At 42.8% G+C, this 72,089-nt stretch overlaps 2 protein-coding genes across 4 annotated transcripts in view; both read left to right on the top strand.

Moving 5' to 3' along the window:
* Positions 1 to 4,996, top strand: part of LOC130209664 (serine protease inhibitor Kazal-type 1-like) — a 6,529-nt gene extending 1,533 nt beyond the window's left edge. The window contains exons 2-5 of the mRNA XM_056439438.1: positions 1,723 to 1,897; positions 3,759 to 3,847; positions 4,615 to 4,721; positions 4,847 to 4,996. Of these exons, the coding sequence (XP_056295413.1) occupies positions 1,723 to 1,897; positions 3,759 to 3,847; positions 4,615 to 4,721; positions 4,847 to 4,907 (432 nt within the window). The 3' untranslated portion in view covers positions 4,908 to 4,996. The remainder of the gene's footprint in view (positions 1 to 1,722; positions 1,898 to 3,758; positions 3,848 to 4,614; positions 4,722 to 4,846) is intronic.
* A 9,200-nt stretch (positions 4,997 to 14,196) lies between these two features.
* Positions 14,197 to 69,602, top strand: LOC130209450 (storkhead-box protein 2-like). Of its 3 annotated transcripts, XM_056439104.1 has the most exons (5): positions 14,197 to 15,213; positions 51,636 to 51,788; positions 58,868 to 61,301; positions 64,704 to 64,801; positions 65,360 to 69,602. In XM_056439104.1, exons 1-5 carry the CDS (start codon positions 14,874 to 14,876, stop codon positions 65,386 to 65,388), a joined length of 3,054 nt encoding a protein of 1,017 aa, XP_056295079.1. In that variant the 5' UTR covers positions 14,197 to 14,873; the 3' UTR covers positions 65,389 to 69,602. The 3 variants fall into 3 exon arrangements, with proteins under 3 accessions (XP_056295079.1, XP_056295078.1, XP_056295080.1); XM_056439103.1 differs by having other exon boundaries at positions 64,704 to 69,602; XM_056439105.1 differs by lacking the exon at positions 14,197 to 15,213 and adding an exon at positions 42,695 to 42,767 and having other exon boundaries at positions 64,704 to 69,602.
* Positions 69,603 to 72,089: the final 2,487 nt, after the last annotated feature.

The following is a 72,089-nucleotide window of genomic DNA, read 5'->3' as shown; positions in this document are numbered from 1 at the left end:
AATCAAGACCCATTTTGTTTTATAATAATAATAATAATAATAATCATTTATTTTATATAGCGCTTCTCAAGGCACCCGAAGTCGCTTTACAGAGTCCAGAGTCCAGTAGTCACACACACACACAGTCATCCCGGTGGTGGTAAGCTACATCAGTAGCCACAGCTGCCCTGGGACAGACTGACGGAAGCGTGGCAGCCAATCAGCGCCTACGGCCCCTCCGACCACCACCAACATTCATTCACATCCATACGAACCGGGGTGAGGCTGCAGTGCATGTCTTTATGATGGTGGGGGAAACCGGAGTACCCGGAGTAAACCCACGCAGACACGAGGAGAACATGCAAACTCCACACAGAAAAGACCTGGAACGACCGGGATTCGAACCCAGGGCCATCTTGCTGTGAGGCGACAGTGCTAACCACTGAGCCACCGTGTGCAACATAGTTTATGATCAATCATCTTGCCCAGAAATTTCAACATAATTTATTATGATTTTTACTTGAGTATTGATTTGATTCATTACCAAATGTTATACACTTCGGTCCAGTGCGAGACATTCTTTAGACTTTTGGGCATTCTAGATTTTATTCTCTCTTTGATTTTCGTGTGTGCACACGGCCCTGCAGTGCCAAACCCATTTAAGGGGATTGCCCGGCTGTTCATACTGATGATTATCATCAACTGCAACACACCTTTACATTTTTGAGAACAATAGGATTCATCATGTTAGGAATGCAGGTACAAAATGATCCGTGGTTTAAAAACAATTATTCCATCACAACTCTGACATGAACTTCTCTTGGGACCCTTCTCAAGAACAAATTCAGGAAAACATATTGTATAATATATAACATTTTATGTTAAATTATAAACATTAATAATATTTAGTATATAATATATATTATCTATTTAAATTGATTAAATAGCAATTATAGAACTGTATCATATAATACAGTATAGTATAATACAGTATATTGTTGTATATTATATTATGGTATATTATTGTAAATAATACAGTATAAATGGACTTCTGTGTAGCGCCTTTCTAGTCGTCCGCCCACTCAAAGTGCTTGCCTTTATTCTATCATACACCCATTCCCATGAGGTAGTACATTATAGTAATCTCCAGTACAGTATAATATATTGTACTGCAGGAGAGTGAGTATATGTTAGGACAGTATAATATAGTATATTGCAGTGCAATGCATTATAGTATATTTAAATATTGTACTCTTTTGTATAGTATAGTGCAGTGTAGTATAGTGTTTTATACTATGTTTTCCCATAGCACAGAATAATAGTGTATATTAAAGTACAGTATTTTATAGTATATCACAATACAGTTGTATATTGTATATTATTGTACAGTGTATTCTACTATATTATACTGCATTATAATAAAGTATATTATGGAGCATAGTACAGTGGATGATACATAGTATATCATAATAGCCTTTAGTAAAGTATAGTTAGGTTAGTTTAATTGAGGTTAGTATAGTATCCTGAAACTGAATTATATGTCTCAGTACATCCATAGAAATACATTTTAATCAAATATGTGTTCCTAAAACAGTAATCATAATGACCATGACCATAATTGTATGATTCAACATCATTTCTTCTTACCCCTATACAGTTAATACTGTATTCAGTCTTGTGTTTGTTTTTCCTGGCTGTTGTTTCTTTGACCGAATGGTGTCATCTTGTGACACAAATGATCAGGTGGCCTTTGCAATGCAGCCAATCAGAGGGCAGCTCCAGTCTGCTCAACAGGTTTTGTTTGCGAGGCAAAGCAAGTGGGAAACACACACCTGCTCTCCTCAGAGACACGTCCACGACCTGAAAGTCATGAAGCTGGCTGTGCTGCTCTGCTCTGCTCTGCTGCTCTCTGTCTCTGGTGAGTTCAACTAACCAGTTCTTTTAGTTTCACAATCGGCTTCCACCAGAAACAGCTGAAAGAGTAGCCATGGGACAGAAATACACAGAATAAAGAAGAACACTTGGTTATTGGCCCGTTTGGTGTAAGTGTATTGTTTAGACTATAATGTGAAAGAACATTACAATTAGTCATCACTGCATAATATATGGTTTAACTTAAAACATGTCAAAATAATGCATCTTCATCATCTAAAAGTGGTATTTCAAATCAAACTGATGTATGTGAGCAAAAGGTTTTTATTTTATTTCTACAAAAAAAAGTAAGTGTGTTTTGGACTGGTGGCATGACGACACTTTGACTGTGGTGCTTCATGATGTGTTCCCTCTCTTCCATGGCTGATTGAACCTGCTTATTTACTAGTGTTACTGCAGACTAGTACACACACCAAATCCAGATAATGTTCATTTCCCTGACTTTACCCTTTTTTACTCAAATATACAGTACTTCACAAAATGAAACAAGCGAACCACAACAACAACAAACCTGCAGCAGCACACACAACACATACTGTCCAAAGTCCGGCACAACATCATCTGTTTGAAATTATTGAGAGCCAAATATGAATTTAGTGGAATTGTTTAAAATGAGGAATTAAGAATATATAGTTATTATATAGTAGTAGTTATTATTAATATATTGTTTTAATAAGGTGGCAAGCAAATACATGATTATTGTTTAGTATTAAATGTTTGGAAGTTTGTTTTTTCTTACATTTTTGTAAAACTATTAGGGAAGGAGCTCGTCAACCTTTTTATATAAAGCGCCATTTTTAAATGTTCTTATTCAGTGTACCATATCAACATTGACATGAACATTAAGTTAAATTATGACACCACATTAAAACTGAATGTCCAATGGTTTTGCCATATAATTCCATCCATCAAGGCAATATAATAGCATTATTTACATCAACAAAAACTTCTGTAAATAACCAGCTGTCACTGCTTGTGAAAGAGCTCATTTGGACTGCACTTCAAAAATGTTCAGAGAAAAAGTGGCATGTTCAGTTTTTTGAATTGTTTCCTTGAACAACAGGAAACAAAACAAGAGATAATAATAATAATAATTATTATTATTATTATTTATTTTATATAGCGCTTCTCTAAATACCCAAAGTCGCTTTACAGAGTGCAGAGTCCAGTGGTCATACACACACGCACACAGTCATCCCGGTGGAGGATTGTGAAACTGCTGGGTGACATTCCTTTGGAGGAAAAACTGGTGACATAGATATATTCTCACAGAATTGACTTGTTTTGTTTGAGGGCTGAATCAGAAAGAGATAGTGTGCGTTCAGAACGTGTCTGTGCATATTGGGAATAAGAGCATTTTTACAAACTGAGGACATTTTATCCAGTCTTTATTTCTTTAAAGGGCTCTGAGAGGATTCATACTTGGTTTTAAGGTTCAGGTAATAATTGACCTTTTGCTAAGTCATGTCCCTTGAACAGAACACAGACTGACCAATCGTAGCATCGGCTCAGCTCAAACGCAGATTATAATTTTATCTAAAAGAGGACGTTGGAATTCTTGAGCAACGGTCTCGTCCTGTTTCAGGTGATGTGGTCTCTGGTTCAGGAGTGGCTTGCCACCAGGAATGTTGTTGTTCTTGAAGCTCTGACTCCAGCCGCAGTCCACTCCTTGCCCCCCTCCACCCCCTGCGGTTATCCTTGTTGCTACCACACGTTTTCCTTCCACTCAACTTTGTATTCATATACTTGGATACAGCCCTCTGTGAACAGCCATCTTATCAAAGGATATAAGTTAATATCTCTCTATGTGTGTGTGTGTGTGTGTGTGTGTGTGTGTGTGAGTGTAGTCCTGTCCCAGGAGAATGACACCCCAGTCAGCAATGTGACAGGAACAGATGAAAAACCAACACAAACGCCCCAGGCTTATCCCACAAAGGTGAGACTGCTGACATGTATCACGTTTCTTCTTAAAGTTGCAGGGGGGCGAATTACTGGCGAACATCTTCAGGACCTGGAAACAAAACAGAACTTGCTTGGCAGAAATGTGCAATATTCGCATCCATTGGCATTTGTGCATTGACCAAACAGTTGCACCGCTACTGGTGTGAATGCACCTTTAGTCTCATCAGAAGGCACTTCGGTCTATCTATATGCACTTTCACTGTCTTAGAACTGCATGTGTAAAAAGTAACTTTGTGCCACCCTCAAAGATAAAATAAAACTGTTAAGACTGAGAATCACAAGGAGCAGGACTCAAGGAATCCTAGGAAGGTTCCTAACTGAGGGAAATGACCCGGAAGTATCTAAGTGGCCGCCATGATAAATGCTGCTCGAATTCATTTCACTCGGTTAGGAATCCTCCTAACCAAAACAGACTATACGACCGCAGACCGTGGCTGCTCCGAGATTCCTCCTCCCTCCTCAATCCACGCTCCCCAGAGCAGAATAAATACGAAACAACTTCCAGTTCAAGCGAGGAGCGAGGAAACGAGAATTAAGACACTTGGAATGTACCCGAGATGAGTGACAGAAAAACACAACAGACAACCTGACAGTGACAACAAAACTACCCAGAAGGTCTCTAGACCTTACAAATACAACACAACTACATTATGGCTCCAACATGCACCAATACTGATAATTTAACAGCTCTCAAAATATATAGTAATCAATAATCCTGTAACTACCTTTGTTTGTCTCCAGCTTGGCTGTGACAAGTATACGACCGCCTGCAGCAGGGAGTTTGATCCAGTATGTGGCAGTGATGGAGTCACATACAGCACCGAGTGTGTGCTCTGCTTCATGAACAGGCATGTAACATGTAACACACACAAAATAACAATGTTATACGATATACATTTGTTTCACAAATGTATACATACACCTAAAGCAAACCAAAATGCTGTAGGCTAATATCTAATGTTTTTTATTACAGCGAAAGGGCGTTGAATGTGACAATGACAAGAAAAGGGGAGTGCTCTGTGAAAGAGCAGTGAAATTGGCAAATCATATATCATATCTATTCCATGTATCTGTATAATCCCTATATTCCCTTGCCTTTTGAATAAAGTTGCATGGTACAATATTTGTCATGTGTATTTTTATATTTAGCTCATGAAACATGATCTTAATTCTGGTAAATATATCACAAAATTCATTTCCACCCTGACCTCCATGTGATCCCTCTTTTAAACACGCTGGCAATATCTATTTAAATACAATAAAAAGTGTTGCACTTTTCATTCCTATAGTTCTATGGCTCCTCATGAGAGACAGATATGAACTAGGGATCTCTTGCAATGGATCACACCAGCTACGACCCCAATTGAAGGCCAGTGGCCCCTCCCCACTTTCTGCCCCCTTACTTCCTTTGCACCTTTGCTCAATTCAATTTCAGTTTATTTGTATAGCCCAATTTCACAAATTTGTCTCGGAGTGCTTTACAATCTGTACACATAGACATCCCTGCCTCAAAACCTCGCATCGGATCAGGAAAAACTCCCAAATAACCCTTCAGGGGGAAAAAAGGGAAGAAACCTTCAGGAGAGCAACAGAGGAGGATCCCTCTCCAGGATGGACAGATGCAATAGATGTAATGTGTACAAAAGGACAGATTTAGAGTTAAAATACATTCAATGAATGTATACATTCAGACCACACACATCTTGGAACTTCTTTTTGATCTCAACTACACACGTGCAAAGTGTTGTGACTGCGTCTTGCACAGTTGTGTCGCTATCGTGAGGGGATGAAATTGATATTAAGACATATAAACATTATAATGCATTTATTGTTGTTACATACAGCGGAGCACATTACCAAATGTATAAGATATAAAATACATTGTCAAAAGCAGAGGAGCTCATGAAGTTCAACCTGCCTCCTAGAACCAGTTCTACACAGCAAAAAACCCAGTCTGTTCTCTACACGGTTATCCCTGCGTGGTTTGGATCAGCGTCAAACAATCCCTGGTGCCCTGGTCAGAAACTGTGAATAAAATGAATAGAAAAATGAGATCTTTCTCTCTTTCTCTCTCTCTCTGTCGTGTGTGGGGGTTACATGTTCTCCGGGTTCTCCGGGTTCTCCGGCTTCCTCCCATGTGACCCGCGACTGTCCGTCACAGGTATCAGATCACAGAGATGTTGCTTTTTGCCGGTTTCTATGACCTACTTTGTTCTTATCGGTTTCTATCTCTATCTACATATCTTGGCTTGATCAGTAATCAACAAATATGGAGATCATTGTTGTTCATGTATGCTCTTGAGCATATGCTGTGTTCACACAGGATAGAAACATTTTCCTGTAATATATCAGGCTGGATCGAAACTAGATTAGTGTTTGGCCTGCTAGTACTGGCAGAAGTATTGATATGGCAGTTACTAATGCACGATTATCAGTGTTTTATGTTGACTCTTTCTTTGATAAAGTGTGTGAAAAGCCCCAGCTGTTGAGACTATGTGCTGCAGGCAGGTGAATGCCGTGTGGGCCTTGGTGGAGAACCAGTCATACGGTAACCTGATACTGCACCCAGGCTTAACCCTTGTGTTGCCTTAGGGTCATTTTGACCCGAATCAATATTACACCCTCCCCCCGCCTTAGGATTAATTTGACCACATTCAATGTTTAATGTCGGTGTTCTTTCGGTAGTCAACGAACAAACATAAAGTGCCTCACACTTAAACTTGGAAAACAATATTAATTCTAATAATTTTCTGGAGGTTTTAATTGCTGGCGTCAAATTGAACCCAAAGGGTAAAATATGTTAGTAAATATAAAGGTAACAGGAGGGTGAAACATTGAATCGGGTCAAAATGACCCAAAGGCGGGGGGAGGGTGTAATATTGATTCGGGTCAAAATGACCCTAAGGCAACACAAGGGTTAAGCATGCTGTCTGAATCCCTGTGTTCTCCAACACTTCATCCTGGAACACAGCCCTCAGACACGCATATATGTTTAGAGCAGAAATGATCTGTTGCTCTGTTGGGTTATTTGAATGATCAGAAGTTCTTTACAATTTGAATTAAAGCCTTGCGGAGCAAGGTTATAAAGTACAGTGATAGTTAAATTAATGGTATAAAATGAAAGTCATTCTTACCTTTTTAACCAAATGTAATTGTTATCATATAATCGAACCATTTCTAAGACTTTAAGCCTCTGAAAAAATGGTTGTAATTCCTAAACGGTTAATGCGATTGTTCAGTTTTTCCTGATCCGATGTGAGGTCCTGGGACAGGGATGTTGTATGTTTACAGATTGTAAAGCCCTCTGAGGCACATTTGTAATTTGTGATTTTGTGATACAAAATACATTTAAATTGAATATATATTACAATGGGCTGCACGGAGGTGTGGTGGCTAATGGCCACTGTTGCCTCCCAGTAAGGGGGTCCCGACCGTCCCGGGTCCGGTTCACGGTCTGGGCAGTGCTGTGCGGGGTTTGCATGTTCTCCGGCTTCCTCCCCCAGTCCAAAGACATGCAGCTTAGGTTAACTGGAGGCTCTAAATTGGCCATAGGTGTGAATGGTTGTCTGTCTAAATATGAGAGAGAGAGCAACCGGTCCAGGGTGCCTTCGCCCAATGTCAGCTGGAACCGGCTCTTTGAAATAGGATTAGTGGTTCGGATAATGGCATGAAATATATTTCAATATAATATTACAAATGGGGTGTTATATTACTGTGTGTTCTGTTGATACACATACAATACACACACAACATTTAATCGCACGCACAATTCTGAAAACTAGCATGTTAGTATTGAATTTTGGAAGCAGCTCAAGACTAAACTAAACTCTGTTTTTACTCAAATATAAATTGTAAATCAACCAGGATTGAAATCTTAAGGATTGCCACTTTAATCTTCAATAATATATCACAATAAGTGGGTTGATTAATTAGTTGATAACTAGTATACATACAAAATATAAATATGTTACATAGCTGCCAAATAAATGGGAATAAATAATTGGACCACTGTTGGAATACTTATTTATACTACACCACTACACCAGTGGTGTAGTATAAATAAGTATTCCAACAGTGGTCCAATTGACATCAATGCCAACACATCCAGGACCATCCTCAGTACTTCACAATAACATGCACATGTCAACTCAGAACTATGCAGTAAAAGCTTCCTTGTTTCAATTTTGAGTTCATACCGCCACCTGCTGGATGTTTTTTCATCTCTCTCCTCATTTTAATCACTTGCAAACTACCAGCTGATACATGACAACATACAATATATGGACCTGGACACCACTTGTATATATTTTCAACCACTTGAAGTGCTTTAAGTCATTAAATATGAAAGCAAAAGAATTATGTCAATCATATATTTAGAGACTTTAAACATTAAATGCGGTCAAATTGACCCCAACGGTAACATTGCATTACATTTCATTTAGCTGCTTTATCCAAAGTGACTTACAATAAGTGCATTAAACTGTGAGTACAAACTCAGAACAACTAGAATCAAGAAATAAAAATGTCTTCAAGTAAGTCAAACAGTGCAATAAGTAAGTGCCGTCTAAGTTCTACTATAGTGCTATTTTGTTTATTCTTTATTGTGTAGTTGGTAAAGATGTGTTTTTAGTTTCCAGCAGAAGATGTAGAGACTTTCTGCGGTCCTGATGTCAGTGTGGAGCTCGTTCCACCCCTTAGAAGCCAGGACAGCAAACAGTGGTGACTTTGTTGAGTGTTAAGCTCGCTGTGACGGAGGAACAAGCCAATTGGCAGAAGCCGAGCGGAGTGAACGGGGTCGGGCTCTGTGCCAACACAGAGTTATGGGTTGGAGATCCTTTTCCTGGAAGGAGAAGTAGTTCCGTCCTGTCAGGGTTCATTGTCAGGTGGTGTGCAGACATCCATTGAGAGATGTCAGTGAGACAGGCAGATATTTGTGCTGCTACCTGTGTTTCAGACTGGGGAAACGAGAGGATCAACAGGGTGTCAACAGCATAGCTATGGTAGGAAAATACATGCTAGTGAATGACAGCGCCGAAAGAATTAGTGTAAAGAGAAACAAGTAGGGGACCCAGGACGGAGCCTTGAGGGACCACAGTAGTGGGAGGACAAGGTTCAGACACATATCCTCTCCAAGTTACTCGGTAAGTACAGGTAAGAGGTAGAAAAGGGAGAGAGCAGAGCCTGAGTTAGAGGGATGATAGAGGAAAACCACGGGAAGAAGTTGTAGGGTAACAGTAGGTTTAAGACAGTAATTTGCTCCATTAGCTACACACTTTGGGCTGAGTCCTTTACACAGAAGTCAGTCCAAAGGCTGTTGAAGGCAACCAAGAAAGATGAAAGGTCCTAGTTTTTAGGTTCCGTCTCAATCCGCACAAACATTGATCCTGGAAAGTACTTCTCCTGGCAGCTTCTCTTAAGCCATAAACAGAGGAGAGATAACAATTAAGAGCAGACAAAAAAAAGAGGATCACAGGCTTTTTTTCTTTCTTTACCTTCTGGACTACCTTTGTTTTAATTTAGTTTTTTCTTTATTTAGTTGTGTTTTCTCACTTCCCAGTGTGTTTCTGTATTTGCTTGTGTTTACTAATGGGTTGTTTCTTCACTCACTTGTTTACTTGTCTCATTGTATGCGTTTTCTTAAGTGGCCGTGTGTGGAGCTCTCCAGGCCACTTGATGTAAGTTTCTTGATGAAAGTGAAAGAGGTTTGAGCCGATGACTTATGGAAAGTTTAGTTCTGTCTTTAATTAAGATGTATTTTGCTGAGGACTTCAATAGCCTGTCCATGAGTCCCGTTAAGATGCATGGATATCAGTGCAGCTCCACATGGCATGGACATTTTAGTTTTGAAAGGGCAGTCTGGCAGCAGAAAAGAGCAAAAAAAGATAAAGCACATATTGTAAATGTGTTTAATAGCATGTTACATAAAGCATGTTACATAAAGTGTTGTCCTCTTCGGTGCACTCAAGTGCACCGAAGAGGACAACACTTTAAAAAACACGTTACTCCATATTAAAGTTACTACAACACTACACTTACATCTCTCCATTGCACATTATTAACTCTGCTTCCTCCCCGGAGTCCTTGTGACTTCATGTCTCATAGTGTCCATCGGACCTGGCTGGGTCTGATGCCATGGCCCTGCTGATGCCCCGCCCACTCCTCCTCTCTACCTCCATCTGTCTGATGGATCATGGAGGTCTGGTCCAGATTACCAACTATTCATACACTCTGTCATACTCATTGTATGTGTTGTAACTCTGTAATGATTCCTTCTGTACACATGACATCTATTGGATCTGTCAATCCGGGGAGAGGGATCCTCCTCTGTTGCTCTCCTGAAGGTTTCTTTGCTTTTTTCACTGTGAAAGGTTTTTTTATATTTTTTGGGAGTTTTCCTTGAGACATGTAATTGGAAGTTTTTGGTGCCAAAGATGTTTTTGACAACAAAGGAAAAGAGGGAGGAGGAGGTGGAAGGAAATTTGAGAGGAGAGGACAACAAATCAACGCAGGGAGGAGGAGGGAGGGGAGAGGAGGAGAGGAGAGGAAGGAAGGCGAAGGAAAGAGGAGGAGGAGGAAAAAGAGGAGGAGGTAGTCCTGGGGTGATTGTGAGTCAGAGGGAGGGACCGTGAGTTGGGAGGAGGCCGTCAAGGGGCAGGGAAGGGAAGCGGGAGAGGGAGAGGGAGGGAGAAGGGTGCGAGAGTGGGTGGGAGGGGAGGACTGCGAGGACCCGTCTCAGGGTGGGAGGGACCCTCTCGAGGGGAGGAACAGTGCTTCAGGGTCGGTGGAACCGGAGCTGCCCCTGCAGGGTGCAGCTGCTCGACAGGCCCTCTCGGATGGCGCTCTGCAGCCTGCAGGGAGCCTGGCTGTGGCTGCAGGGTGCCAGTGGGTGATGGAGGGCAGATGATGGGGGCAGATGATGGACTCCTGCCAGGGCCCAGATGGAGGCCACCCTCATTCCTGGCAGGGCCTGCTCTCAGATGATCATCAGGAGGAAGGCGTCTTGGAGGCATGGCGAGATGGAGAGCCCATGACACACACCCCTTCCAGAGTGGGGTGGAGGACAGACCCACCAGGAACACCATCTCCTCCTTCAATCAGGATGGATGGACAGGTGGTGGCTGGGCCCAGGCCCAGGTCCCCCAGGTCACGACCACCTTCTCTGGGTCGTTCTCCCCAGGGAGCCAGTCTTCTGCACCAGGGAGTCAGTCGGATGAGTTAGGAGCCGGTGATGAGAGTGGTCTCGGGGCTGAGCTGGGTGTCCGAACTTTAGGAGCTTGAGCTGGGGACGAGGGGGCAGCTGTTGGTGTACAGGTGGTACACAGAGGGAGGAGAGTTGAGAACACAGCCTGGGGGAACCTGGTGAGCTCAGTGGGAGGGCCTCTGTCCGTGGCTGCTTTGGCACGTGGAGCTGGTGTGAGTCAGAAGTCTGTGATGCTCAGGAAGGAATGGAGTCAGGGCAGCCAGGATGGAACCTGGCAGTGGAGACGGGAGGAGGGGCAGGCAAACCTCAGGGCAGTAGGGGAGGAGGATGTCCAGATGCAGGAGGATGTAGTGGCGGTGTGGAGTTGTCTGCTGCCCTCTGTTGAACTGGCTCTGTAGGCAGCTCAGGGGGGGTGAAGGATTGGGTGGGTAGGGAGGTGGAGAAAGTGGGAGGTGGAGTGTGAGGAGCAGGAGCATGTGAGTCAGGTCTTGAGGGTCCTGTGGGATTGAGTTTTGGGGGGGGGTGATGATGGTGGTTGGGTGAGGGGGGCTGGTGGGGGGGTCCTTGAATGGGAAGGTTTGATGTTGGGTGTGATGTCGGGTGTTGAGAAGTCAGCACAGTGCTTCAGGGGAGAGGGGAGTCCAGGGGGAGGAGGGTGGAGGGGGCCCTCTGCTTGCTCGCTGCTTTGTCGGTTTCTGGATTTTGGGGATCGAGGCCCGGGGATGAGGGGAGTTGCTTGCTTGTTGAGGTGGACGAGGGGCTGGAGAGGTGGTGGAGATGGGCTGGGGGAGGTGGGGTGGATGGTCTGTGGCTTGTTATTGACTGCCAGGTTGTGGGGTCTGCTCAGCTGTGGTCTTATTTAGCGCAGTGCTCACCAAGCACATTGTGGGGCTGGAGTCATTGTTCATGGCATTAAGTTGGTTGTGCTGGGAGTGGGTGTGACGTTGGGTCAAGTTGATTTTTGCAGTGCTGTTGTTGCAGAGTACAAGCTGAACAGATTTCTCAGCATTTGCTGTTGCATCCTCTCACCTCTTGGACTCTGTGTGGACTCCATCTACCTCCCCTATGCCCTCCCCAGTCCTGCCTCCTGAGTCCTGCTGAGAACTGAGAACCCAGTTGTTATAACTGTTATAGGGTTGCTTGGAGCTGGACTGCAGCGGATGGAATAGCTGATACCTCACAGAACCATGACAGTGATGTTACAAGTTCCAGCCTCACTAGTCCAGGCTGTGGCTGTCAGTCCAGAAGACATCCCAGTCAGTACAGTCACCTCAGCCGTGCCTCTCTCTCCACTCACTTGGTCTCTTCCCTCACTCCTCCCACTTGCAGCTTTCTGCCTGTATCCTGGAATCTGATGGAGGAATCAGTGGGACCATGACGTGGTCAGAGTTTTGGTGAGTGCTGAGGGGAGTGGCCCTAGTGATTGCTGATTCTCAGGTGGTGCATCTTTCTCTCTTCTCTCATTTTTAATTCTTCATTTATTTAAGGGAGTATATGTATGGAGTTTTTTAAAAACTAAAGTCTCTTTGTTAAGTACACACAACTCCGTATCAGAGTCCGGTCGTCCGTTCACACGCCGTATCTGTTTGCTGAGTGTCTGTTGTCGTTCGTGTTGCGGCATGCGGCGGCATGTAGATGAGCCACGATGAATGAGAAGGAACTGACGGGGAAGGGTTTGCAGTGGATGATGCGAACAGTCAGCGAGAAGTGTGCGTTAGAATCATCACCGTTACGTCCAGCCAGTAAAACGTTGCCTTTTAACTTTTTTCTCTCCACCCTTTTTTTGGAGAGAGCCCGGGTGGCAGCGTCCGGCGGGAAGCGCTGAGCCAGCAGAGCTCTGCAGCCGAGAGCCGTGCCATGATTCCGTGAATGACAGAGAGGAGAGGAAGAGAGGGAGGATCTCTCTCCCCTCTCTCCACCAGTTCGGAGAGTTTCCACGTTGGTTTGTTGCACGGTGGGAGACGTTGGAGAAATATGCCCGTACCGAGATCCCGAGTCCGCCCCCTGCAGAGCGCCTCTCCGCTCCTCTTCTCCCGCACCACGTGGGTCACGGGCCACGTACAAGCAACAAAAATAAAAAGTACAGTACAGAAAGTTAAAATAGTTAAAAAATCCGGAGTTGTCTTTATGTGTTCTTATGTTGTTTCTCTGGTCTCTCTGCTGAAAGATCCCAGCAGAAAAACAGTATAAAAAAAAAAAATAAAAAAAAAATCGCGCGCACACACACCGCGGACACCTTCGCGGCGCCATCAGAACATAGTTCTGATGGAGGAAAGATGTGCCATTTGCCATTTGCCATTTGCCATACAATACAGAACATAAGGTCCTGGGACAGGGATGTCGTATGTGTACAGACTGTAAAGCCCTCTGAGACATATTTTTAATTTGTGATATTGGGCTATACAAAACAAAGTTAATTGAATTGAACGACAACAGGCTGGATTACTGACCAGGCAAAGAAAGCTGTCTCGATGGCCCCAGACCTTTTATTACAATTAACGTGAAGACTACTACTACACCACACCGCTAATACATAATACATTTTAGGAATATACAATTTACAAAAAGGGGAAGAACAAGATGCTATTACCCAATTCATTTAGACGTGTCACAAAGTGGATTTAGACAAATGTTGAATGTATTTAATAGCATTTCGGCTTTCTGTTGTTTTTTTTACGGAGGAAAGATGTGCCATTTGCCATACAATACTAAATTATGTACTGAATTGAAGTTTGGAATTGTTCAGAGAGCAGAAAAATACAACAAGAACATTCAAAATCCTCAAAGTATTGACAATACTGACAAGTGCTTTTTCGTTTGCCCTATATTTCTCAATATAAAGAAACATGAGATATTTCTATTTATAGACTCAGTTTGTATAGATGCATTTTTTTCTTGCAGAAACACTTGAAAAATACTTCGTTCCGTGCATTAAAACCTTTTTTTTAAACATTATTGGCTTTAAGGGTTTTCATACGTGCCCTGCTGAATGCCCATATGAATGGTGCACTGCTTAGTGTACGAGTTCCGAAACGACCTGTTGTGTTCTGCGTCTTAATTTGAAAATGTGGCCGGAAGATAGTGTATTCAGTCGCATCGACGCTGCCTTTACGCAGCGCCGTAACGATGCCTGCCGCCACTCTACCTGGATGAGACGGTCCTGCATCCAGCTGCGTTCTCGCGCACCGTACCGAAGCGTGTCAGGCGCGAGACAGGACAATATCCACCGGCGGCTGGAGAGACCTTACCGTCACGACAACCGTCACGACTGTCGGGGGAAAAAACCGATAAAGTGACCCACGAAATCCGACTGCTACCTGACGACTGGGAGGAGGAGGGGGGCTTTCCGCATCTGTTGCCTGGGTGAATTTATTAACACGTTAGCATTCGGCTAGCTAGCCCTATACCAAGGTACCTACCACTACGAGGTGATTGGTACCTTGAATTACACCGAAAACCACGAATGTCATCTCTCGTTTCGCTTGGACAGCGCTCAACATGACTCTTCAGTAAATACTGGTCTCGTTTACGGTGCGATATCGTACGTCCGTAGAAGAATACGGACCTAAATGTGTAGGAATGGGTGTCATATAAGTCTGGGAAGCTAACAGAAGCTAGCAGGCTAGCTTCATGGGAATCCAGTTGCAGGCTATGCGACTGCTGCAGAGCGTAGCGTCTAGCTACACACCCTGCTAGCTCAAATGGAGTGTTTGTTTCCCATTACGCCTCCCTGTGTGTCAGATAGATAAATACAATGATTATACTGTATTCGATAGTCAGCTAGAAGGCCGAGGCGACAATGGAGTCTTTCCTGCAGATAGCTCCCCATTCCCTGGCCATAGTGCTTTCCAGGGTCGGGGCTGGGGAGGCGGTGGGGGCGGCCGGGGTGTCAGAGAGCGACGCGTTGCCGAGACACCACACTGGCTATGAAATATTTGCCGATTTCAAAGCAGAAAATACCCAGCAACACGTGTGGAACCAAAGGATTACCGAGGCTGTGTCCGAGACCTTCTTCTTGGGATGGATAGACGAGCATGTGCTGCTGATCCAGGGCAAGGAGGACCATCTGGAGGTGCTGAGGGAGGGATGGATGCGGAGGTCCCTCAAACCGCCACGGGGATTTACCATCAAATACCTGGGTAAGGCCTCTACTCCCACCCTGTCTGCTCAGGTTAAGGCTGTCTCATGTTCGGCGTGTTTGTGTTTCCATTGACACCATTTAGCACGAGACATGTTTGTGCCCATCATCATAGCGTATTGGACTATGTCTCAGTTGCATTCAGGCTCATTTCTGTCAGAACCTTCAGTGGCATGAGCCGGATTGAACATTTTAAGGAGCAATGACATCACAGGAAAACTTGAATATAAATGTCATTGAGGTGGATATAAATTGTCTTGCAGTGTCTAACTTGTGAAAAAAATCAAAATAATTTGGTGTGGTTAGTTTTCCCTACAGTGTGTTTTTGCAGATGTACACCTCCAGATCAAGGGATGTCAGAAAACCATCCGTTTGAATTTGAGATCCCCCCCCCCTATGTGGATTAAACAGGCCCCTCAAATGTAACCCAAGTTAACCGACCACCTCTCATTAAGACTCCTTTTTCAAGATCCAAGCACACTTTTTGATCCAAAATAAATTAAAAGGCAAATAAACTCATTTGTTTTTCCTTTTTAAATATGTAATCGGGTAGACCCTTCTTTATTATCAGTTGAGCAACAACAGCTTTCTGAGTATGTGGTGGGTTAGTCATTTGGATGTATGACTCTTTATTGCCTATGAGTTTCTGTAGTTTTTAAATAGTAGTGTGTGTGTGTGTATGTCCTTTTTATTTGTTGGTGAATAATAGCTATAATTCATCAAGAAACCAAGCCAAGCTCCTGTTTCTTGTTTGCCACCTGCCGATTAAATTGAAAGGGTTAACCCTTTTGTTGTATGAAACTGAGATTATGTGAGAAGACCAAAAGTGCACATGACCGAAACCATTTCCTCCCAGCATTTAGCAAAGCAATTACTTCTTTGTGAACACATTAGACATAGAAAAAATGTTTTAGAATAACTAGTGCAGGGCTAATTGTCTGGAAAGAGCCTTATTCATGCTATCATTGACTGTAAATCCACATTTAAAATCTAATATTTAATAAACATTCTTAACAGCATTGTCACATTTTTTCATTGCACCAAATTGCATTCTTATATTTATTTGATGGTAAATGCGGAATTACATTGTTTCCCTTTGGATTGGGGTTACCGCCATACAGTTTCAGTTGTGAAAAGGAGAGGGACATATTTCTGTTTATTCAAGTTCAATAAAACTCAACAAAACTTATACTTTACTCGAGTTTGTTGATTTTCTTTTGCTGCAACAGTTCGTGTGTGGCTCTTAACTAGGCTGACCCAAAGCTGGTAATCAACGTCCAGCTTAGTACTCCAATGCAGCATTTGTTTTTCACTTAATACACAGTGTATGTATCACAGTCCACATAAGGAATAGTAATCCTTCACTATATATTATGCATCAACATTGTAGGTGAAGTATTTTTTTGTCAGATTCAGCCAAGCCAGCTCCTTTCCTGAGTTTTTGAATATTGACTCATGACCGAGTATTTTTTTCAACTTCCTTGAATAAACGTAAATCTCCAGCGCTGCCTCCCTCTCTGTGCAGCAGGCAAGAGAGCATTCCGTTTATTTACCACAGTAAAACTGTTTTTGGAAGGACAAACTTCCACAATTATGGATTCAAGCATAATATTTAGTTGGAAGAATATGTGAATTTAGGAAATCATTACAGCCATATTTTTTCAATACATGTTGACTTTTGGACTGCACAAAGCTCTGGAGTTATGCATGTTTAGAGGTCGGTGGCAAAGAGGCTTTGAGGGCTTTTCACAGGGGATTTGTAAACAATAAGAACAATATAGAATATTGCTCGACATATCCTTACTTACGACTTCTTCTGCTGCTCCTCTGCTCTGTGCAGCTCTCCTCAGCAGGATTAATAAGAGGCCCCCGTCGGTCCCTTGGGCTGTCTGTTGGGCTCAGGGGCTCTCAGACGGCGAGGCCTATGCGTGCTGCTATTAGTCAGAAGATCTAGTTTCAACAACTATGTGGTTACTGCAGACCTTCCTCTGTGTCTCTATCGTGTGTTGTACACACACACACACACACACCTACACACACCTGATCGTGTACAGACAGATGAATGTGAATTTTGAAGGCAATTGAGCTGAGCCTTTCATCAGGAGGAAATTACTGTTACCACTCACATCCGTGTGTGCGCAGTCCTCATGTGTGTCTGTGTTGGGGTGCCAGCTGTGGGTGCCTGCAGGCATGGAGTTTCCTTTAACTCATGCCATCTTTCTCTCTGCCCTCTAGTTGATCTGACTCCCATTTTTGTAACCTTTTAATTTGAAATAAAAGATGTGTGCTGACAGAACATGATTGTCGTGTGTTACCAAAGCAACCACACAACAGCTGCATCAACAACCCCGTCGTAAATTGAATTTCTTCTGCAAAAAGCTTGAAGAAATATTGTATTTTGAGCGAGACTGGGACAAAAGCCCAGTTGACCTTTTGGGATGTACGTATAGGGTTAATACAGACTCAACAGTTGCTACGCTAACATTTTACAGTACAGCTTGAGCTTTTGTCACATTATAACAATGACATCATACCCCCCCCCCCCCTCCTTCTGGCTGTTCATGGCTGATGTGGATATATCTTATTTTTACTGCTGTTCACTCAGTGTAACCAAAATGACGCCAAAAAGAAGGACTTTAACGGGGAGTGCTCTCCATTCTTGTTTAAATTATATGTAGAATTCTACTACAGCAGGTTGTGTTTTTTTTGTTTGCTCATATAATCAATCATTTGTGTGCCGATGACTTTGGAACCTTTACGTCCTGTTTAGTGCTGTAACCCTGTTAGTCCGCTAGATGGCAGCAGTTCACAGTGAGATGTGAACCTGCACTTCCTCACTGCTGGTGTCTGAGAACACTGCTCAAAGCATCACATAGAAGTCATTTATAGATACCCACAAAAGAAGAATTGATTGACCTACGAGGAAATGTAATCCAACTGTTGTGACTGTCTGCTTGTTTTTCTGCTCATAGAGCGGGATCACCCACTACTTATTGGTCACTGTTACTGTATGTTTTGTGTCATCATCGGTGTATCTTTACTAACTCTTCTATTACTAGTTTAGCTTTGCCGTGTCATTGTGCCAAACCAATAGAAATATTTAGTAAGTAAGTGCTCTAAAAATATATTTTTTTTTTTCTTTGACATCTGAGAAACACATTACATGCATTTCCTTACTTACATTTCCAATGCCAGTTTATTTATCTGTGATTATTTTTACAACAAGACCTGGAAAACTGTACACCTGGGCCCCGGTCCTAGCCAGATCATTTTCAGTATAAGAGCACATAAGTCAGGCTTTTCTGTTCAACAAAGCAAGTTTGGCAAAATCACCATAGCAACACATCCAAAAACTTAAACCTGCTTCAGCGCAGGCTAACTTAAGTTAGCTGGATAAGCTTGCAGCTCCATTCCTCAGAGATCCCATTGATGAAGGCGTGGTATGAGTTAGATTAGCGTTTTATAGGGAGAGAGTTCTTATCACGTCATTAGGACTTCCTATATGAGCGCTATCCATTCTGCCCTCTCTGTCCCAAACAAGGTGGATGTTGTCAATCGAAAAGGCTTTCACAGCATTAATGTGCAGGTACAACATTTTCCTCAAATTATATTGCGATTAAAAACAATCATATGTCTTTGACAATAGGGGTCATGGAGCTTGCAATTGCCTGCTGTAGGCTAATTACATACTGTACAATACCCATTACTGTACAATACCCATTACTGTACAATACCCATGTACTGTACAATACCCATGAACTGTACAATACCCATGTACTGTACAATACCCATTACTGTACAATACCCATGTACTGTACAATACCCATGTACTGTACAATACCCATTACTGTACAATACCATGTACTGTACAATACCATTACTGTACAATACCCATGAACTGTACAATACCCATGTACTGTACAATACCCATGAACTGTACAATACCCATGAACTGTACAACACCATGTACTGTACAATACCATTACTGTACAATACCCATGTACTGTACAATACCCATTACTGTACAATACCATGAACTACAATACCCATGTACTGTACAATACCCATGAACTGTACAATACACATTACTGTACAATACACATTACTGTACAATACACATTACTGTACAATACCCATGAACTGTACAATACACATTACTGTACAATACACATTACTGTACAATACCCATGAACTGTACAATACCATTACTGTACAATACCATGTACTGTACAATACACATTACTGTACAATACACATTACTGTACAATACACATTACTGTACAATACCCATGTACTGTACAATACACATTACTGTACAATACCCATGAACTGTACAATACAAATATACTGTACACTATACCGTACAATACCCATGACATCTTATATGATCTGTGACTCCACCTGCTTCATAACAAATGTTGACGCCAAATGGCCAAGCATCCATTAAGCCGACTGCCAGCAGGCACATTTAAAGAAATCTAAGCGTATTGATTGGGGTGATGAGGCACTTAAAATTAACCGATACATTTCAAAAGTGGTGCGAATTTTTCGTGCAAGTAGATTTCATGCAAAGTCAATGCACGGACGCGACTGGATGAGAATTAAGTGATGTTCCGACATTTGTGGAAGTCTTTGGGAATCCAAAGTAAGTTGAGGACCAGCGGGTCGACGGGTGTTGAGATGTGGATCGCAAGCAACAAACATCACAATCCTCTATGGGGAAGTTGCTAAAACAATAAAGTATTAGAAAAGTAAAATAGGAATGGCTGGATGTGACGTTAACTTTGGTTCCACTCCATTTAATACGGTGTATTGACAATACTGCCAATAATGAGATTAATAAGAAAATTTAAAAAAAACTTAATTCACAAGAAAATATAAGAAAACAATGAACCCTTGCTCCGTGTGTGTTTGTGTGTCTTAACTGCGAGGAGAAGAAGAGGGAGTGAGACGGCGCCTGGACATTTCGGCCGTGTGTTACTCGCGTTGCCACCAATTCTCAACACTGTCGATAGCCTGAGTTGCTGTGTGTTGCAGCATTGGGTCAGTGTGCTGCTCGCTAAAGAGTCAACCTAAGAGCTCCACGCTGATTGGCTGGCTCATGGACTCAGCTTCCCTCCAACTAGAGGACGAGAAAACACACACACACAAACACACACACACACAAAGGTCTTAGGTCCTTTCAGAAACACAAATGTGCTTACTGAGTAGCATTCGGCTGTAGGATATCGGTGTGTAGAAATGGGTTTTCTATGAATGGGTAGCATCGCTCAGCTTTAGCAACAGGGGGGACCTGTGTGTGTGTGTGTGTGTGTGTGTGGACTGACACGATTCTCGCCCTCCCCTCCCTCTGCCTCCTCCCTCTTCTCCGTCCTCTCCAACAACAACACGTTGAGAGCAGAGAGGCGAGCAGCAGGCAGAAAGAGAGATGAGCGAACGGACGAAGGAGAAGACAAAGGAGAAGCAGAATCAGTGCCGCTCTGGATTAACCCTTCCTCCCCACCAAATGTTGCTTTCTGTGGATTTCTCCCTTTTACACGTCCTCAATCATCCTTGCACTCGACCGCGGTACAATGTCCCTCTCTCTCGCACACACGCATACACACAATTTTCTTCCCAGAGGATCAACTACTGGTGTGTGTGAACGGAGTCCTGGAGGAACAGTCGTGGATGGATGGATGGAAGCAGAAGGGAGGAGTGTGTCGTGTTTTCCCATGGAGCTTCTGTCGTTCTCTCGCCTTCTTCTGCTGGCTAAGCCGCATCTTTCCTCTCGCTTTCTTTTGTATTAGCCCCCCCCCCCCCCCTTCCCTCACTCCATCTTTTCTTCCTTCCCTTCCCTTCCCTTCCCTTCGCTGCTTAGTCTTTTGTCCATCTGACAAGGGTCCAGGCTTGTCTTTTTACCGCCCTCCCTACCCCATTTGACCGACTCAAAAAGTGCCGTCCTCTCATTCCTCCTGCTTCCACGAAAGGTTAGACCAAATGGGTCTGATGCCGAGCAGAGTCACGAGGCTAGGCTAACTGCTAGCCAAGGGAGCGGTGTAACACCTCAGCGGATCTCTAAGTGTGTTATGTTTATGTTTATCTGTATGAATTCAGACGTCACAGCAGAAGCATTAGCTGACCAGTCATTCCATCGTGCATTCGGTGTGACCTGAGAAGGACGACAGCAGCAGGAAGGAGAAGTGTGTAGGCAGCTGGAGGTGACAGTAAGATGACCATGAGAATGTCCAGTCAACGCGGGACTGGAATTCTTTATTTCACAACATGGGGATTATTTGATTTTTATGAGTGGATTTATGACCACTAACGGTCCAGGATGGAATTTACGTGAGGAAGTGGGGACTTGCAGCCTTGGGTCAACCATTCGGCTCAAATATTCCAAAGTTAGTTCGTGGGAGAAACTATTTTGACTTGTAGATAGATTTTTTTATCTGTCTGCCACCCAGCCTGGTGAGGATGAAGAAGACAAGCAGCCGCACGCTCAGGCGGCCATGGCCAAGCTCTGAACTATTGGAGCGCCTGCTGCCACCAGCAGCCTCTGTGGAGCCTCAAAGGAGCCGACACTCACCCAGCGAGAAGGACTACAGAATCCACAAACACAGCAAGAGGATCCAGTACCCTCCACAGTATCAGTGTCAGAGTCCGCCTGCTTACATACACACAGGTACTGTACAACTGCACAGATGGAAGCACTAGCCAGGGTCTCACTGTTACACAATGGTTCACAGTGGTTTGGCTGAGGCATGCTGTGGACGCTGCTCATGTGCTGCTTGGGTGCTCTGACACATTGTTCTCACAATACAAAATACACAATATTTACAAATGAATTCCACTTAAATGCCTCTTTGATAAAGTGCTTAGCACTGAAATCGTCTGTGTTGTATGTGACATTAATATATTCAAGGCTACTGCAGTAATTTAGTGTTTTACTTACAGTGAGGGGACTCAAAATATGTCCAATATTGTCTGAAATATACTGACCCCCGAATCCAACACTACTCCCACTGACTTGCACTTAAGCAAGGCAGTATACCTCAACTGCTTTGTGGAGCTGCTTAGTGGCCATCAGGTCAGACTGTGGCTGTTACGGGCAGCTTCAGGTGTGAATGTTTAAAACAATGCAAGCGTGGTCAGGGCTGTCAGTGAAAGATAAAATGAACTGGTGATTGTCATTTTGAAATGTAATTTTGATGTCAAGCATGATAACTGAGTATCTGTATCGGCACAATCGATATTTTTTTGGGAGTCGATCATTTAGAAGTTCCCTACTTCCATGTCCACAGCCAGCTACTTGATTAAGGGACAGGACGATGGTTGTTGCCATGGTTACTGATTGGTCTCCCTGGTTATGGTAGTGTAACTCTAACCACCAACATCTGTGCCAGCATTGGGACCTGCCTGAACTGGAACTTGGAACCAACATGTACAGATATCTCAATCAAGTTTTCTTTGGCCCCAAATCTAAGTTGTTGAACATTGGGTATCAGCCGAGTCGAATATGATTAGTATAATAATAATAATACTTTGGATTTATATAGCGCTTTTCTAGACACTCACTTTCTAAACTTGATCTTAGCACTTCAATTATTGCTATGGTGAAAAAAGGTTTAACTTGAGAGTGGTACTCCTGAAATTGTCGCTCGGCCATCATCTAGAGGTGGATGTATCATTCTGTTGGTTTTGAAACTATAAAAACAAAGTGATCGTGCTTTTAGTCCAATATGAGGGTTAATAAGATGGCTGATATGACTTCTCGCCAGAGACATTTACCTTTTTAAGCAGTGACCGTGGCGGCCAGCACCTACTAGAAATGAGAAGCTGCTACTCCCTGAGTGTTTTGTACACTGACCTTTGCTAATAGGAAAGTTGGAGATAAGCAAATCCATGTAATGCTATTTTTCTTGCCTCTGTGTCATAATTCTGAGTGACATGCACCACATGGCACGAGTATTCACTTTCACCCACCGTTTAATTTTGTGCAGTGAAATTCCGCTAGAGCCCAGCTGGTTTAAAGGACGGCAGCACTGCAACAACAACAGGCTACAGTGGACATAACTCAGAGTACAGCAGTAACACACGGGAGAATAGTGGAGAAAGGCAGCCGGGTACAGTCAAGAGGGTCTTTAAGGATCGTCCTCGGAATGATCTACTAAGGTCATGGGTGTCACTTCCCTTCATAGTTTGAAACAACTGCAGAGCATTGCTGTGAATAGCACTCGTCACGTATGAGTCGTGCTCACAATACAAGTGTTGATTTAAACACAATGGGACAAAAAACAAATGAACAGTACCCTCTGAAAACAATCTACTTTGTTGCATGTTACATGTGGGGTTTTTTTTTCACTGGCGGACTAAAATGAATTGACAGTCAATCAAAGCTTGGCTTTGGGTAAGGAAGAGATACTGACAAAATAAGGATAGTGAGAGAAAAGGAAAGAGAAAGCGATTGAGGTAAGAAAGGAAGAGCGCACAGGATAGGACACAAACAAAAAACTCCTGATCCAATTCAAACATTACCCATGAATATATGTTGTTTGGTTCATACAGTAGCACCTATAGACCTAAACAACAACACAATAAAAAAGCATCATTAAAGTAAAGTATGATTGTACAAATGTGTTATTGAAAACTCATGTTGCTTACGTTCATATGTTTAAATCATTGAAATGCATCTTAAACGGATGCATTTCTATAATTTAAATCCAAAATGGTGAAATTTCCCACACAAAAAAGAGATAAATAATATTTGATACACTTTGGCAGGAGAGACCGTAAACACAGAGCGTGAGAGAGAAAACAGTGGCGGGAATTTGTTTTTACTTGAACGCTCATTAAACATTGGCAACATTTATTTTCAGATGTTTTGTGATTTATTTTTCATCTGTATTGTCGGATTGTTCGGTGGATCATCCTTTGCAACATTTAAACTGATTTTCATGTATCACTGCTTGTATTACTAACCCTAACCCTGACATGGTTTTAAAGATATTGTTATCTTAAAGTGCACATATTTAGAAAAGGGGAATCCAAGCAGCACTTGGACTTTTCTTACACATAGCTGGAAGAACAGTTGTTAAACTGCTCCTGTTGTGGTTGTGCTCTTTGACGCTATTGAACGTGTTCGTCATCATTCACCCTGTGTGCTTGTTACCTTCACATTGAAAATGCGGAAGGTTATGTTTTGATCGCCGTGTATTTATTTATTTATTTGTATGCGTGTTATTCGCAGAACTCAAAAAGTATTGAACCGAATCGCATGAAATTTGGTGGGATGATTAGTTATTATCCGGGGACCAGTTGATTAGATTTTGGGATCGATCGGGTCAAAGGTCAAGGTCAAGGTCATGAACAGGTCAAAATCTTCTTGAATCGCATGAAATTTGGTGGGATGATTGGTTATTATCCGGGGACCATTTGATTAGATTTTGGGATCAATCGGGTCAAGGTCAAGGTGAAAATCTTATTTTTACCATAGCACGATACAATTTTGTCCAATTGGCATGCAACTAATGCCAAAATGTTCATAATTCAATGCCCAATCTTGTGATATGCGAAGGTATGCGCTCTACCGAGTGCCCATTCTAGTTTAACACTGCAGAGCATCAAACACTGACTAGTTCCCCCCTCTCCCTTGCAGGTTATCGCAGGATACGTCACTGATACTCATTTATTTGATGTTAAATACTGGTCTATGATTTAGGTTAGATTTTGGAATCCAGTAGCCACAATAGCAGGTCTACAAACAAGTACAATATCTAGCATCGAGTAACCAATAATATTATTTCAATGGAAGTTGTGATTTTAAAGAATTAACCCGCATTAATTTAAAGAGCTGTGTTTTTACTTGGCCTCTAACTCATCTTATAACTAATAAGTGAATGTATTATTCAGTGATTATACTTTACTGTGACACCACTGTGGCTCAGTGGTGATCACATGAATAGGGGTGAATGATGTCATAGAGTCTTAAAGCACTTTGAGTCGTCGGAAGACTAGAAAAGTGCTTTACAAGTTCAGTCCATTTACCATCTTCATCCAGAACATTCAAGCAGCTGTTGTTGACATGGCGCATGTCACGTTATAGGCTGTCTTCGTAATGTTTCCAATTACCCAGTACCCTTTCAAAAAGGAAAAAAACTAAATTAGTTTAGTTTCTGTTTGTTAATCCAAATGAACTGAAACCCACATTGTGCTCGTTTGTAACATGGGATGAGGAGCGTCGTCAAGAGTGTTGAGTGTGAGTGACCCTGTCGGACGAGTGAAACCACTGCTTAAATAAAAAATTTAAGCTCTGAGTCTCAATTATATCACATTTTACCAAAGCCTTAGTTGACATATTACCGTTGCATTTTTTGTTCAGGCAACAGTCCTAATCTCAAAGATATTTCATGTAATTTAATTTCGGACAAAGAAAAGAACTCTAGAGAAATTGATTAAATGATGCACCCTTTTTTTTGTCAAACATAGTGAAATGATGAATTGATTAATTCATCGGGTGTGCAACTGTGACCCAGTCGTACTCGTAGGGCAGGGTCTTCCTTCAATCAAAGGATCGTCGATCCCTGGCTCCGCTAGTCCTTGTCGATGTCGGTGGCACCTTGCATGGTAGCCCCTCCCATCAGTGTATGAATGGGTGTGAATGGTGTCATGTAGTGTTAAAGAGCTTTTTGTGGTCGGATGACATCATAATGTTACATCCCTGATCGTTACCATGAATTGTTGATACATTTTAATATGACAAATCAACTGTTATAGTTCACCAGTTGAGCTCTGGTTATAATATTGTATCTTATTATAACCAGAGCTCAAATAGTTAGTAAAATAATCCATTAGTTTTGTCAATCTACAAAAATGTATCAACAATTCATGGTAAATGGGGCTCTACATCTCTTTTATAGTCATCCGACCACAAAAAGCTCTTTAACACTACATGACACCATTCACACCCATTCATACACTAAAGTGAGCCCATCATAACGTGAGCAAATTATAATATGAGCCAGAAGCTTATATCCCGATGTCGGTGAATTCATATCAATAACAATGTAGATCTTGATATAGCTTGTTTTCCAGTAATTTATTAAATTAATATTCTATGAGATAACCGCCTGGTAAAACCTTATTTGGTATAATCCTGTATGAAGTATACTTGACAAATGAAAAGTACTTTCTTGTTTTTTAATTAGGAGCTTTAATGCAAAATGATTGATTTAGATGATGAAATTGTCTGCTATCATACCATCAACACATCAGAATATGATTCCATTGAAAGACAAATGAATAGCTCCGAAGTTAGTAGCACCAACTGACTGTTTTTGTGTCAGTAGTCAAATCCCTGTAGTTAAGAGGGCGACAGTGGGCTAAAAAGATGTGGTCTTGATTGTTTTTGGTTTTGAAGGGGCGATTTCTGTTGTGTCAGATTGCTTTCACAAATGGAGTGGCGCTGAGCAGCATACTCCTAGAGCTTCCTCTGGTCTCAAAGGAACCCCATGAAGGCTACTTGGAATAAAACCAACAACTGTCAGCAGGAGAGACTACATGCATCCTCAAGCTGCTGGGTCTTATTCAAGCCCACTCAACAATTAACCTCTGTTTGGTCAGTGAGAGCGGAGGGACCTGCTGGTCCTCTGGCTGGTGTGTATGTGCAGTGTGCAGATACCCTCTATCTACCATGGGCATTTTGACTTTCAACAACGCTTTTAAGGTTCTTATTACATTTCGCGTGTCAGATTTATAACTGCATTGAATGTGGAAGCTACATGGCTTCAGAGCTGTACGAATGAGTCAGATTGTCAATTGGTGTACGGTTCTGTTCTGTGTGTACTCTGTGTCTCCTCGGTGTCTACTGTGTCTCCTTGATTGTGTCATTCCCTGCACCTGCCGTCAGCCACTCTCGTCTCGTTAATGTCTCATGTCATACACCTGTTTCCATGTCGTACACCTGTTTTCCCCCCTATATATTGTGCCATTCTTTCCCTTGTCTTTTTCTGGATTGTTGTCTTTACTCCGTCGTCCTGTCTTTCGTACCTGACCCTGCCTGCCTGCCCTGAACCCCGATTCTCTGCCTGCCCCTTTTTGGACTTTGTTGTGTTTTTTGTAACCCTTTTGGCTTCAGTAAAGTGTTTTTTGTTCATCTACATTGAGTCCTCTCGATTTCTCTGCGTTTGAGCTCCTGTACCTCGCTACCTGTGGCGTTAGCCTTGACAGTTGGTCGATCTACAGCAAAGGTGGTATTTATCTTAAGTCAACACTTAAAAGCAATTATCCATTTTATTAGCATTGAAAATGTGATTATTATTATATTCTAAACATACGAATAAGGAAAGGCATCATGTGTCTGTTACACCCTGTCCCTGACTTGAGGCTACTTGAACCCTTTCTGCAGTGCACAATGTGTGTGTGGTCACTGGCTGTGACATAAGGGCATCCGATCAGTTGGTTTGTTTACCACTCGGTATGTGTGCGTAATCCTAACTTGTATTTGTACAGTGTGGTTTTGTTCCAAAATCATGTCAGATTGTCATGTTTGGAGGTGTTAAAGGAGATTTGAGTTGAACGGAAGTATGTTGTGTGTTATTAGCACTCGTCTTTTCTTCGTTCATGGAAGTGATGGCATTTAGATGGGCACATTTGATTTCATATTACCGATGGTTGGTTATGGTGCCGCAGTGTCACAGGTGGAGGCTGCTTGTCCTGCATTTACTGTGGTCTGCCTGTGAGGTAGTCAGTAATCCAAGAGACGGTGGACAAGTTGACCCACACCACCTGCAGCTTCTCACTCAGCAGCACTGGAGGGATGGTGTTGAATGCACTGGAGAAGTCAAAGAAAGTGATTCTCACAGAGCCACCGGTTCCATCCAGGTGGGACTGAGCTCGCTGCATCAGGTAGATGAAGGCGTCGTCCACTCCCAAACGAGGCTGATAAGCAAACTGTGATGATTTCACCTGCGGTTGAAGGTGAGCCTGAAGACCAGCCTCTCCAGCACCTTCATCACATGGGATGTGAGGGCAACTGGTTGGAAGTCCTTGAGGTCAGATGAAGTTGACTTTTTTGGAACAGGGACCAGGCACGACGTCTTTTACAGCACCGGGACTTTCTCAGGCTCAGGTTGTATAGGTGCTGCAGGACGTCAGACACGGTGCAGGTCTTCTGTGTCAGTGTTGGATCTCTGATCAATCGATATTGAGGCTCCTGCTGTTGCAATATATTATTGATATTGACATTTCTAATTGACTGTTCCTAACTGTTTTAGTACTCATTCAAGGATTATAGATGTTGAGAATTGAGATTAAATTATTCTTCGCATTAATCTCGCTCCATGTAAAAACATACACTGTTGCTACCTGTATATGATCAGTAATTCAAATGATCCTGCTCACACAGTAAATATGATCCCATTTGACTTTTACTCATGTTTACCTCTAAAATACAGCTCCTCTCCTCCATCTAGTGCTCTGGAATGCGCTGTGCATTTAAAGCTGCACATGCTGAGGTTGTGAACTCCTTAACCCTCACTGAGCTGCAGCCACTGGCAGCCGGACATCTCTCTCTCTCTCTCGTTTGCTCGCTCGCTTGCTGATGTAATGGAGGCTCCACTCCTGTAATGCGATCGTAGCTCCTCCTTTTCTCAGTTGAGTTATGCTCAGGGCAGCTACACACACAAGCACCAAATGTGCCCCGTTTGTTCTTTCTCACACACTCACATCCATTCTCAGAATTGACATCCTCTCTTTCCACACACACTGCTGACCAATCAGATGATCCAAAGCCCTGCCTTGGTTTAGAAGAGCTGGGACCCTGCAGTCTTGGGCCTGCTGTGGCTTTTTTGGTCCACTCTCTCTGTCCCTGCCACACACACACACACACACACAGTGTAGCGGTTATCACATCTGCTTTACATGCAAACGTTGTTGGGTTTGAACCCCTGTGGATTGAGCTGATGTTAGGGCGGCTGTAGCTCATGGGTAGAGTGGTCGTCCTGTAACCACAATGTACCCGGTTCGATCGCCCCCTAGTTGCATGTCAAAATGTCCTTCAGCAAGACACTGAACCACCAGTGGCTCCCCGGGCGCTTCACTGCAGTCCACTGCTTCTTTATATCTAAGGATGGGTCAAATGCAGAGAAGAATCACTGTGGGAATAATAAAGGATTCATTATTATAAATATTTGTAATTTTGCAATCATAAAGACAAATGTTAGGGCTCAACACTAAAGTTTAGAAGCTGCTGCATCAGCTTAGAACTGAACATGTGTTTTTACTCCCCTTTATTTTGAGTAATTAGTGTATGATTATATGCAGTTATGTCTGATTAATAATGACAATGTCACCGAAAAATGCCTAGATACTTTGCCTCCAAAGACTTTCTATAATGTTGTTTGGTTCGTCGAACTTTTCACCTCACAGTCAAACAACTTTCCCATCTGTTTTAGGTCATGTCGAGCTAGTCGTCTAAGCAGTGGTGTAGAGTTCCTTGACGTAACTGAAATCCCCTCTGATGCACATTATCGTTACACATTGGGAGGTAACTGGACTAGGGTTGGACAACATAGCCAAAATCCTCTATCCCAATATTATATCTCGATAGCGATATATATCATGTAATACCCCAATATGGACCACTCCAGTAACAACAGAGTGACCGAGACCACAAGACTGAGTTTGTAACGGGTGTGGTTAGGAAAACAGAATTGTTGAAGGCTATGGTGACTTACCGCGGCAAAGGCAAGGCAAGAATCCCGTGGTCAGGGACAGAAGGCTATGGTGACTTACTAAAGCAAATGCAAGGCAAGAATCTCGGGGTCAGGGACAGAAGACGTGAGTCATTTACCGGGGCAGAGGCACGGTGGAGGAGTCCAAACAGGCAGTCGGCAACTTTTTATGAGTGCACGAGTGCCATCAACTGGAGACTAAGAGACTTATTAGAAGAGGCTGATAATAAGTAGTCGGCTGTAGCTCATCATGGGGATGAGTGGTCATCCCGTAACCACAATGTACCCGGTTCGATCCCCGCTCTCCCCATAGTTCATGCTGCAAATATGGGTACTGACTTGACTTAAAATATAAATGTTATCAGTGGTTGGGAGCTTTTCTGACTGCACAGATAAAAAGCTGCAGTCAAGGCACACCGTCTAGCTATCGGCTGAAAAATGCTTATTTTAGTAAAATTCAGTTTCATACAGAATTGGGAGAGTCTGTGTTTTATCTGGCCTCAGAAGCCTAGGTACCGAATGTAACATGGCAAACTTTCATAGTGTACGTTACCGCCTCATCATTTTTTAAATGTGTTCATTCCACCTTCCTTTATTGTAATGTTTTCGGAATCGGCTGTAGCTCATGGTGAGAGTGGTCGTCCCGTAACCACAAGGAACCCGGTTCGATCCCTGCTCTCGCCATAGTTCACGTTCAAGTGTCCTTGAGCAAGACACTGAACCCCCAGTTGCAGTGTTGCCAGGTCCGCGGTTTTCCCGCGGAATTGGGCTACTTTTGAAGTGTTGCCGCGGGTTGAATTTTTTGTCCGCTGGTTCGGGTAGACCTATTTTGCATGCAAATTACATGAATATCTTTAAATAAAAATCCATATTTTAAATGAAATAATTTATTTATACCCAAATCCTACCAAACTGACTCCAGATCAGCACGTACACACATGGACATGGGACACGCCCACATACACACACTTTAAAAGCAGTGTATATGGTTTGGCACGGGCATATTTTGAGGTCTGATATTGGGCTGGTTTTTGGGCTGGTTTTATTGGCCATTGGGCTGGTTTTGGGCTGGTTTTGATTGGCCATTGGGCTGGTTTTGTCACACAGACCTGGCAACCCTGCCCAGTTGCTCCTCGGGTGCTTCATTCACTGCAGCCCACTGCTGCTTCATCAAATGCAGAGAAGTATTTCCCCACAGGGTTAAATAAAAGTGTACATTTCTCTTTTTCTTAGTCTAGTCTAGAAGTAACAAAAACATGAACACATTTAAAAAATATTTTCACAGAGGCAATTTGATTCATGAGTCTTACTTCCAATAAGGGGTCCTAATAATTACAACAGAAACAGTGGGTATGTGGACAATGGTGATCGTGGGACATTGATTAATAATACAATATAGAAAAGTAAGATTATCAATAATAGTAAAGAAGTACCTTAAGCTATGTCACACTCGCATTACATGTACATCAATGAATGATGGTTCATGTATGGTTTAGCCTTCATCAGTGACAGTTTGGTTCTCGAAATTAACCGCTGAACAGAAACTGTCAGCCACATGAATGCTGGCACTTTTGTTATTGTCGTAACGTTACATGTTATTAAACAGGCATGTGAAAGGGGTCTGTTCTGTCATAACTTAACGGGTTGTAGTCAAAATAGAAATAAGCGCAAACACCTGTTGCATTCAACTCACATTCTATTTCTAGGTGTAAAATTACTTGTGGCTCCTGAGAGATCCCTCCTCGCTCATCAGAGCAGTAATCGGAGCTCTGAGACGACCTTCAGGATGGCAGGCCAGAAGGACTTTCAGTTCAAGCGAGGAAATCGGGGGTTTTCCTGGGTCAAAATGGGTCTTCGGTGCTCCTACTTGAAACATACTATTGAGAACATATTCGCTGACATGCACGTGATGAACAAATTTTTTATGTTTTTTTTTTTTCTCCATCGCGGACTTTTTTTTGCCTTAGGCGCTCGGGATTTGTCATAGGCGTTCGGGGAAACGGCTTAGGCGCGCGCCCACATTTTCTCTATGCAGGAAAAACCCTGGAAATATCAAATAAGAGACTTGTACCATTACACTATAGCACCAGCATCCATTTATATCGTGGTTGTACGAGTTAGTTCTCAGTCATCGTCTTGAGCTGCAAATTAATCTGTCGATCTATTCAGAGAATTTATGTAACTCAAGTTGAGACTGGAACAAGCTTCAGCTTTAAGACTGATCAACCAAGGATTACAGTCCTCCGACATCCTGATGAAGCTTTTTATTATGGCTTTCACTAAACTGCTGTGATCTGTCCTGTGCTGAATCCTTCTGGTTTGGGCTCTTTTGTGGTCACCGAGTTCCTGACCGGGGTCCTCCTGGGTTTACACATTTTATTTGTGTTGTCAACACATTTGGACTGAGGACAGTCACAGGAAAAATAGTGTTCTTTACAACTTATGTATTTGTACTTTTTTATTCAATTCCACACACACACACACACACACACACAACCGGTTGCAACTCTACACCTTGTGTCCTTGATAGACACTGCTGTTCCACAGTAGCATAGCGTCTCTTGTCTGAGGATTAGGGTGAGACTTGTTCATGTTAACAATCGGATGTCATTCTGACTCAACAGATATGGATTGCTGAGAAAAAAGCAGCATTCAGATGTGAATATTTAATATGGCCACCTTCATCTGGTGGTATCCAAACAGATAATCAGGTTCAGAGATGCTCCATGTTGACGGTGTTCAAACATGAAAGACTGGTAGGGATATAGTTTGTGTCATCTTTGATCTCGAGCTCAAAAGGCCTCGGTATGCTTCAAAGAAACTGGGTCATGTGATGTTTCACTGCCAGCAGCCTGACTGTAGGCATGGTCAATCAGTGCATTCTCCACTTTGGTCAAGACTGAGATATCTCTGCAAATATGGGATGGGTCGAATTTGTTTTACAGATTTCATCTTGGAGTACAAATTGTCACTGACAGTTTTATACTTTTCGCAAAATCGTGTGCACTTTAAAATCTCTGCAATTTGTATACTTCATGCAAAGGGCTGGAACCTCACAGTAATGTCTAACTTGCCTGATTTAGTCCCATATGTTTTGAAGTAGCCTATAACAGTTATTTCAACATCAGTATGTAGTCAACAACTGAATGAATAATATCTCAACAATATTTATTTTTAGTATTCAAATTTAACTGGGTAAATATAAATACTACAATAATTAATAAATATGCTTCTTTCATTTTAAATTACAATAAAGACTGGATTGAAAAATGTAAAAAAATTACAGAAAGATTTTGTAAAATGTTTAATTTTACAAAAATACATTTGAATTCATTGTCTTTGCCTTGTAGCTTTAAATTCAGTTCATTCAGGTCACGTGTCTAGTGAAGTCAACTAAAAATGCCACAATATTATATTATTCTCTTATAAAATGTGTGTGCAGGTAATAAATCTGTTTAACAACTTGATTCAGCTTTATTCTCTCATTTGACATTAGTGTTGGGCAGTGAATGAATGTTACGATTCTAATTATATTGGGCTCTTAGATCGTTTATTTTTCTGCTTCATTTCGGATATGAGTCGGTATGTTACTACCGTTCAAAAGTTCAGAACATTTTATGTTTTCGATGAAATCTCACACTTTTATTTGTCAAATGAATTGCAAAATGATTAGAAAATAGTCAAGACATTGACAAGGTTAGAAATGATGTTTTTTATTTGAAATATTAATTTTGTTCTTCAAACTTCTAGCTCAAAAGAAGGCCAGTTTTTTAGCTTCACTCACCAGCATAACTGTTTTCAGCTGTGCTAACATAATTGTACAAGGGTTTTTAGTCTTCTAAGGCGATTAGCAGTGATAGTTGCTGGAAATGGGCCTCTATACACCTATGTAGATATTTCATTAAAAACCAGACGATTCCACCTAGAATAGTCATTTACAACATTAACTATGTATAGAGTGCATTTATGGTTAATTTAATGTTATCTTCATTGAAAAAAAAGAGTGTTTAAATTAGAAAAAGAAAAAGAAACTTAGAAATGCCCTTATTTTTCAAAGTGAGCCCACATTTTTTAACTGTAGTGTATATTTAGATATATATTACTATTATCATTATTTATTTATTTATTTCATAAGTTACTTTTAAATTGAATTTAGAAAGGAGTATTTATTTATATATTATATCTATCATCTAATTTCTGAAGTATTATATATATTATAAATGATATATATAAAAGTATATAATCTATTACTTTTATTAATTGTAGATATATGAATTGATTGATTAGATTATTTGTCTTTTGCAATAATGTAATTATGATTCCATCTGAAAAGCAGTACGTTTGAAGCCGAGTACAGTGTCACAGAGCCCTAGCTTGGCTGTAGAATCTTCCGTTAGCTTTCTTTAGTGCGTGTTCCAAATATATTCCGTTTACATAAAATGCTGTAATTCCCAGCTCAACCTTCCTGTCTCCATTTTTAAAGAGAAGCAGCCTTAGTTATCTAAGAATCCATGTACCGAATCAATAATTCTAGTTTGTGCACAAGAGCTAAATACAATACTCTAAGTGAATAATTATCACTTTCCTGTCTTATTAAACACCTATATGATTAAGATGTATACTTTAGTTATTAGAATTGTAAATGTCATTGTTATGCTGCCTCAGGCCTTGTCCAAACGGTTGACCCAGCAAGGTGTTTATAGGAGAGGCTGCATCCCCTGACCCTGACCACAATAAATTCACAAGAAGCATTTTCAACTTTCACATATCCCAAGATTACATTATTACATGTCATTTAGCAGACGCTTTTATCCAAAGCGACTTACAATAAGTGCATTTCAACCTAGAGTACAAACTAAGAACAACAAGAATACAGGAAGTAACATTTCCTCAACATAGTCGAACTACAAAAGTACCATAAGTAAGTGCTATCTAAGTGCCACTGAAGTGCTAATCTGTGTTTTAATCCAGATATAGTCGGGAAAGGTGTGTTTTCAGTCTCCGACGGAAGATGTCGAGACTTTCTGCTGTCCTGATGTCAGTGGGGAGCTCGTTCCACCACTGAGGAGCCAGGACAGCAAACAGTCTGGATGTAGAGTGATGAGCTCGAGGTGCAGGAGTCACAAGTCGGTTGGCTGTTGCCGAGCGGAGCGACGTGCGGGGTGTGCGGTGTGACCATATCCCGGATGTAGCGGGGCCCGATCCGTCTAGAGCACCGCCAGGACCAGTGTTTTGAAGCGGATGCGAGCAGCCACCGGTAACCAGTGGAAGGCGGAGGCGGAGTGGTATGGGTGAATTTCGGAGGCTGAAGACCAGTCGAGCTGCTGCATTCTGGATGAGCTGCAGAGGTCGGATGGCCTTAGCGGTAGACCAGCCAGGAGGGAGTTGCAGTAGTCAAGGCGTGAAATGACCAGAGCCTGGATCAGAACCTGCGCCGCCTTCTGAGTAAGAAGGGCGTATTCTCCTGATGTTGTGCAGCATGTACCTACAGGAGCAGCTCGTCGCAGTGATGTTGGCCGTCAGGAGTTGACTGTCGAGTGTCACCCGAGGTTCCTGGCAGTCAGGGTAGGGGCCAACACAGAGCTGTTGAAGGTGATAGTCAGGTCGTGGGTGGGCGAGCCTTTCCTGGAAGGAATAGTAGCTCGGTCTTGTCAGGGTTGATTTTCAGATGGTGAGCAGACATCCACTGAGAGATGTCAGTCAGACAGGCAGAGATTCGCGCCACCTGAAGATCAGCATAGCTATGGTAGGAGATGCCATGACAGAGCCGAGAGAATTTGTACAGAGAGCGGAGCCTTGAGGAACCCCAGTAGTGAGAGGACAAGGATCAGACACAGATCCTCTCCAAGTTGTGCGGTCTTAGGTAGGAAGAGAGAAGAGATCAGGATCTGGTGGTTTGTCAAAAGGATAAGAGAGAGAGAGGCTGCTCTAGCAGTGTGAAGCTGCTCAGAGACAGCAAGGAGGGCAGTCTCTGTCGAGTGGCCGGCCTTGAATCCAGACTGGTGAGGGTCAAGAAGGCTGTTACTGTGGAGATAGGAGGACACTTGGCTCAAGATAGCTCGCTCCAGAGTTTTGGAGAGAAAAGGAAGAAGAGAGACCGGTCTGTAGTTGCTGACTTCAGACGGGTCGATCCCTTTAGGCATCATGAATCAAACACTGCCAGTGTTGACATGCTCCCTTGCTGTACTGCAAATGATTGTGGATTTAAATGCTTTATTTTCTATTTGAACCGTTGCCACATGATATAAGAGTTGTGGGAGGTGCCAATCAGGGGCCCCTGAAAAGAAAAGGGGGAGCCCCCTTTTCTTTTCACCCCTTTTCTCTCATGTGAACTGATTCACCCCTCCAGTCCACCCAAGATCAACAAATCCCAAACATCTTTTCACATGCTAGTCACTCTCCCATTACCACAAAGATGTCTGCCTGCCTTCTAATAACACTCACTACACCACTGTGTCTTTCTACCAGCTATATCTGCCACCCTGCTGACCCTCGGCCCGTATACCTCTCGTATGCACTGGCTACTTCAAGATGCACTCTCTCTCTGTTTCTGTTATAGTGACCAAATGGCCTTTACAAAGCCTACATGTGCAAGATGGTGCCATGCCAGCGGCTGTCTGTCGCAGCAGCTCCCTGTGTGTTTTAATTCATTGGTCTTTGTGTCACTTTTCTCCTCTTTTCTTTCATGATTGGTTTAAATTACGGTTGGAAAAATGGACTGAACTTTTTTCGTGGCGTTCTCCTACTTTTCTGGTTGTAACACACAATGGCTATTGTCTATTCCCACGAACTGATTGTGGTAGGTAAACAATCTTCTGCCCGGCCTGAGATCCCGGAGAAGGGCTCAGGGCTGCAGGTTGCGTGCAAAGTGGAGAGCTAAGATACAGGAGAACATTCCTGCCCACTACTATAAGACTTTATAATGAATCACCTCTGGCCAAATCCTCCTCAGATTGAACATCAATATACCTTGCACCGCTGTCACTTCATCCCTTTTATAGGGAACACATTGAAATACTTTGAAATAAAAGATGTCAACACTACAGTGCTATTGGAGAACATAACAATCCTGTTTTATTGTTGTGACATTAAAAAAGATGTATGGTTCTTAGGTAGAAAATTAACATCAACGAAGTTGCCAGATTTGCTTCCTTGCACGTTTGTGGTAAAGAAAATTTAAGAAGTGCATATATTTAAAAAATCCAAGAACAGAAAAAACCCTTTCACACGGAAAAAAGGGCAGAAACCTTCAGGAGAGCAACAGAGGAGGATCCCTCTCCCCGGATGGACAGAAGCAAGAGATGTCACTGGATTAAAACACAGATTAGCACTTCATTGGCACTTAAATGGCTCTTATTATGGTACTTTTGTAGTTCGACAATGTTGAGGAAATGTTACTTTCTGTATTCTTGTTCTTAGTTTGTACTCTAGGTTGAATGCACTTATTGTAAGTCGCTTTGGATAAAAGCGTCTGCTAAATGACATGTAATGCAATGTAATGTCATGTGTGCAGAAGGAATCATTACAGAGTTACAACACATTCAATGAGGATGACAGAGTGTGTCAATAGTTGGAAATACACATACAAGGTGAATGGAACCTCTATTTCATAACATTAAAACATCACTTCTAGAAGATTCAAAGATTAAAACACGTGCTGGCACTGGAACAGTCAACATACACATCAACAACATGAGGCCAGAGGCCACAACATTATTCACTAGTGTTAGTGCAGAGGTGGACCTTGCAAACCACATTTGAGCTTGTGTTGGCTTTCCTGCTGCAGTAGTTGCATGTGTGGTGTTAGACAGGGACATGGAAGAGGGACAGGCTTAGGGATAATAGCAATGCTGGTCAGGCTGTCAACAGAGGCCAATGAGCTCCTTCTGGAGCTAGATTTGTTTGGCTGCTGGCTGCCCTAAAGACCTTGATTCTGAAATCCTTTGACAACAAGAGTAGGCAAACAGTCTTATCGCTTGACCTTCATGGGGGTGCCCATTTGTTACTGTCCTGGAGCACCTCCACTACGGGCTGCCTGCGCCTCCTCTTAGCAGAGGGGCCCATGTCGCTTGGGCCTGGAATGTCGTGGTCGTGGGCGGTCAGGACAAAGTCAGGGTCTGCTACATCGTAATCGTCATTGTCACTTTCTTCTTCATCATCACTGATGGCAAGGTGAGCTGGCACGACAGTCAAAGACAACATAACAGTCTGCCTCCTCTTGCCCTAAAATGCACAAGCAGGCACTTCCTAAAAAATTAAACACATGCAATAAAACAAATATCACTCATTCACTATTTATAGCTTCAATATATTTCTAGAAATAGGTTAACATTCTCTATGTATCACAATATAGTGTTCGAAACATACCTGCAAACTTGTCACCTTTCGGCAAAATTCGCCGTTTTGAAATCAAAATAGGTCATCCACGTGAATAGTGTAGATCCGAAGAGTTTTTGTTTTGGGTAGGGGGGGGGGTTAAATTAGACGGCCGGCGTTTATGAGATTGGAGTGAGACACGGAGAACATGCGATGTGGTGATCTTCGCAATAACACATCTTTGATGGGACACGTCGAAGGAACAGGCTCCTGGAACAGACTCATGGAACAGGAACAGACTCATGGAACAGAATTATGGAACAGAATCATGGAACAGGCTCAAAGCTTAGCAGGGCACACAAGTAAAAAAAATAAAAAAAGGAAGTTGGTTCATCATGAATGACTTTAACCATATTATATATAATAATATATAAGTGTTTTTATATAGTTATCCCGATCACTGAATTATTCAGAGGACCTTTTTTCTTAAAATGTTTGTTATTATTATTTAGATTTGCAGTCAGGACAATCAAAAGACTGTAGTTATAAAAGCTTTGAGGTGTCATCAAACAACGTGGATGTGGTGTGGACTGGAGACACACACAAAAAGTCACCTGATCCGATTGGCTGCCTTGCCGGGTGTGACATTGATGAGCGGTGCGCCTCCGCGCCTCGCGCTTAAAGTTGAGAATATTTTAACTTTTAAGCACGCTTAAAAAATGCTAGAAAAACGCACCACACGGCATTTGAAAGTACCATAGGGAATCAATGGTTTTGCGAGCTACGCGTTTTTGAGAGTCGCGTCAGGTGTGATCGAGCCCTAAGTATGGCTTGTTACTTCATATGTTCCAAAACCATCATTCCATATCAATTCTAGTTTCTACGGGAACCGGTCATATGATCAAATATGGTGCCCACATTTTTCATTCCGTAATTTCACTCATTTGACTAAGTCCTCCAAAAACAACATGCATGTAATTACTTAGCACAACTATTCAAGCATAACATGTGAGTTTCATCAACTTAACTACTTTAGTTGTTGATTTGGAAAAAGGAGAAAATCAAGCTTGCACCTGTTCTCTGCTGATTGGTCAAATACCACAAAGACGGGTGATGTGACATGAGGGGCTCTGCGCTGATTGGCTGGGTGAAGACCATATGCTTCTTGAACTCTCTGAGGCACTGTTAGTACAGCGTGCGGAAATTCCTCGTCCGATAAAGAGGTAGATAGATCGTATACACCTTCATATTTATTTTATTTTTACTTTATTTTATTTTACTTTATTATTTGAATTCTTAGATGTAATATGCCCTGCTATTTTATTTTGTTGTATTGTTTATTTGTAAAAAATGTTTTGCAGCTGCTTCCAGAAATGTCCCTAGGGATGAATTAAGTAAATTCAAATCTAAACTAATGTTTCCACTAGCTGACAGCTGAGCACCGGAACAACATTCTGATAGTGGATGAAAATGTTTTCTTGTTATGTATTTTGAAATGTATTTGCTTTTTGAGTGTAAGATGTTCAGATTGACTTAAATAGAAATTGTAAATCAAGAGGAGATGAAATCTTAAGGATTGTGACTTTAAGTACAGAGAATCATTGTATGGTTAGCCTAGCTTAGCTTTCAAACTGAACGCAGAGGGAAACGCCTCTAAACATGTTGTTTTAATTTCTTTTATCTATACACAAGCAGAAATGTCAAAACATTCATTAGTAGTTTTAGAGGGGATTTACATGCTGTTTCCTGGCGAACAACAATGTGGCAGACAGTTTACTGTTGAAAGTCACACAGATTGTAAAGCGCTTTGAGGCAAATCTGTGACTTCCGACTATACAACTAAAATTGGATTGAATTAGACTACTAGAGGCTTGGAATAAGGTCTGTTTACACAAGTTTCAGAGATTGTAACATTTTGTTCCACGTCATAAAATACAGTGTGCATTTTGAGGCTTTTACGTGTCTTAAAAAATGCAAATGTAGCTATTAAGTGTCTAAATGAGACTACTTAACATCATAATGCCGACCACTGGTCCTCCTTTAGCTTTGTGGTGGCAAGTTGGCAACATGAAATCATGCGGCTGTGGTGGAGTTCCTTTCTGGCCATACGTTAGCTTTTTCTTGCTATTAATTGTATTACAAATGATAGAAGTGGTGTTCATTCTGAATATTATCTTGCTCAAAATGTGTACGTATCATACATGTTTTAGTTATATAATAATCCCCAAAAAATGGGAAAGTATCATTGCTGTTTGTTGAACGCCAGTTTATGCTAACTTTGGAGGTTGGCCTAAAAAAATGCATTATTCCTGCAGCTCTCTCTCTCTATGTATATACAGGACTGTCTCAGAAAATTAGAATATTGTGATAAAGTTCTTTATTTTCTGTAATGCAATTAAAAAATATTAAATATTAAAAGAATAAAAGGCTTGCAATATTTCAGTTGATTTGTAATGAATCCAGAATGCATGACATTTTTGTTTTTTAAATTGCATTACAGAAAATAAAGAACTTTATCACAATATTCTAATTTTCTGAGACAGTCCTGTATATATATATGTATGTGTATATATATATGTGTATGTGTATATAATATATATATATGTGTGTATACAGGCACGTGCACAGACATTTTGGGGGGCAGGTGCTCAAACCTAAAAAAAAAGGGCACCCATTGCCAAAAAAAAAATTCTGGCAGAGTTGAAGCATAAGCAGCATTACACCGATGATGCAATACATCCTCGACCTGCGTCTCCTCTGGGCAGCATCAGACAGCTAGCTTACATGTTGTTTATGAATAAAGATGAATTATTCTATGGCAACAGTACAAGTGTTCTGATTGGATAATGGGTCGTCATGCCAGCCACTATCGCCCTCCTCGCTGGTCTGATACAGACCCGTATTGCCCTCTGACCTCATTTTCAAAATGAGCGATATTGATCGACATCAACAGCCAAGAGGAAATTCAGAAGCAGCGAAAATGTGTTATTGAAAGTGAAGAAGACTAAAAACTATAGTTTGGATCATTTGTGTTGTTACTTTACTGTAAATTAAAACTATTTTAGCTGAACCGTGTTGTCCATTTTCTACAAGATTGATGGTTCTAAGACGAACAGACCAAACAAAGAGATAACACATAAAACAATGAGGCACAAGGATAGCATGACACCGAGAGCTAGCATTGTTAGAATAGTTTAGCTGCTATTTTCTGGCTGTGAATTCTTGTGAAATTTATAAACATACTTTCAAAATTGTCTAAACAGCATTCATACAACACAAAAAATATTCTCTCTTTCTCTCTCTCTCTCTCTCTCTCTCTCTCTCAAACATGACGTCAGTAAACAGCTGCAAGGCTTTGAAATCATGGATTTCTGAGTTTTTGTTTGTTTATTTTTTTTAGGAAACGTCGACCAGTTGTGACGTCATGTTTTCAGCAGCGCTAATGTTGTGGTTACAAAACAACGTCAGGGGACAAACACCGTCATGACCTGTGTGTCTGATGCTGCGGGTCAGAGGAGAAGGAGGTGCACCCGTTTGGTGGCGCGAGGAGACCTGCGCTGAGGAGGAAGTGGAGGAGGAGGAGGAGGGGGGGGGGGGGCTCGTGAGCGCCGCGGAGCATGTCGGGGAGAAATTCTCACAAGAACTCAAATAAATGCTCCGTCGGATATTAAAACACATTTGTGGGGGGTTGATGACAGAGAGAATAACTTTTATTCTTAAATACTGATGAATGAAAAAAATGTGTCTCCAGCATAAAGGGCACTTTACTCATCCAGGGCAAAAGGGGCTGGTGCTTGAGCACCACTAGGGCTCTACCTGTGCACGTGCCTGTGTGTATATATACATGTATATATATATATATATATACATGTGTGTGTGTGTGTGTTCTACATCCAGCTTTAATGTTCTAACTGGGTCACATCAAAACCCAGCTGCAGTACTGCAACACCGGAGAGAATGTGCGCGCTCGCACTCACGAGCGTAGCAGAGATGTATGTAGCAGAGACATGCTACAGAGATCTTGAAGTGTGTGCGTGTGTGATAGCCACAGAGAGCAACTGGGGATGCGTTGTCATGGCAACCCTCTTGGCAGCCCGCCCACAATCTTGTATGTCTGTGGGCATCACACAGTGAGGGAGGGGAGAGAAAACACGGGAGCAGAGTGAGGCGATGTGTGATTGGTCACACCCCCTTGTCTTTGTGTGGCGCAAGGGATTGTGGGAAGCCCTTGACTGAATGCTCATTTGTGTGAGTGGGAAAATAGTGAAGGGGGGGTGGGCTGTGTGTGTGGTTGCGCGCGCGTGAGACCGGAGGAGGAGGAGGACGACGACGCACGCGCGTGTGTGTGAGGGGAGGGGGAGGAGCAGAATGTGTGAGAGAGATGAGGATGAGCTAGTCTGTGTGTGTGTGTGTGTGTGTGAGAGAGAGGGAAAGAAAGAGAGCTGCGCTACCATCAGAAGCTCTACTATCATTTTTAGCTGGATTTTATTATTTTGATAACAAAGGAAGTGGATTACTATCAGCTAAGGTTTGAATCTGCCTGTCACACTCTGTCTATCTGTCTCACTGTCTGTCTCACTGTTTCATTGGCTAGCCTGTTAGCAGCAGCTGCTAGTTAGCTTTAGCAGCCTAGCGTCACAGCTCTAGAGAGAGAGAGAGGACAGAGAATGCGAGAAAGAGATAGGAACGCTCAAGGATGGATGCAAACATTTTGTAGGAGAGATAGATACTGGGGGTTCACAGAATGCAAGATAAATGGAAGGATGGAGGGAGAGAGAAATTGAGGGGGGGGAGAGAGAGAGAGAGGAGTGCATGACAAAAAGAGGGGGTGTGGTTTAGTGCTGTGGACAAAGGAGGCTGGCTGATTGTTTACTACCACTGCAGTGAGAGGGACATGGACGACCAATGTTCCATCATCCTCCCTCTATCACAGACTCTCGGTTGATTCTCTCAGCACTCTGCTTCACACAGCTGCTCCCCTCTTTCATCCTTTCCTCTGCAGTTTTTCTCTCCTAATATCTCTTCCCCTCCATATAATGTTTCCCTCCTCCTACCCTGACTAGCTCTCTTTCTTTCTCTCTCTCCCTCTGTCAGTTTTCTTGGACAGTGACGGAGTGAGTGGGGATGTGAGCTAACACCTACTGTTACAAAATGTCTCTTCTTTACCTGAAAGTGATTTTATTGGCAGGAGTGGGTCAGATTCAACTTGTGTAAGCCAACATTAAACTCAACAGTTGAAGTTTCACTCCACACTCATGCCATGACAAACACATGTATGTGAGCTAGCTGCCTGCTATGTGACTGGTCAATAAGTGCATTCTTCACCTGAAGTAAGAGAGGAAGGAAGCAGCGCTGGTAACATGTAACAGAAGCAGCATTTGTATTTAGAATTATTTTTCCAACTAAACTTTCATTTAGTAAAAACGATACAACATCCTGATTGATAACTGACAAGCTAAAAGATGTTTTTGGATGGACTGTCTGGATGACTATGAACGCAGCCATGCCAGCTGTGTCCTACATATACCATTATGCCTTCTGTGAGGCGAGTTTGCTACATCTTTAAACTTGTTTTAGTCTGCTAAATAAACACATTAAACCCACAAATTAGTCATTAAAATTGCAAAATACACACGATATGGAAAGATGGACCTTCCTTCTGAGGCTAAGAAAGGACACGTCCATTGCAAGATGGACAAAATTGGCCATATATTTGTCAGAAGAAAGAAATTGGCAGTTGACTCGCCCTTGCATTTTTAAAAATTATTTCTTTTACTTTTTTACTTGCGTAATCCGTTTTTCTTCTTCTTGGTCCTTCTTTTTTAGAAGCATTGTTAATTCATTTTATTTCTTCTTATTTTCAAGTGATTTATTTAAAGAGAACTGTAAAAAATACCTAAATAAATTCTTAAGTTAAAAAAATTAATTAGCAAAATACACTCCCCCAAAATCATAATGCTGGTCTCTGTTGTTTTTCCCATTTTGTCTTTGGGCACCTGGGCCTTATCCCTCGTACCTAGTTAACAGAGTTAGACGGATCATTATCAGGATAAGGTCACATAAGTCAGGCTGTTCGGTTCCACAAACCAAGTTTGAGCAAAATCACCACAGCAACGCATCCAAAAACTTAAACCTGCTTCAGCGCAGGCTAACTTAAGTTAGCTGGATAAGCTTGCAGCTCCATTCCTCAGACATCCCATTGATGAATGAGTGATATTAGTTAGATTAGCGTTTTATAGGGAGAGAGTTCTTATCACGTCATTATGACTTCCTATACGAGCGCTATCCATTCTGCCAACAAGGAATCATTTATTTCCAAGACTTTCTCGAGCCATGAAATCTCTCTGTCCCAAACGAGGCATGATTTTGTCAATCGAAAAGGCTTTCACAGCATTAATGTGCAGGTACTTATGACAACATTTTCCTCAAATTGCATTGCTATAAAAACAGTTACGTCTTTGACAATAGTGGTCATGGACCTTGCAACTGCCTGCTGTAGGCTAATCACGTACTGTACAATACCCATGTACTGTACACAGTGGCGGCTGGTGACATTTTTCTGGGGGGGGGGCGCAGTTGGGCGACGCGGTTTAAATAGCACTCAGCAATGAGAAGAAAAGAGGTTTTGAGTAGAATATTGTAAAAAACAAAGCTTTATTTCAAGAAAACACCGTGCTCAACACTGTCCTATAACAACTATCAACACACTGTAACTTTGGGCATGAGAGGTTCAGAGCAGAATGCTTTAAGGAACATTGGGTTGGGTTTCAGAGGTTTACAAAATAAAAGAGTTTCACCCTCACATGAAAGAGGTTCAGAGCAGAATAGAGTCAGAAAGAGATCACATGTTACATTGGGTGTTTGACAGAGTAGACCCCACTACGTGTAAAGAAAAGTAGCCTCCTCTCTTTATAGTTGGCAAACTTCTCAATAACTCTCTGGTTAAAGTCAATCATGTCTGTAACCAGCCTGTTTCCATTATTCTTGAGGGAATGTGTCTGTTTTTCAGAACTTCTTCGTTGTGTTTTCGATGCCAGTTCGGTCTCCTTCTGCTGCTCTGCTAGACTCTTCAAACAGGGTTAGCTTCATGCTGTTAGCTAGTTAGCTTCATGCTGTTAGCTAGATGGCTGCGGCAAGATTTGTGCTTGTTACACTTGTCTGAAGCTCTTTAGATCCCTCACCCCGTTGTAGTCCAGAGAGTTTCAGTCCCAGGACTTTGGAACAACAGACAGGGGAAACTAAACAGCGCATTACTCACTGAACCTCCAGCTAACCAGCTCCGGTTAGCAAACTGCTCGCGTAGCTCCGTGGAGCTCTCTGGCTGAGGCAACGATACCGGTCTCTGATTGGCCGAATAGTCCAGTCTCGTGAAATAAGAAACGATGTCATTGGCCAGGGCGCACATTTTTGCACCCCAAGATTTACGTTTCATCCGCCAATGAGAAGACGTCCTTGCCGAAATGACCGTGAAATGTTTGCTCGCTGCCGCACACACACGTTTGGCCGGCGCCCCGAAAATGGGGCGGGGCTTCTCTCAGTGAAGATGAGTGGCGATATATTATTTATGTCACATTTAACTTAAGTGGTTGTTGACAGGGGCTTACATTCTCCCACACACATTTAGCGCGTCAACACGGTATATTTACTATTTAAATGATTTGGTATATAATGTTTTTTGACAGTATATATTATATTTTTTTCTTCTTTCTTTTTTTCATCTCAAAATGTTAAGAGGGTCGGCGCCCTCTATGGACGCACCGCCACTGACTGTACAATACTCACGTAGTGTACAATACTCATGTATTGTACAATACTCATGTTCTGTACAATATCATGACATCTTAGATGATCTGTGACTCCACCTGCCTCATAACAAATGTTGAGGCCAAATGGCTGGGCTCAGTTCACAACTCCAGAATATTGTAGACAATTATTAAGGTGGACTCATGAGAAGAATAGAAAAAATCTCACACAATTTCTTCTCACTGCTTCAATTGATTGAATTTTTTATTTATGAATAATACAAACATACATACAAACTGATTCACACACACATATTTAAACTCCTAGTTCTATATGGTCATCTATACATGCATGTGTATATACACATATATAGTACATGATACATTGGCACATACAGTACATATATTCTCATAAGTATCTATTAATTCGTATAAATTAGATACTAATTGGGCTTATTTATATCTACTTATTCTGAAAGAGTTGAGATAATTATTTTAGATCTGATTGGATGATGCATGTCATTAAGCCGACTTCCAGCAGCCACATTTAAAGAAATATAATCGGATTGATTTGGGGTGAGAGGCACTTCAACATTAGCCGATACATTTTCCCAACACTTATGCTGCGTTCACACCAAAAGTCAATGCACAGACGAGAATGGATGCGAATGAAGCAAATCTTCATCCAGTTATTCAGACGTATTCAGTAAGTGAACCTGCGGGTGATGTTATGAACCCAGACACAAGGGCGTTTGTTGTTTCGACGTTTGTGGGATTTCCACAAGACTATAAAGCAGAAATAGTGGTTATTTCTTCCCATGGTGTATGGCGGAAATGATAACTGTTTTCACGGAGTAAAGACATGACGATAAGCCACGCCCCCTCTCCAGCACCAATAAAGTGAAGGAAGCGAATAAACCACAAATTGTCCGGCAAGTAAGCTCATGCGAGTTGAGAATATTGGTGTGAGCGCAGCATTACACATTTAACTTGTCTGTTATGTTGCCATGCTTCTTGTCTAGCCATCACAGTGGTGGCGGTGTTAGAATTTGCCATGATTATGATCTGGAATTCCTCATATGCGGTCATGATCATCTTCTGCTCGTCAACGGACAAAAAAGAGGCTCTTCCTTTGAGTTTATTTGCCATTGTGCTGTTGGAAAATCATGGTTTCGGTGATCGACACTTCTCCTGTTTGAAGCATGTGCAACTATCCTGATTACTAAAGTCTGGTTTGAATGAACAGGATTGTTTGAGCACGGATCAGCACATTTAAATCATCGGGTTAATTTAAGCTGGACAAAAGGACATTTGATCGACTTAGTTGAACCACGTAAGAGGAATAGGGCCCTGGAGAAGGTCCCCAGCACACCTGTGTACTAATGAGGAGGAAAACCTTCTTGCATAGCTCCACACGGGTCTCTTCTAGTCTGGTCTGTTGATGTCGACACTCTGCAGATATAATCATATTAAGATTATAATCTTAAATCTTCATATCGAGTCAGTGCCAGTTATTATTGGACATTTCCAAAACATTCGTTTGATTTATGAGACTGACATCAGCAACTAATGATGTTACTTATGTGTAAAAGACGTAAACGGCTGTAAAAAAAGAAAGTCTCACTTCTGTAGGCTCTGCAGTGCTGCACGCCTCTCCATCTAGGAACTCTTTTTTGGGCTTTGTTTAGGTATGAGAACATGTGACCCCTCCTTCCTATTTGTGGGATTTGCGGGGTTGGCTACCTCCAGAAGGCCAGCTGTTACTGACCAGTGGTTCAGGCTACATCCACAGTAATACGTTTCTGTTTTAAAACCGGGTTTTAAATGTAAACAAGCTCAGTCCACACAGGCGCTTCAGCATCGTTTTAGAAAGTATTTCCGTATTTGTTATATTAGTTTAGTCAGTTTAAGTCTGTTATTTGTCAATACTTTCTTGCCATTGTTTAAATCCGGTTATGAATCGATGTCATGTTGTTAAATCACAATCCATTAAAGTTTGTCCAACTAATCAATCTATATGACATGTTATTACATTACATGTCCTTTAGCTGACGCTTTTATCCAAAGTGACTTATAAGTGCATTCAACCATGAGTACAAACTCAAGCAAGTGCCACTGAAGTGCTAATCTGTTTTTATTCAAGGTATAGTCGGAAAAAGATGTGTTTGTTGTTCCCGGCGGAAGATGTAGAGACTTTCTGCTTTGCTGATGTCAATAGGGAGCTCGTTCCTCCACTGAGCAGCCAGGACAGCAGATGGTCTTGATTTTGTCAAATGATTAACTTTCAGTGACGGAGTCACTAGTGGATTGGTAGATGTCGAGCTGAGTGAACGTGCTGGGGTGTAAGGCTTGACCATGTCCTGCGTGTAGACTGGACCCGATCTGTTCGCAGTACGGTACACAATAATCATTTTTTTGAAGCAGATGTGGGCAGCCACTGGTAACCAGTGAAGGGAGCGGAGGAGCGTAGTAGTGTGGGTGAATTTAAGGAGGCTGAAGACCAGTCAAGCTGCTCAATTCTGTATGAGCTGCAGAGGTCCAATGGCCTTAGCAGGTAGACCTGCCAGGAGGGAGTTACAGTAGTCTAGGGGTGAAATGACCAGAGCCTGGACCAGAACCTGTGCCGCCTTCTGAGTAAGAAGAGGACGTATTCTCCTGATGTTGTACAGCATGTACCTAGAGGAACGTGTTGTCGCAGTAATGTTGGCCGTCAGGGAGAGTTGACTGTCGAGTGTCACGCCGAGGTTCCTGGCAGTCTGGGTCGGGGCTAACAGAGTAGTTATGATAACCAGGTCGTGGGTGGGACTGCCTTTTCCTGGAAGGACAAGTAGTTCAATGTTGTCATGTCTAGTGGATGGAAATGAAGCATCGATCGATAAAAAAATTAAAAAAAATATGGCAAAACGAAATTCATTATCGATTAGTTGTGTCGCGCGCATTGCGCGCGATTATTATAAGTCACGGAGTACAAAGTTAGTTGAGTTGCAGTTGGGCGCAGGAGAGCACAGAGGGAGCGAGAGAGAGGAGAGACTGAACGAAGCGTTGTGGAGTTGTGAGAGCGTGAGCTGTGAGCTGCTCCTCTGTTCTAATTCTGCTTTGCTGCACGTGACGCTGGATGCTGGTCATTCACGTCGTCGGGGAGACATTCGTCGAGCTGTGGTGGCTAGTGTGCGCTACATAAGGTGACAACAGAACCAGAATGTCATGACGTGTCGGCATTTCCGTGGCATTTCCACACGTGTAAAACGTGGTTATTTATTATAGCGAATCCGTGGAAATATTTATCCAATATAAAGGCAACGGAAATAGCCGACTCGCTGTGAGTGCATGCGCGTGCAGCATGCACGGACGGAAACGGAGCGCGAGCGGAGCTCTGATCGCTCTTTGATCGTAAATACGATAAATAAAATAACTAAAAATCGTTTTTAACATCGTACGTACGGGTACTTTGTTTTGTTAGTATCCGTGCAACGTGACAGCAGATGTAGCGGACAACTAACTGGAACCTAACTAACTTCCCAAACGCTGTGGGACATCTCAACGCTGATTGCCGAGACGCGATCACGTCCATCAGATATTTTTATTGCGAAGCACAACTTTTTTTTTTTTTCTCACTGTCTCACTGCAATCAGGCAGCGGGCCAGAAAAAAAAAATAATAATAGACGCGTCTGATCTGATATTGGGGGCCACATGGGACCCACTGCAGAGAGGAAAAAAGCTGTGTTCTGTTTGTGACGGGTTCATTCATGCTGACCAGTGAACAGGTTCATCACCATGGTGACCAAATGCTGACCAGGGACTTTATGACCTTACCAAACCAAATTCCATAAACATTTGTTTTAAAAAAAACTATAAAACTCGTGACTAAAGGAGAAGATGTAGTATTTAAACTAAAATCCAAGAACACAAGATACAAGAGTACACTGTCTCAGAAGAAAGATTGTTATGAATGAAGTTCTTATTTTATTTTCTGTAATGCAAAAAAAAAAAATGTCATGCATTGGATTTCATTACAAATCAACAAATATATTATTGCTTTTTTTTTTTCTTTATTGCTGATATGGGTTTACAGCTTAAGAAAACTCAAATATCAAGTATACTAGTAGTAGGTATAACAAAAATCACTGAATTTGTTAATTAACTCGGAACACCTGCAAGGGTTTCCTGATAAAGTTTTTTGTTTTTTATATCATTAATCGAGAATAATCAAATCATGTCGATTATCAAAATAATCGTTAGTTGCAGCCCTACTAGTGGACAAAATAAATAACTGCGTGAGTTAGTGACTCAGCGGAAATTCTAAAGTTAACACAAAAGAAGAACACACACCTGCTGACGACATCCATACATCAGCTCCTAAACATACCAAAACAGAATTTATACCAATTACCACTAGTTATACTATACGGGTAAAACATACGACAGGACGGCCGGAAGTGTCGAGACCCAATGGCGCCAAAGAAGCAAAGCAACAAAAGATACCTGTTGTGTGTTTCTAAGATTGCCAAAAGATATATTTTAATCATCTCTTGACGATCTCAAAAACACAGAACAGGCAGACACCGCAACACAAACGGCCACACTTGCAAAAAACATAACAACCCAGTGAGAGACGATCTTAGCACACAACTTACCCTCATAAATACAAAACTCTTATGAGGGACAGACGGGGCTACGGAAGCTCAAGAGGATCAGAAGAGGCGAAACTCAGCCTCAGCAGGAAACAGATTTGAGAAATAATGCTACTATATAAAAACTAATTCAAATAAAATTCACACACACTCAACAGGACTGTTGAACAACAAACAAAACGCAACAATACATTAAAAACAAGAAATCATGAAGTGTACTTTGAACTCTGTTACATCTAGACTCCAACGAAAGACTCCTGTGTTTATCCTTTATTGAATCTGTATACAACAGAACAGATGTAGTATATTGTCTTCGGTCTTTAACGTTTTTCTTTGGTTCTGCACTTTCTAACTGTTATAATTGAGGACTTGAGGACAAACGTCTTCCTTTCCACTGACGTTGACATTTTTAGTGGCCACGTGTATTTTTCTTAGTCATGGAACTGCAAAAGGACACCTGGTCTTAACATGTCATCTCTCCATCTTATTTGAGAAGCAAAATCACATGTTTATGCAGGTGTATGTGCTGCAGAATATATTGGATTGGAATAAAATGTAATCAACAAGATCATATTGGTCTGGTTCACATCGTGATCAGATGAGTCGGGTGTAATCCAGTATCTACACATTCTTAACATTTTCTTTGGCTTGTGTCGAAACGCGCTGTCATTTATTTTGACTCAATTCCACATACACTGTCCTTCTAATGGGGATTAATCCACCTCAATAAATGCGCTACTTCCTCCTGTTTAAGTCCCATTTGATTTCAAAACTACAGTGACCAAATGTTTAAGGAGATTACCAAATCCTAGTATTTTAAAAATGAAACTGTCGAGAGATGACAGGAAATGAGGCAAGAGAGAGGTCGGGTCCTCAGCCAGATAACCGAGAAAGCCGGTGTTTTTATTTTGTGAATGTATTTGAGATATTAGACTGCATGGTGTCCATATGTCTTACAGGTCCTGGTTATAGTGGAAATGCATCCAGTCACTGATTTCTGTGATTTCTGTCTTTTTTTACAGGTGATGTGTCACCCATCAGTATGTCCCCCATCAGCCAATCGCAATTCATCCCTTTGGGAGAGGTATTGCTATTGGCTATCTCTGCTATGAACTCCGCCCACAAGCCTGTCACTCAGGAGGCCCTAACCGAACACCTGCAGACGTGTTTTCCAGGTAACACACCAGCTCACACACCTACACAAGTCCACAGCTAATCCAATCCATCATCCTATTCCTCTGTCTACTGCTGCACAGTCATAGGTTCAAAGTAATAGAAAAACATTTAAATCATTTTGGTTTTTAGTGTTGTAGTAGCTCAAGTTTATTCTTTTCACCACCATCTGAAAAAGAAAATTGAATGGCCCAAACAAAAGTGTATTCAATAAGTTGTATGTTTGATTGAGAACAAATTTTTCCTAGTTAAATATAATTTATGTGTGTTGTGTCAACCTGTGAAGTGAGTAGATAGCCACAGATATGCTTATTTTCACCCAGCAATTGAGTACATTATTACATTTTTTATTCAATTTGCCTAATATCACAAATCACGCATTTTGGGCTTCACAATCTGTACAGCATACAACATCATCTGTTCTTGGACCCTCCCATCACATGTAGATAAATGCGATGTAATGTGTACAAAGTTATTACACAAGTTAGACACAAGTGAGGGAAGCAAGGACGCCCTTTATTTGAATGAAAAGCAGCCCAAGTCGCGTGGTTGCTATTTCAACAACAAGGATGATGCAGCACTGGTACAAGAAGTGTTCCCACGTAAAAACAACACCAGTTGTTCTCATTAACAAGCACATCCAAGAAGTTAACACTGCTGGGCCTCAGTCAGACCTTTCCCACTACAGTAACTAACATCCCACAAACTAATGTTTATAAAATAATTATATATATATACATATATATATATTAGGGATGCACCGATCTGATCGGCGCCGATCCATATCAGCCGATATTCCCATTATCGGTTTTGATCGGCGTTCTCAAAACGGCCGATCAAAACGGCCGATCAGATGACGTAACATCTGCGAGAACTATCAGAGGTTTCAATCGCCGCGCACCGCAACGGAGACGATGTGCCCGGCGAGGGCCGCAGAGTGAGAGGTCCACGAGGGGATCCTCACCACCGAGCGGCGTCCCCGTCCCCCGAGTTGAATCTCTGGGTCAACTCAGCCGACTCTCACATGTCTGAGCCCCTATAGACTGATGCTGACGGTAAACGCATTCGATCAGGAGCGCGAGAGGGTTTTGATAAAGTTAGCGGAAGGATTTAAGTGACAGCATCCGGTTTTGCAAAGTTAGCGGAAAGAACAACGTGAAACAACATCCGTTTATCAAAATAAGATGTCGACAAATCAAACACTAACATATAAAAGTAAGCAATTAACTGATTTTGTATCTTTATAGATCGTTTCTGAGATTTAGCTTAAATTATGCTAACATTAAAACATTTTTACTGTACCAAGGAAGAGTTTATAAAAATAAGTCAGACTTTTGTATGTTAAAAAAAGTCCTGTAAATAGATTTCCCCAAGAGTTCCAGGAAATGAATGATGCAGATGTGTTCCATAGATATCTGAAATCCCCTACAATAGCAATCAAACAATTTTAATGTATCAATTAGGACATTTTTCAAAGTAAAAGTCCTAAATGTTTAAAGAAATCGGTAATTTCTTTAATGTTTGAGTTGCTTTATATATGTATTTCCTCATAGTCCTCATAGCAATAATGCTACACAATAAATAGAATGCTTCAATCGACACCGTGATCGGTGATCGGTATTATCGGATCGCGCTCCCGATCGAATGCGTTTACCGTCAGCATCAGTCTCTAGGGGCTCAGACATGTGAGAGTCGGCTGAGTTGACCCAGAGATTCAACTCGGGGGACGGGGACGCCGCTCGGTGCGTGAGGATCCCCTCGTGGACCTCTGCCGGCCCTCGCCGGGCGCATTTACTCCGTTGCGCTGCGATTGAAACGTCTGATAGTTCTCGCAGATGTTACGTCATCTGATCGGCCGTTTTGAGAACGCCAATCAAAACCGATAATGGGAATATCGGCCGATATGGATCGGCACCGATCAGATCGGTGCATCGCTAGTATAAATGGTTAGTTAGTCCTGATGGTGGCACCTTCGATCGTATCCCCTGTCATCAGTGTGGTGAATGTAATGTTAACAAGCTTTGGGTGAGAGAGGTCCGTTTAGTGTTAAAATGACTGGAAATAGTTTTTGGGGCTGTGCTCAAATGGCGCTGGTATAAAAGGCGTCTCCATCTTTAAGTCCCAGATTAGATTTCAGTCCCAGTGCGTCCCTGGAAGAGGGTAACTCTGCAGCTGTGGCTCAGCTGGTAGAGCAGGTACTCCACTAATCACAGGGTTGGAGTATCTATGTTGCTGTGTCCTGATGCAGGTGGGTAAAATGGTTCATGGTAGAAAAATGTGTGGAGTTTCCGCCCACTCTCCAGAAACATAGGTATACATGTTAGCGTGATTGAGATTGGCTTCAGTGAATCTTTGGTTATTCCTTCAACCACTATAATAAGGATAATTTCCTACAACCAAGTATTGGCTGCTTGATTGGACATTCCATGTCAAATTATCAGAAAATTGAAATGTGCTGTGGGAACCCTGGTGGAAAGACAGTTCTCTTATTTTGATGACACATTCACATTTAAATATGTAGGAATATTAGTATAGTCAGTCTTTGTCAGTGACAGTTAATTGCCAAATAGCTGGTTTAGGATTATCATTGGCAAATCTGCTGATTCATTTTACAATCATTCATTAGGTCTATAATTAGTAAATGGACCTTGGCGAGCGCTTTTCTAGTCTTCCAAACACTCAAAGCTCTTTTACACTACTTCATCATCCACCCGTTTATACACACATTCATACACCGTAGGCACAGCTACAAGATCAATTTGGGGTTAAGTGTCTTACTTTGCATGGGTTTCCCTCTTTAGAGACCTCGCTCCATGTCCCCAAAGCAACTGCACCTCTATGACGTAATGACAGGCAACACACACAGCTGTCTGCCCAGCTGCTATGCAGACTATCAATTAGTTTTTAATGTGTCAATCTGTGGCTCAGTCATCTCCTTAGACTGATTTTTAAGGATAATTTTGCACATATGGGTAAATGTCATCAAATTCCTTTTGCACTGATGTAATCACTCCGACATTGAATGAAGCCGACCAGTTCCCCTATTTCTGTAACCGAGGCCTCTTTATGCTTTAATCAAGTCTTTTCTTCATTATTGATGACCTAGTAAACACAATTCTAACATTCTTGGTTACTTTAAAGGGATAGATCAACATTTTGCATGTTGTGCTTATTGGATATTAATAATAATCTCAGGTACAAAAGACAGTTCATGTTTATGGGGGGGGGCTTTCTCGTTGAGAAAAGGCTGAACTATATGAATCAAATATTCCTCTCTATCAGAGCAGTAAATTGATAGTGTCACCACCTCGAGAAAAGGGTGACATTTTAAGTCCCACATAAATTATAGCACAGGGACATCAGCATGAAACAAGCTGAAGAATGAAGTATTTTATGGCGTATTTTTTGAGTACGTGGATGTGTGAAATATTTGGTGTCCGATGAGGACATTATGCACAGTGGCTAAGTACAGTAAGGCTGCGTGGGTGCTGTGGTTCTCTACAACTTTGGAGTTTCAGGGTCGGGAATTAAAGTAAGTTTAGAAACTGAAGAACTATTGAAAGAAAATGTTAATGCAGGTTAGCCTCACATAATGTAGGTTTATTTTTTAACCAAATGAGTTACGCCTGGTGTTAAAAGAGCAGGATTTGATTCTGTCAAACACTCCCTTCCATGCATCATCTGCAATTTCAATGTTCAACCGGCCACCTGTTTGACTTATTATTTTGGAAATTATGAATGATGATCCCGCTAGCTTGATGCTAGAGGCGATTGCCACACCTCTTCGTAAAGCTTCCAACCTTCCAATCTCTTCTTAAACAAAACATCAGCAAAATATCAGCCACACTGCATCCAGCCAAACAATTCTTTGGCAGAAACTGAGCAGAAACTGAGCAGAAATATGACTTTCTTTTCGATGAAAACAATAGTCCACATGCGCCATTTTGGTCTATAAATGACCCCCAGCTGAACTCTACCGAAGGAGTTTCAATTTACAGCAAGCATGTTGTTTCGAGTCTCAGCATATCTATTACTACTAGTCACATAATGTGGTACTTGATTAATGTTGTGTGGCTAAATGTGCTGTCAGGCTCCCATAGGCTCACACGATTCAAAGGAAGGGTCTTGATAATGACAGTTTTATGAAAAAAATATTATTTAATGATAATTTCATTGCACAGAGCATTATTTTAGTTTATTTAGTGTACGTGGAGGTATTGAACATCACTAGTGATACAAAAATTGAAATAAATAGCGTGTTACATGAAAAAGAATGGAAATATCACACAAATCAGAGATGCTCCATTTGGAGATTTGCCTCTGTACTATTTACTATTTACTCTGTCCTATTTAAAGAAGTCAAACTTTGCAGAGAGACCGTTAACATATTGTGTTCTGATATAGTATATGTTTAAAAAGGTTAGCTGCGTCATCTTGAAGAGATATTCATCCTGTGTTCTATCGTCAAACAATTTAAACCACCAACACATATTAAACTATATACAGATCTTAGATCAAGTGTTTAATTTATCATATCGTTGAAACTTTTCAAATAATTTTCACATAATAATTCATTCACATAACAATAAGAAGAGGAAGTGCAAACATAACACTGTTTTTTTAATTTGAGTGGGTCATAATGGTAATAGATGAATCCAAATAAGTGTGGGTATGTCACAAGATGTGTAAGCGGTTAGAGGAGGGGTGGAGGGTTTTGGTACTTTGCTCACGCAGAATGTTTTTCCAATTTCATGTTCGTGAACCTGTCGGCACAACATTGTAAGAGAGTTGGGGAAAGCACTTTTTCAATTCACCAATATCGGGCGGCAAGACAATCAAGCTTCAAAAGCAAATAAGTGTCGTTGGAAAGCAGGCACCAGAGAATCTAATGACAGGACACCCGAACAGGAAGCTATGGGGGAAGGTGCATAGGAGATAAGGCCCCCCGAGTTTATTGGATATGAATTTCCAGCATACAGTTGGGGAGGGAGAGGAACAAAACATATGAATTAGATTGGCAGCGGATACATGTCTGGTTAATATTTAGTTTAATTGTGGTTTGAGTCAGAACCTTTGCTCTGAATCGGCCTGTGCCATGAACAAATAGAAGAGCAGTGGACGTGATCTTGCATAGCAAGGTCGAATCCTCACCTCCGTCAAGAGACCAGACCCTTTTTAAATTATCAGTTCTCGAGCACTGCAGCTCAAAACAATTATATAGAACATAGAAATGGCACCTTTTAGGGGGGATGGGTTGGAAACCAGAGTAGTCGCTGACCGGAAAGTATCTCAAACTGTATAAAGATATAGATAGAATAAAAATCCGTCAATAAGTTTGTCAAATGAGGCAAATATGCCATCTTTATATATATCTTTTAGCAACACCTTGACGGGACCACAGCTCAAACGCAATATCCTGTATGGATGGAGGGGGCAGATCAGCTCAGCCTGAGTGGTCAGGCGGGCTGGAGAAACGGACCACATTCATCAAATATATTAGGAAAATGTATGAGAACGGAATAATTTTTCTCCTGACAGACCTTTTATAATCCTCCCTCACAGTTTACACACTTCCTGCTTCCCCTTTGACCCACTGTGCTGTTGAAATGAGATATTTTAAAAACAGTTCAGGTGCACTCCTCTTCAGCTTCAATGGCAGATCAAATCAATAGCTGTGCAGTGCACCAACTGCTTCCAGATACCAACCAGTCTGGATCTGGAACTCTATTATTTCTCTATTCTCATCATCAGTAGAAGACTTCCGGTACAAGTTCTCCCCTCATGCAATACAATGTGATACCGTCGAGATTAGTCTAGACTCCTTCCTGAATCCCGACCAGCAGACTGCTTCTGTCTCCACCACCTTCCCTCTGCTTAGCGTGTGTGTGTGTGTGTGTGTGTGTGTGTGTGTGTGTGTGTGTGTGTGTGTGTGTGTGTGTGTGTGTGTGTGTGTGTGTGTGTGTGTGTGTGTGTGTGTGTGTGTGTGTGTGTGTGTGTGTGTGTGTGTGTGTGTGTGTGTGTGTGTGTGTGTGTGTGTGGGGCATCATTCTGGCTGGGCTGAAAGGCTGCTATGATGTAATTGGCAGTAATACCGTGAGCTGACGGTGGGAGAGAGAGCAGGAGATACTGAGAAGAGAGAGAGACAGATGGAAGTTAATAGAGGGAAGAGAATAGAGAGAACACAAAGAAGAAAAGTGAAGAAGCCGAGAGGATACATAGAAGAGAAGACTGAAATGAACCCCTCCACTGTAAAAGAAAGAGGAAGGTCGACTGACTATGGCTCCGCTCGAAAATCACTACCTGTGTGTGTCTTTCGTGTTTCTTACAGTTCAATGGTCACACACAGCATCTGTTTTGTGCTCACTTGGTCTACTAGAATGTAGAGAAAATAAGTTTTGAAACTGGTGGAAATAATATCATTTCAATTAGAAAGGGAGGACTGCAGGAGTCCTTCTGATTCTGCTCTCAAACCCCACAGTTACAATAGTAGGTGTATTCTTCTCTTCATTTTGATTTGACAAAAACATCACGGTTCAGGAGGTAAACTGGCACCTCTCCAGCTACCAGTCTGACTGGTCCGTTCTGCACTTGGAGTCCTCCCAGACTGACAAAAAAAGAATTCTCACAAAAACTAAAAGTAAAAAATGAATTTTCACATGAACGGCAACCATGAAATATGTGCCAATTTATTGATAACCTGGCAACCCTGGCTGTCGAGACTTGATTTGAATGTGAAACTGCAGTGAAGTTTCTGTGACTGCAATGTATTTGAGAATAATATTACACCTGCTTTATTTAAAGATTGTTTTGCCTGTTGACACTAGACAAAACATCAAAACCAAGTGTAGAATACTTACGCTTTTGTTCTACAAGAGATGACAAAAAGACTCACAAAAGACATTTTGTTCAAAGGACCTGACGGGGCTCTTGATGTTGGCAGGATGCATGATGATAAACAGTGTTTTACAATACTGTATGTTTTTCGGAAATGTGATTCTTGAAGTTAAACCGAATACAAAGAGAATCTAATGTGGACCTGTGTGAGATGTATCTGCTCTAACTACTTCTCGTCTTTGTTCAGGTGTTCCCACACCAACGGAGGAGGTTCTGCACCACACGCTAAGCATGCTGGTCCGTGAGCGGAAGATCTACCCAACACCAGACGGATATTTTATTGTAACCCCTCAGACTTACTTCATCACTCCGAGCCTAATCCGAACCAGCTCCAAGTGGTACCACTTGGACGAACGTTCTGCTGACCGGCACCAACAGCAGCAGCAGCATCAGAACCAGCAGCAGCATCAGCAGACGCAGTGCACCTCCCCTCTCTCCGGCACCATCACCCCGTCCACCTCTGGAGTTGTGCGCGATCGAACACACCCGAAGTCCAGCCAAAACCACAGCGGAGGAGGTGGGGATTCCATTTTTAACAACAACAGTTACCGCGGAGACGACCCACCCAGCCACCACAACACCCTGCAGCGTCGATCTCCCAAAGACCACCGGGAGGCGTACTCGTCCCCACGCTCCCCACAGACGCCTCCTCAGCAAGCAGCAGGCAACACCGAAAAGAGTCGCAGCACCCTCGGGTTCCCCTTCAAGACGGACACGCTCACCAAACACCGAAGTGGGGGAGGGGGAGGAGGAGGAGGAACTGGGGGAGGAACTGGGGGAGGAACTGGAGGAGGAACTGGAGAGATAGAGAAACAGGCAGGTGGAGGAAGTGGGACAGGAAGTCGTAAATTTGGTTTGAAGCTGTTCCGTCTGAGCTTTAAGAAGGACAAGACCAAGCAGCTGGCCACCTTCTCTGCACAGTTCCCCCCACAGGAGTGGCCGCTCCGCGACGAGGAGGTGCCCAGCCAGCTGCCACGCAATGTCGAGATGGAGATCATCCGCCGAATCAACCCTGACCTTACTGTGGAGAACCTCGCCCGGCACACGGCGGTCATGAAGCGCCTCGAAGAAGAGCGCGCGCAGAGGAGCAAAGTGTCATCAGCCAATCGGAGCTCCAGGAGTAGGAGAAGCGGGGGTCGACACAGGAAGCAGTCTCAGACCAAACTCAGCCGCTCGCATAGCAAGAAGAGAGCGCCCCGCGGCGAGCCCAGCGACGGCTCCCACCCGGAGCTGGCCGACAGAGACTACAGAGCCTACTCGTCCTCACTGGCTCGGTCACCGAGGGAACACGCCCTGGCCACGGAGCGGCAACGGGCCCGCCTCCACTTGGCACATAGCAACCCCAACATCCTCGACTCCTCCCACCTACCTGTCACGCCAGAGTGGGATGTGTCCGGAGAGCTTGCCAAGCGCCGCACAGAAATGCCTTTCCCCGAGCCAAGCCATGGCCCGTCAGCCCACCACTCCAAAGTCCACCGCTCCCACTCCCACACCCAGGAGAGGAAGTCCAGGAACGAGCGCAGCGACAAGGCAAAGGAACGCTCACGGTCCATGGACAATTCCAAAGGACCACTTGGAGCCGGGATGATCGGACCGCCCGATTACTACGACGAACGAAGCCGTTACTATACTGACGATGGCACCCTCCGAGCCAATCAGAGCTCTGCTCACTACTCTCGTGCCACACCCCCTTCATCTAAACTGGCTGTGGATTCTTTGGGGTTGGATGGGGGCAGGAGTTTAGAGAAGAGTAAGAGCAGGGACAGCCTGCCAGCGTACTCGCCCAAACCACTGTCCAGCGCCATCCCCCCTGATGATTACTTCCAATGCGCTGGCTCCTCTGAGGCTGCTCTTACAGCGGCTAACCAGTTGGGAACTCTAAGCAAAAGTAGCCATGATGGATTCAAACTCAGCAGCGCTGACAGGCAAATGGACAGACAGACACCCCATCCTCTAGAAAGTAAGGAGGACTTGTCAAAGATGGGGCCTAAGGGTGGCAGCCTGCCTCCAATGCCCCTCTCTATCCCTGACCCCCCGCTTCTCAATGGAAGACCTCCCCATAGTGCCTCCTCTGGTCAGGAGAAACGTAAGGAGATCTTTAGTAAAGACACACTCTTCAAACCTCCTCCTAGCCTCCCGTTGCCCGGCTACAGCTCCCTGAGAAAAACTCCAGCCCTCGCCTCCTCTACTCCATCCTCGTCCTGCGATGCACTTGATTCCGAGGAGGCCTTCGATGCTCCCAAACCTCTGGTGGCCACGCCATCCGTCACCCCACAGGGCATTGAACCCACTACCAGCGCAGCAGAGGCCTCCTTCGACTACTACAACGTCTCGGACGACGACGAACTCGAGGAGGGGGGCAACAAAAGTCGAGGAGACGACGAAAAGGCCGGAGGAGGTGTTGCCGGGATGGGAGGAGGTGGAGCAGGGACCATGCAGTGGCTGTTGGAGCGAGAAAAGGAGAGGGATCTACAGAGGAGGTTTGAAAGAACCCTCACCTTCCCCGGTGCTAAAGAGAACCTTCCGGAGCCCAGTCAGAACCAGCAGTCAGCCCACTCTGCTAGACTTGACAGCATGGACTCCAGCTCCGTCACTGTCGACAGTGGATTCAACTCACCACGGTGAGAACATGTCCTTACACACTGCATGCATACAATACAGGCACAGTTAGAAACTCTCATTCTCCATGTATCTAATGCGCCGGCCTGCATTGGACAAGCCACACGTCTTCATTCATTTCTCTTTAGTTTAGAGGCCAGCCGATTGTTTTTGAGCCCCACTGGCACACCAGAGTGGACGAGATCGCAGGTGACATTTGCAAGAATAAATCATGTCCTATCTTTGTGTAGATGTAGAGTTTTTTTTAAATTTCAACAGACAGTATATGGGTGAGTCCATCTGAATAAGCTGTCACACACACATGTGTGTCTGGAGTTAGCATTCAATATGATTTTAATGAATTAATTTACTGAATCAGAATTCCGTATTAAATTCAAAGACCATGGCGTAGAAGCACTGCTGGGTATTTGTCCTAATCACACAGGTGCTCTTTGGGTCCTCCAGGTTTACTGAGCTTAATTAAGCTTGTGAAAGGCGCGTTGCATTGTGGAATTCATTATTCATGAAGTACAACTTGCTTTGTGTGCTTTAGATAAATCTAATATGGATTAGCTTTCAACATATGTAAGTAACTCATTCCATAAATGACAAAAAAAGTCAAACGCACACTCAATAGTTACCTGTAGAGTGACCGGTAAAGAGGGAATGTCGGACACTTTGGAATCATCACTCTGTGTCATCACATGGAGTCGTGATCCAAAAGAAGGTCAAGACGTTGCTAATGACGGGTCTGATAAGGGATTCTGGATCCAACATGGAACCGTCTATCTGAACCCAAACCTAACCATAGAAATAATACGGGATTAAATCTCTGCAGCTGCTGACATGTTTAAAAAATGGATCCATAGTTATTGTTGCATCTTTGATTGTTGTGGCTGATATTAATACAAAAGTCACTAATATCAGGCGTACAGATGCAAAAAATGTGAAAAGGTTGTTAGATATTTTCAATTGTTCTAATACAACACCAGTGTTAAGAGAGCCTACGCCACATCTAGAATAAAGAACGCTGCCCGATCCTGGATGTCTGTGAAGTTTATGAGCCTATTGTTGAACCAGACACTGGTAACGTCATTACTGCTGTGTGACCAGGAGAGATGCTCAGAACTACGACCAGGACACACGCCTGTGTTTCTCTACAAGGTTTGGAAATCTGACATTTTCACATGACGGATGACGAACAAAGGCATTACAGTGTGAGTGAAGCTGTTGTAGGAGTTGAGTGCTCTTTTGCCACAAAAAGAACTCCCACTGTTCTCACTCTCCACTACTAATCTAGTGTTTCCTGTTAATTACAGTCTATGTAGGCCGACCACGTGTTCATAATGAACATATATATTTGTAGATGTGTATATACACTACCGTTCAAAAGTTTGGGATCACCCAGACAATTTCGTGTTTTCCATGAAAACTCACACTTTTATTTATCAAATGAGTTGCAAAATGTATAGAAAATATAGTCAAGACATTGACAAGGTTAGAAATAATGATTTGTATTTGAAGTATTAATTTTTTTCTTCAAACTTTGCTTTCGTCAAAGAATGCTCCTTTTGCAGCAATTACAGCATTGCAGACCTTTGGCATTCTAGCTGTTAATTTGTTGAGGTAATCTGTTGAAATGTCACCCCACGCTTCCTGAAGCACCTGCCACAAGTTGGATTGGCTTGATGGGCACTTCTTGCGGACCATACGGTCAAGCTGCTCCCACAACAGCTCAATGGGGTTGAGATCTGGTGACTGTGCTGGCCACTCCATTACAGACAGCATACCAGCTGCCTGCTTCTTCCCTAAATAGTTCTTGCACAATGTGGAGGTGTGCTTTGGGTCATTGTCCTGTTGGAGGAGGAAATTGGCTCCAATCAAGCGCTGCCCACAGGGTATGGCATGGCGTTGCAAAATGGAGTGATAGCCTTCCTTATTTAAAATCCCTTTTACCTGGTACAAATCTCCCACTTTACCAGCACCAAAGCAGCCCCAGACCATCACATTACCTCCACCATGCTTGACAGATGGTGTCAGGCACTCTTCCAGCATCTTTTCACCTGTTCTGTCTCACAAATGTTCTTCTGTGTGATCCAAACACCTCAAACTTGGATTCATCTGTCCATAACACCTTTTTCCAATCTTCCTCTTTCCAATGCCTGTGTTCTTTTGCCCATACCAATCTTTTCTTTTATTGGCCAGTCTCAGATATGGCTTTTCTTTGCCACTCTGCCTAGAAGGCCAGCATCCCGGAGTCGCCTCTTCACTGTCGACGCTGACACTGGCGTTTATGGGTACCATTTAAAGAAGCTGCCAGTTGAGGACCTGTGAGGCGCCTATTTCTCAAACTAGAGACTCTAATGTACTTGTCTTCTTGCTGAGTTGTGCACCGGGCCTCCCACTTCTCTTTCTGCTCTGGTTAGAGCCCGTTTGTGCTGTTCTCTGAAGGAGTAGTACACACCGCTGTAGGAAATTTTCAGTTTCTTTGCAATTTCTCGCATGGAATAGCCTTCATTTCTAAGAACAAGAATAGACTGGCGAGTTTCACATGAAAGTTCTTTTTTTCTGGCCATTTTGAGAGTCTTATCGAACCCACAAATGTGATGCTCCAGATAATCAACTAGCTCAAAGGAAGGCCAGTTTTATAGCTTCTCTCATCAGCAAAACAGTTTTCAGCTGTGCTAACATAATTGCACAAGGGTTTTCTAATCAGATATTAGTCTTCTAAGGCGATTAGCAAACACAATGTACCATTAGAACACTGGAGTGATCGTTGATGGAAATGGGCCTCTATACACCTATGGAGATATTTAATTAGAAACCAGATGTTTCCACCTAGAATAGTCATTTACCACATTAACAATGTATAGAGAGTATTTCTGATTGATTTAATGTTATCTTCATTGAAAAAAACAGTGCTTTTCTTTGAAAAATAAGGACATTTCTAAGTGATCCCAAACTTTTGAACGGTAGTGTATATTTGTGTATGTATATATATATATATATATAGAGGCTAGTTATGCTTACACACTCAAAGGGTGGGGTCTGCTTTGCCAGCGCAAGCAGGAGATATTGAGATTATTATTTAGAGGCCACTGTTAGAAAAATATTATAATCTGAGAATTTAAGAATGAAGTATGAGATATGTATATCTATTTAAGTCCCCAGATGTACCCCATTCTACTAACAATGACTCAGACATCATGGAACTGGTTTCATTTGTGGGTATTTAATTTCAACTTGTTTTACTCTCAATTAGGATGTTTATCTTCATCCTTGTAAATGCGTATTCCTGACGTGACGTGAGTGTGTGTCTTAAAGGGTGTGCGCTCCTGTTGCCTCGACAGAAGCGGGAGCTTGAAGCACTTGATTTGGCGTTGCGCTTCTACCGTTCCTCACTGTGTGTCACCGTCTCTCTGCAGAACAAGGGAGAGCCTGGCGTCCAACACATCTTCCATAGTGGAGAGCAACCGTCGACAGAACCTGGCGCTGAGCCCCGGCCACCTCGGCATCACCACCGGTACCGCCACCCCCTTCTCCTTCCGCACCATCCCAGAACCTGCCGGCACACAACCGGAGAAACTCCAGAAGCCCAGCGCTTGCCTTGCGTCAATCACCAGCGTATAGGGGCGGGACTACTGTAGGGGCTGGGTGGAGCAACAGGAGCCGATGGAGAGGGGCCAGAAAAAGATAAAGTCCCACCCCCAAGGACTGTTACATCTTTAGACTGACATTAGTGGAGCTGCCACAGGCCCACTGTGGAACTATAGCTATTACACACACACACACACATACATATATACACACACACACACACAAACAAACAGAGAACTGTAGACCACCAGGAAACTCCTCTCTGTCGCTCTCACACACACACACACACACGGACAGACATACACACACACACACACCCGGCCACTGGGCAGACTCCGTCATTCGACAGCCTCTAGTTTACACACTGCTGTTGTGTTGTTTCACTATCACGTGGGTTCTAGTGTATGTGTGTGTGTGTGGGGGGGGGGGGTTATGTTTGTATAATCTGTAATCTCAGGTCATTTTATTTCCACTCTCATTCCAGCTGCTTCAGATCAGCGCATCTCCCTCTAGTGGTGTCTGGTGGTATTACACACTGAAGAGACGCTGCTCCTGCTGACTGCTGTTACTGATGGTTCACACATTGTCACTGATCCAGCTCCTACTCACTTGTCTCTGTCGGCTCTCCTCTAAATTCACCACCGGCGGACACCGTGTACGGTGCAGGGCCACAGGATACGACAATGACTATTAACCATCTCTCCAAAGTGAGGGGGTTAGACGGCTCAATGAGTGACCTGTAACCAGGGCTGTTATGAAGCTGAGCAGTTTGTGTGTCTGTTGGATGCCATGATGCCCATTTGAACTGTCTGATCACTGTAGACCCGCTTCTCCTCCAGCTGCTGGCCGATGTGTGCACAGCGTGAGGTGTGCAGCTCCAGGGATGAGGCTTCTGATTACAGATCGTTTTGACCTTCATGAGGGCCGATCTTCCTCCACTTTGCCTCTCATTGAGCGTTACCCCTCATGTCCACGGAATGCAGCTCATGTTTCAGCTCCGTCGTGGCTGCTCAGTCCTCCACAATAGGCCATAAACAGATGAGAGAGGAGTACGGTGGCCCCGAGAGCTCAACACACTGCAAATTAAGAAGACCCTAGACGGGACCGTTGGATCCCTGAGGGGGAAATTCACACTCCAGCAGCAGAGAGACAAAAAACAAATACTATTTGAAGGAAATATTAAAGAAATCAGAGAGGTGACAGTATACACATACCTGACACATTATAAGTGAGTTTATATATATATATACAGTGTATAAATATCTATATTTATTGACAGTTGACATGAAATTAATATTTAATGACATGCTGCATTTTGTTATTGACTTTGTCTTTATGTACATAGAGCAAAACTAGTTTTCTTGTTTGTTTAGCGGTGTTCACATACAAGATATTGAGGTCCTGCCGATGTTGAGGAGTTCGTGCTGACCGCTGAGTCGGCATACCAACGTGTCCACCATGGCCGTCACAGTAGGCTCCCAAACATTCCTTTGAATAACCATAGGTGAGATTTCTGGATGTCAGTGATGACGAGCAGGGTGGCGGTGGAGCCTGTTACGGTTTAACTGGCGGCACACAGTTGTAAATACTTCTTAGACGCTGGCGACTCATCTGGTTACTTTGGTTCTTATTCATCAGTTGTGTTTGTTCTTCATTCGAGTAGGAGTGCGATGTGTTCACACGCAGCCTGCAGCACGATGTGCTCGCCACGGCGTCACCGGGTGCTCGCTATGTTCATGATTTATGAATTCATTTTGATCCCCTGGCCGACTGTCCCACGTGAGCCGACGCACCCGAACAGCGGTGTCGTCGTGTTCGCCGGCTCCGTCTCGTGGCACCGTCGCGGCAGGACCTCAATAAACCTTCACGACGCAAAAACAGTCAGAAAGAGAAACGGGCGGAACGTGTCGGCCGAACAAGTCTGACCGCTTTGAGGACGCGATGCGGCCGCGTCCCGTGGACATGAGGGGTCACGGTCACATCCCTGCGACGCTGCTCGCCGACTTCCTGTAACGCCACGCTGTGTTTTCAGTGGATGCTTGTGAGTTTTTTATTTTTTTATTTAAATGCTGGCATCAGACAAAGTCGATGCTGCCGCTGGTGAAAGGCCGGCCCGGGGTGTCCGTTCACTCGGAGCAGCCGGACCGGCGCTTGAGGTGGCTGAGCGTCCAATATACGAGTCGACTCATCCAGTGTTATACACGACAAGCAGGGACGAGGCGTGTTTTGATTTCAGTATTTCTGTAGTTGCACACAACATTACCATGAGTTTACGTTTCTGTCCAACTTCATGGCTACTTGAGTTTTTTTTTTTCTTGGTCAAACTGTTTGAATCGAGTCCCTGAGCCCCTCTCACTCCTGGTGCTACGATGTATTATGGCCAGAGGCGGCCATGATAATAGTCATAATAAAAGGGTGATGAGAGAGTTGGAGTCTAGTAAATGGATGCTTACAGTTGTATCAAAGGTTTCACCCGTCTACCTTTGGCGATGACCACTTAGTCCCTTCTATAAAGCACGTGGGTGAACGGGACTCTGACTCCAGTGACGGCTGACGATGGCACAGGGACACGTGAAATAAGTCTCATTGTAACCACGGCTGGATTAACCCCTCTGGAGTACCTGCAGTCCTATAGGCCAATCATTTCCCATCCCTCTATAGGCTCAGGGAGCGGTCAGTCATCCCAGTGTCGTCGTCCAATAGGCTCCTCTATAACTACCTCCACAGCAGCAAAAACACAGCCCGTCCTTTCTACTATCTCACTGTCATCAGCCTCTAGCCTGTGAATGTCTGCACACACACACACACACACACACACTAACACACTACACATCAAAGTGCTGGACTCCCTATTGTTTCCCTTTCTACACTAACACAGTTCTTCTAATGGTACATTCTAGCATTGCGGTTCAGCTGCTGACCCCCGCAGCCCAAACACCCTCCTCTTCCTCCTCCCAGCCACTAGTACAGGACTTCATGTGCCGCGTGAACCTCTTCCCTGATCCCAGGAAGGGACTTGGACCTGTGTCGCGTTGGCCTTCTCACGAACAAGGCGTGTAACGCGATATCCTGCCAAACGGCGACGTGAGCTAATCCGCTGTGACCCGGCTCCGAGGGCACGGTCCTCCATCGCCTCCGTTCTGTTGCAGGCCGCCCTCATACACGAGCTGCAGATCACATTTCAGTCACACGGACCCTCGCGGGTACGCGTCGAGTTTAAATTAGCAAATGACACAAAAGACGCACGTGTCGTTGCTTTTGGGGAAACAACGGTATTTATCAGAATGCGTGTCGCTCTCGCCTCCCGGTCACGTTCCCGCTGTAGAGCAGGACCGCGCGGTTTAAAGAAAGTGATTCGTTCCCGTAGCTGTCGTGGCTCAATGGGAGGCACTGGGACCCCCCTGCCCGGCCGTCCTTGTCACACCGCGACCGACCAGTTAGAGTCATTGTGCAGCGACGAGGCCGAGGACCCTCGCTGACTGCCCACCTGCAACGCGTCGTGTTTGTGGGAACGCGACCCCTGGAATGGTCGACTGGAACTTGAACTCTTTGCCGCCGCGCTCAGAACAAATATACCAAACCCCTCTTCCAAGCTAACATTCGGCCTTCCTCTGCGTCTCGCCGCGACACCAGGGTGATGCAAGTAGAAAGGTTCAGTTCCAGGGAACGGCTTTATATTCTCTGCCTAGTGGACTGATGCTTGTGTTCTCTGGACATGGTCTCTCATCTATTCATATGTTAGGAGTCAAACCTCTGTTCCACAATTTAAAGCCATTTATAGTTTTTAGTATTGCTGGATTGTCGCTCGTAGTCCACGATGTCGGCAGCGTTCTAACTCGACCGAGTCCCTCTTCTGAACATGGAGTAAACTGAATCTGTAACTGTGCTCTTACCCAACAGTACGCTTCCAATCGATCACAAAGGCCCCAACAGGAGTGCTTTAAACCCCATTCTACCTCTACAGAAGTGTTTGTAGTGCCAGCTGTTCCCTCATCGTTTGGCCTTATCCTCTATGCTGTGACGACCGAAATGCACATAGCCAGGGAGGGATGAGCTTCTGCTCTCTGTTCCACCTTTACCATTTCGAGGGTTTCCTGTTCCTGGTTTCAGTCCCTGCTGTACCACTAATCTTGGGTTTACCACTATACTGGATTTGAGTTATTGTCCCTGAAGCGGAGTTCATTCTCTATTGTCCCGACAACTCTGGGCTTTAGCTCCGGTTCCACAGCCAACGTGGGGTTCTTGTCCCTGTTCCACCAGTAATATGACTGGGGTCCCCCCAGTAAGGTGGAGGATCATGGGTTCCATCCTTTTTATGTCTAACGATTGCACCAGCCCTCCAACTCCTCCCTGCTACTGTCTGGCCCAGTGGCCCTCCATCACCCCCTCGTCTCCTCCAGCCACACTTCTGTAACCTTCCATCCCTTTTCTACACTGACAGTCCATGAAATGTCTTCCCTTAACATCGGCGGTGGTTTATACAAATGGAGGTTCAACAATAACATTATTTCTAATGGTGACGGTATGTCATACCTGTAAATGATGTTTATCTGTCATGCCTAGTCAAATAATTTAAACAATAAAAAGAGGGATTTTTTTTAAATGTCTATAATATCGGAAAGTCCCTTTGATGTGTAGTACTGGTGTTACCGTTGTTGTAGTGTATGTGATACCCTATTGGGATTGTGTTACTTTTTAAGATAATAAAATAACAATGTTTGGTTACACCACTGTTGTGTGTTTATGTGATCAGACGATGAGAACCCAACACACTGTCTGGGGTCACAATTGGAGTGTGATAATGAGCACGTTAGTAATAAACCTATGACTTATAACTCATTTGTAAAGCACCTTTCACTCAAGAAATGTGGCACAAAGTGATAAGAAAAGCAATGTACACTTTTTTTTCTTTTTTTTTCCCTGTGGGGAAACTCTTCTCTGCATTTGACCCACCCTTGGTTATTAAGGAGCAGTGGGCTACAGTGACGCGCCCGGGGAGCAACTGGGGGTTCAGGGTCTTGCTGAAGGACATTTTGGGGAGAGCGGGGGTCGAACCGGGTACGAGATGAGCTACAGCTGACCCCGAATGCTTCACAAAAAGGAAGATGGACGTGGAATGAACACATAAAAAAAACTTTTAAAGGTTGTGAACAATTAATATTCGGTACCTCGGCTTCTGAGGCCAGAAGCAAACACAGACCCTCCCAATTCTGCCTGAAACTGAATTTGACTGAAATAAGCATTTTTCAGCCGATCAGAACATCTTCCCTCGAGAGGGGGCTTCACTGCAGCTTTTATCTCTGCAGTCAGGAAAGCTACCAACCACTGATAAAAATAAAAAATAAAATTATAATCAAGGCAGTGCCCATATTTGCAGGATGCACATACAGGACTGTCTCAGAAAATTAGAATATTGTGATGAAGTTCTTTATTTTCTGTAATGCAATTAAAAAAACAAAAATGTCATGCATTCTGGATTCATTACAAATCAACTGAAATATTGCAAGCCTTTTATTCTTTTAATATTGCTGATTATGGCTTACAGCTTAAGAAAACTCAAATATCCTATCTCTAAATATTAGAATATCATGAAAAAGTATACTAATAGGGTATTAAACAAATCACTTGAATTGTCTAATTAACTCGAAACACCTGCAAGGGTTTCCTGAGCCTTGACAAACACTCAGCTGTTATAAATCTTTTTTTTTACTTGGTCTGAGGAAATATTAAAATTTTATGAGATAGGATTTTAGAGTTTTCTTAAGCTGTAAGCCATAATCAGCAATATTAAAAGAATAAAAGGCTTGCAATATTTCAGTTGATTTGTAATGAATCCAGAATGCATGACATTTTTGTTTTTTTAATTGCATTACAGAAAATAAAGAACTTTATCACAATATTCTAATTTTCTGAGACAGTCCTGTATATCAGTAGATTGAATGCAAATAAATCAAGTAAGATACCACATGTTGAATGCATCGTATCAGTGCACAGCAAGGCCAACAACGGAACCTTATGAATATATTTAGCATTTAACAGATCAATAAAGTCGCAGTTTGTCGTAAAACCTTTCGACTATACATCTGTGGAAATATTTAATTTTGACCAATAGAGAATTGTTCGTACTTCAGGTGGAAGAAAAGATCTTTGGTCACATCGTTAATGTGGGACTAAAAGCTTAGATGTGAGTGAAGGATAGCACCGAGACGTTTACCCTCGGATTTAATCCGGAGCGTTACTTCACCAGATTATTAAACAGCATTTCTCTTTTTGTTATGGGGCAGACTGATGGGATTTCAATTTGGTCCTTGTTGCACTGCAAGAAATGATTCCTCATCCATTTATATATTTCTCAGAGAGGTAGTAATGGAGTTTATAGCTGTAGATGTGTACAGTTGAGTTTCATCTGCATAACTATGGGAATGTGCATCGTGCTCTCCACTGATGGTGACAATAACAATTGACGTAACACTTTCTTTATGGGATGATTGTTTATAACACAGGTAAAGCTGCCATGCCAGGTGCCACCTGCCCATCAAGGCTCTAACAGTTATACAGCGTAGGCACAGCTACATCGACATGGACCACCGGAGCAGGGGATCGAACCGCCAATCCTCTGATTGAAGAACCATCCTGCTCACCACCGAGTCGCAGAAAGACCACACATCTTTGAAAGAGGATTCATTTATACCTCTTGGTTGTATCAAGTGATGCATTTAGGTCCTAGAGGACAAAAGTTAAACCTTGTTTTCCACATTTTGCGTGTGGCTGCCTGCTGTGGTCATCAAGGATATGATCATCTTTTACAAAGGAATTAATTTGCACTAAAACTGTCTTTTAAAGTATCACTCATGGATGTAAGGTTTGATACGGGCCAATTGAACTTATTGTGTTAATGTTCTTCACAAGTTGATGAGAACTGCAGACACTTTTGAGTTTTCGGCATTCTCTGTAATAATCCTGAAAAAGTAATCCTTTCTTTCCAGACAGGCAGTCGTAGCTTCTTTGTTTATGCTACAAGGAACTATATGAGCCGTTGGTCTTTCTCTCATTTTCTTGCAGCTAATCGACACAGTTTCTTTAACCTGTTGAGCTCTATCTCTCGTAAACATGCCAAGATTTACATATCCAAAAGGAATCAGGAATCCTCAACAATAAAGCTACTATGCATGTTTCTGCTCTCCTTTGAAGGTCAGAAGCTGGAATATGAATAT

Source organism: Pseudoliparis swirei, chromosome 19 (genome assembly GCF_029220125.1).
Source record: "Pseudoliparis swirei isolate HS2019 ecotype Mariana Trench chromosome 19, NWPU_hadal_v1, whole genome shotgun sequence".
NCBI classification, from domain to species: domain Eukaryota; kingdom Metazoa; phylum Chordata; class Actinopteri; order Perciformes; family Liparidae; genus Pseudoliparis; species Pseudoliparis swirei.
Note: the sequence above shows the minus strand (reverse complement) of the source record. Positions and strands in the feature narration are given on the sequence as shown.

What these genes read in the sequence shown, in the direction of transcription:
- LOC130209450 (XM_056439103.1), top strand. Translation starts at nt 14,874, where the DNA reads ATGGAGTCTTTCCTGCAGATAGCTCCCCATTCCCTGGCCATAGTGCTT. An exon ending in ATTTACCATCAAATACCTGG is followed by an intron (nt 15,214 to 51,635) that starts GTAAGGCCTCTA and finishes CTTTTTTTACAG; the next exon opens with GTGATGTGTCACCCATCAGT. An exon ending in CCTGCAGACGTGTTTTCCAG is followed by an intron (nt 51,789 to 58,867) that starts GTAACACACCAG and finishes GTCTTTGTTCAG; the next exon opens with GTGTTCCCACACCAACGGAG.